The sequence below is a fragment of the Benincasa hispida genome, chromosome 5, assembly GCF_009727055.1.
Source record: "Benincasa hispida cultivar B227 chromosome 5, ASM972705v1, whole genome shotgun sequence".
In the NCBI taxonomy this organism is placed as follows: Eukaryota; Viridiplantae; Streptophyta; class Magnoliopsida; order Cucurbitales; family Cucurbitaceae; genus Benincasa; species Benincasa hispida.
The window spans coordinates 47,346,679-47,418,767 of record NC_052353.1 but is presented as its reverse complement, the minus strand read 5'-3'; the positions used below and the strand labels follow the sequence as shown (position 1 = coordinate 47,418,767).

Genomic DNA, 72,089 nt, shown 5'->3' with positions numbered 1-72,089 from the left:
AAAATTACTGATGCTCTATATTTCATGTCTCGAATATACTCCTGCAGCAGCAATATCGAGAGAAAAGTTTTAAACAATATTCTGAATTAATTTCGTATCTTCTTGAGGCCGAACAAAATAGCAAGTTATTGATGAAAAATCATGAATCTTGACCAACCGAAACGACACCATTTCCTGAAGTGAATGCTATGAATTTTAATAATAATCGTGATCGAGGTCATGGTCACGGTCGAGGTCGTGACCGTGGCAGAGGAAGAAATAATTATTATTTTTGTATTGGTCGTTCTAATCATTTAAATTTTAAAAGAACTATACAAAATGATGATCACAAAGGAAAAACTCCACAAGATAAAAGTTCAAAGAGTGTTGAAAATAAATACTTTCGATGCGGAATGACTGAACATTGGTCATGTACCTGTCGTACGTCAAAATACTTAGTTGACCTCTATCAAGCCTCTCTGAAGGAAAAAGAGAAAAAAACTTTGCATACCAAGATAATGACATATTTGACCTATCCTATATGACAGATTTAGATGTGATGGACTTCTTTGAATCTCCTGAAGAGAAGATTAGCATAGTTGGTGGCACATCAAGTGTTTCTTTTGACTTTGAGAATATCTATACTTAATGTTGTTGTTTTCTTTTATCCATCTTTATATATATATTTTTTTTAGTAACTTTTGTATATTTTAAGAGTTGTTTTTCTTATTGTAATTATTTTCTTTTAATGAAGAAACATAGATCATTTTCATATGTTGAATGTTTAAAAAATGAGCAAAGAAGATATATGTCTGGCAAACGGTGCAACTACACATACAATACTTACAAATAAAAAATACTTTTCCAAATTAACAATGCTGAAAGCAAAAGTAAATATAATATCAGGTTCTGCAAATTTGATTGAAGGTTTTGGAAAAAAAATATTATTTTGCCTCGAGGAACAAAATTTACAATTGACAATGCATTGTTCTCTAGTCAATCAAAGAGAAATATTCTAAGTTTTAAAGATATACGTTGCAATGGTTATCATATTGAGACTGATAGTAAGAATAATGTGGAATATCTATATATCATATCCACTATCTCAAATGAAAAACATATATTGGAAAAATTATCTGCTTTATCTTCTGGATTGTACCATATTGATATACGAGTAATTGAAACATATGCAATAATGAACCTGAAGGTCATGAATCCAGACATATTTATAATTTGACATGACCGATTGGGTCATCTAGGATCTATAATGATGAGAAAAATCATAGAGAGTTCAAATGAACACCCATTGAAGAACCAAAAGATTCTTCAATCTAAAAAAATATCATGTGATGTTTGCTTTCAAAACAAATTAATAATTAGACTATAACTAGCTAAAGTGAAGACTGAATCAGATTACTTACTCAAATAATTAAGTTAAGAATACAATTTCTTGATTATATAATTAAGACCATTCGTCTTGATAATGCGGGTGAATTTATATCCCAAGCTTTTGATAAATATTGTATGTCAATTGAGATAAGTGTTGAACATCTCGTAACTCATGTTCATACACAAAATGGTTTAGTAGAATCATTCATAAAACGTTTGCAATTAATTTCAAGACCATTACTTATGAGAGTTAAGCTTCATTCATCTGTATGGGGACATGTTATTTTGCATGAAGCGTCACTTGTATGCATTAGGCCAGTAGCTTATCATAAGTACTCACGATTACAATTAGTTTATGGTCATGAGCCAAATATTTCTCATCTGAAAATTTTTGGATGTGCAGTATATGTTCCAATTGCTCCACCACAACACACTAAGATGAGTATTTAAAAGAGGCTGGGAATATATATTGGATATGATTCCCCAACAATTATCAAATATCTTGAACTCTTGACAGATGTATTTACTGCATGATTTGCTGATTGTCATTTTAATGAGACAAATTTTCCAACATTAGGAGATTAAGAAGTTGGAAAAAGAAATTACATGAAATGTATCGTTATTGTCTCATTTAGATCCTTATACAGATCAATGTGAATTTAAGTTCAAAAAATAATTCATTTGCAAAATATAGCAAATCAACTATCAGATGCATTTATATATGCAAAAAAAAAAAAAAAAAAAAAAAAAACTAAATCACATATACTAGCTACAAATGTTCCATCGAAAATTGATATCCCAACACAATAAGTTGTCACTAATGAGTCTAGAACACGCCAGAAGCGTGGTAGACCAATGGGTTCTAAAGATAAAAATCCTCAAAAAAGAAAAATAATTAATAGTCAAGAAGACTTGACTGAGGATGTAAATACCCATAAAGAAATCCTTGACATGACTAGTGAGGAAGGTGAAATACCTAAACACAATAATGATATTTCAATAAACTATTTCATGACAGGAAAAAAATGGAATAGAACTAATGTAATTATTAACAACATATTTGCGTATAATATTGCTCTTGATATTATCTAAAATTGAGGATCATGAACCAAAATCAGAATGTCGACATAGAAATGATTGACTTTAGTGGAAAGCAACAATTGAGGCATAATTAAATTCACATTCAAAACGTTAGGTTTTTGGACCAGTCGTTCGAACACCAGAAGGTGTTGTGGAATACAGATGGATATTTGTGAGGAAAAGAAATGAAAATAATGAGGTCACAAGATACAAAACAAAACTAGTTGCACAAAGACCTGGTATTGATTTTAAGGAGACATATTCTCCGATAGTGGATGCAATTACATCAAGATATTTAATTGGCTTGACTGTATAAAAGTCTGGATATGCATCTTATGGCTGTAATCATAGCATATTTATATGGTGAAGGGAAAACCAACGAATGTTTTCGCAGCGGAATGCTGGGATCAATCCCAATTTCATTTTTTACAGAATTTGTGAAATTACATAATTAAAAGAAACCATATTATGCATTCTAATCTAAACTCTACAGCATGCTTATTTAGAGAAAAGGGAAAGGAAACAAATACCTTTGAAGAACAAATTCTTCAGGAACTCTCTCGAATAGATCACTACTCTTTTTCCAAAAAGGACACCACCAAAAGAGAAGCCTCATGTATTCTCTAGGGATGAGGATTGATGGGAGTTGTGGGCTCTACCTTAAATTTGGAAGAGAGAAGAAGAGGAAGAGGAGAACCTGTAATTTTGCAGAGAGTTTTCGGAGAACTAAAAAAGAACTAAGATCCACTCTCTGTGGAAGAAGATAATCCAACATCCACACACTTTGCCCATCTCGCGTAACTTGCGAGAAGTTAGGGGGAGAGAGTTACAACTCCCCCCTCTAATTAAAATAAAAAATATAAATTAATTTAATTTAGTTGAATAGTATATACATATATAATACCATTTTATTATATATATATATATATTACACACACTATATGTTATATCAAATTATAAAATAAAATAACCTATAGTTTTAGATTGTATCAAATATAATATAACGTATAGTTTTATTTTCTCTCAACAATGCATGGCATTTAATATAAATCATATTTATATTAAATTCAATTATATGAATCTCATCCATACAATTAATATTTGAATCATGTTCAAATATTTAATTCCCCTCAAAATACTTTATATTATAATTTATCAAATATATTATATTAATTATATCACATATATAATTAATTTAATTAATTATATCATATATAATTAATTCCCTCAAATAATTTGAACATTTCAAATTAATCCAAAATTAATTCTCAATTAAATTCTTGTTGAGCTACAGAGGGGATCTTATGGACGTGTAGATTGGAGCTCCAATGATACTTGGATAATTAATTAAACTCTTTAATTAAATTACTCATTTTCCATTAATTGTTGGTTATTCCACTAAAAACCGAGAGTTGCACTCTTCGAACTACATATATATTTCTGTATCCATTGGATATAACCAATCACAACTGAGCCAAAATTATCGTTTTGCCCCTATAGTTACATTTAACTCCTTAAGTACCACTGATTTCTCTAATGAACAACAAGTCATAGTCCAACTATGACCAAGTCCTTCTCGGCCAGAATAGGGTGTGGCCATATTGTTGAAGCCTCGAAATCAGTCTTTAAGGGACCAATTTATCTACTTATCCCGACATTAGGGAATAAGTGAATTTCGTCTTGTGTAGCTGTGTTCCCAATTTCCCAATCAGACGAATTCCCAAAATGGTAAGCTTATTGAGTTGGCAATTTGGCTACTCTCACCCATACAAATCAAAGGAGTGCATTCATGAGCAGGATTCACAACTCACTCAAGATTCAGGTTATGTCACCTATGGTCATCTTTGTGAAATGTAAGTCTCTATTATTAATAGCATTATATAATGAGAATAATCACTTCGTGGTTCGGTCTTATACAAACTCTTTGTATAGGATACCCCTGCTTCATTTGTAGCACTTTACAACACTTGTAAAACCTATAAAGCGGGTTGTATCCGTAGCGTCACAAGGATAAGGTATCCAACCTTATCCATCAACTATAGACCATTTAGATTATTATTTAAACAAGATCCATCTGTATGTTTCAACGTACTTGTTTAAATTACATAAAATAACTTAGGATCTTTAGTTTATTGGATTGAGTGTATGCTTATAAAATAACAATTATTTTATTAATAACAATTTGTTTATACAAAGTTTACAAACCATGAGAATACAAGAGATTTAGGATACCAATACTAACATATGGATCTCTTAATAAAAATATTTATATGAAGATCTCAAAAGGATTTAAGGTACCTGAATCATATATATCAAATTTTTGGGAATGATCACTACAAGAATTTTGACCTTTAATGTCGGTTGGAAAAAGTGAAATCGGATGCATAATGTCAGTTTTGTTTTTTAAAAAAAAAACGGATCTTTAATGTCGGTTTTAAACCGACATTGTAGGTAATCTTTAATGTCGGTTTAAAACCAATATTAAAGATCCGTTTTTAAAAAACATTAAACATTAAACATCCGACTTCCCCCCATTTTTTTCATTTCCCTCTCTTCTCCTGAAAAACCCTCCCTTTCGTCGACTTCCACTTCAATCTGTCATCACCGATCATCCATAGGAAATCTGGATCCACCATAGTAGATCTGGATCCACCATTTTTTTTCATTTTTTTCATTAATCAGATGCTACACAGGCGTTGACCGGATCTGGAATTTCGGAGCTGAAAGGCTTGACTGGACTGGCGGGTGATTCTGCGCAGGTGAAGGTCTGGACCGGATCTGGAACAAAGGAGCGTTAAGCTCACCAGAGGAACTCGGGTTGGGTATAGAGAACCCGATCTTAAAGCTCACCAGAGGAACTCACATGGAGAATAAAAGGTTGTGTCGAAGCTCACAGGATCTAGCGTAGCCATAGCAGATTTACAGATTTACAGATTTACTTCACGCATAGCCTAGCAGATTTACAAATTTACAGATTTACTTCACGCATAGCCATAGCAGATCTGGCGTTCTTCACGCGTAGGCATAGTAGATCTAGTCGTCTTCTTCTACGAGATCCACCATCCATTCTGTCGAAGCCCAACCGTTCGTTCCATTGTTGAAGGTACAAGCCCAGCCGTCCATTCATGGTTTTATTAAGAAATCTGTTTTTTTTGTAATTGAATATTGATTCAATTAGGAAGATTATAAATTTAAGCCCAGCCGTCAAACAGATAATAATAATGTACTATTTATGATAATAAATTTAAGCAATAAAAAAACAGATAATAAGCCTTTGGTTTGCTGATAACGGGAATAGATTCAACTAGGAAGATGGGACTTAAACCCAATGTGTTGATAAGGCAAGCATTACCATTTCAAAGGTGGATACTGTATGGTTCAATCCCACATCTGCAATGGGATTTAAGGAAGAATTGGATGAGTATTTTGATTTATAGGAATGTTTTACTTCACTGTCTGCTGAGTACTCTAATCCTTGCTTCAACACTAAATTGGCTTTGTCTGTTTTAAGTTAGTTAATACGAATCCTGTGGTCTGTAGCCAGTCTGAACTTTGAATCCTCATTGCAAGTTGGTCATTGGAGGTGTTTGCTGCTTCTGTGGCTGAATCTTCATGATGTTTTTAATCGTCTATTGTAGATGGCTTGGTATATTTCACTGTTATGTCTAAAGTATGCTAAAATTAGACTGTAAAGAACTTGTTGTTACGATTGATCTTCTAGTGTTCTTTCTATGGCTGAAAGAATTAGTACCTACTAAGCATCTGGACAACTACAGACATACAGAATGCTTTCCCTTTTTAGACGCAAATGTAAAGACTTAAAAGTATAGCAGATTCCAGGAAACGAGAAGCTAAACAAGGAACCTTCAAATTATGAATGCCAGTGAATAATATTTTAGTCATATTCATATCTTGGGTTGCGGTGTGTTATTGTAAATATTGGCTAAGGAGAGTGTGGAAAATTGTAGGTCGGAGGGAGATTATGGAGCAGCAAAAGTAATGCTAAGACCTGCTTCTCCTGGTACTGGTGTGATTGCTGGTGGAGCAGTTAGAATTGTCTTCGAAATGGCAGGTGTTGAGAATGCATTAGGGAAGCAACTTGGAAGTAACAATGCCCTCAACAATGCCAGGGGCAACGGTGGTCGCCGTGCAGGAGATGAAACAGTTTAGAGACGTCACGCAGGAGCGTGGCATCCCCATGGAAGAGTTGTGGAAATGAAGAGGGAAAGGGTGAGATTTTTCTTGTCTCATTTTTTGCTTTGACGTATATTAGTGCATCAATATTATTATCCGTTTTTTTTTTTTGCTTAAATTTATATGTTTAAAGTTTGAAGGGTACTGATTAATGGTTTTTATTTGTATGTTGTGCGGATGTTTAGGAGTGAAGCTTGAGGTTTTTTTTTTCTCCTTCTTTCTGTTGGGTTTCTACCATTGCGGAAACAAATATTTGACAGAGAAGTTGGGGAATTTTAATGGTGAACAATGTATTTTCACACAAATTATACGTGACACCATCTCATCGACTGCCGCCGCACGCTACACTCTCAAATCTTGCCGTGGAAGATTTGAGGTTACGTTAATGATTTGTCGTGGAAGATATATATGCCGTGGAAGATCATCTCATCAAGACGAAAATGATCTTAGGTTATGTTAAATAAATCCTTTTTGGAGACTTTTAGTAAGGGGGAATAGTTATAAATATCCCTCAAATGTTTTCATCTTTCACAATTAGCATTCTGTTAGTTGGTCTAGTTTTTCTCGGTCCTTTCCGACCGAGATCCATCCCTGAGGGTTATGTCTGATAATTTTCCCTTTAATAGTATCATCGAAATGTGATAAATAGATCTGTATTGTTACATGCCAAAATTTGTTTGTAGCATCTCTGATTTTGATGTTTTATAATTACTTATCTATCATTTCCTTGTTCTAGGTATTTGTTTTTAAATATTGCCGATACATTCTAATTTGTTTCCATATGGTTTCAGGTTAGAGATATGTGATCCTAAGCCATCAATTTTAAGTTATTATAAGAATGAACATATATGTAGCCGCCCTTTGGGTCTCCGGTTTGACAAGAAGACAGGCGATTTATATATTGCAGATGCATACTTCAGGCTGATAAAAGTCGAACCGGAAGGAGGTCTGGCAACATCTCTTTCAACTGAAGCAGCAGGAGTGTCATTCAAGTTCACCAATGATCTAGACCTTGATGAAGAAGGGTATGTGTACTTCACAGATAGCAGCACCAAATAACACCGAAGGTAAGCTATTGTGATTTTCTCTTGCTAATTATCAAAAGACCATAGATGCTTCCTAATAATATTATGGTGGTTTTCTTGTTGCTCACCACTTTATAGATGAGGGTTATGTGAAAATCAAAAGTAAAACTTGTTGATCAACAAGGAGTAGGGGAATGGAAGATCTCCTTTATGTTCTCTATAAAACTTGTGGTGTTGTTCTTATTCAAGAAAACATTGTATTCTATTCTTATAAACCAAAATATCAAGTTGTTATGACATTCAGTAATTTGGTTCAAAATCTAGATTAACTAGACTAATTCCAAGACCATTCAAAGGACTCTTTGGCCTTTGTGATTTTTTTTAGTTTTCTTTCTGCTTGTCTCTTAATTCTAATTTCTAAGGCCAAAGAGTAGAAATCTTCTAAGAGTTTTTATACCTATATTTCTTGTGCAGGAACTTCTTGCAGGTAGTTTTTTCTGCTGAGAACACTGGGAGAGTTTTGAAGTATAATGCTACTACAGGAAAAACCACTGTTCTTGTGAGAGATGTTCATTTAATTTCAGTCATATTGTAGGAGGCAGAGCTTGCTAAAGAGAAGACTGATGGGTACAAGCTGGATAGAGCTCATATTTTCACAGTTAACATGTTTGAGGACTTCGAAAGATTTATGAAAGTCCCAGATGAGTGGGTCCCTCTTGAAATTAGCCCACATACTCCTGAGGTAAACTATCTGCGACGTTACTTGATTTTGCTTCTCCACTGCTTCTTGTGATATGTTTTCTTGAGAAAATGTGGGGGTTTTATGTACATTACCAATAAACATGGTTAGTTGAATATGAATTCTGATAACATTTTCACTTTCAATCCTTTGTCTTAAACCTTTTTTGTTTGTGTGTTTTTTAGGTGTTTGGAATGGGTGGGGAGGAGATGGATTTCTTGCAACAGCAAGGGTTCAGGTGAAAATTGTTCCTGGTAAGTGCATTTTTGAATGCTTGCAGTTTTAAGCACAGGTGAAAAAGAAGCTTCTCTCGTTTATTCAACTATTGAGTTTTCTTGTTTTGCAGATGCAATAAAGGAGTAAATATTTGGTATCGCAACCTTTTTATACTTTTTCTTGGGGAACTTTAAATCCAACACATTCACTACAAGAATTTTGCCTTGAATATACCATTTATGCACATTCCCAATAAACACGGTTAGTTGAATATGAATTCTTATCACATTTTCACTTTCAATCCTTTATCTTAAACCTTTTTTGTTTGTGATCATTTGAACAACAGTGGTCAGACAAAGATGCCTATAACCAGATACTGTTGAAGCTAGGGGGTTGATTCAAGAAGAATTATGAAGGGATCCATACTTACCAAGTGGAGAGAGACAGTAATCTCATAATATTTGTATTATTTGTAATTTGTGTTTTCAAGGCCTGAATTATTGTACAGCCTTTTAAATTATAATTTTATAGTAGAATTTGTGGATTAAATGCAATAGATTTACAATCCATACATGAATAATATGTCATAGCCACAACGTTCAATGATGATGTGTCTGTCACGTTATACTTTTTGACCAAAAAAATGAAAAAAATGGATTCAACAACGGAATTTAAAAAAAACGGACAGATTCGGGCTTCAATATTGGTTAATAATTTAAAAAAAAAACAGAGACTTTAATATCGGTTGCAACCGACATTAAAGTGGAAATTTCATTGAAGGTCTTTAATGTCGGTTGGAAATTTCACTAAAGGTCTTTAATGTCGGTTTAAAACCAATATTAAAGTCCGACAGATGTGGTACAATCGCCTGAGTGAATATTTATTGAAAGAATGATATCAAAATAATCCAATATGTCTGTGTGTTTTTATAAAGAAATCAAAATCATGATTTTCTATTATAATTTTATATGTTGATGACTTGAATATAATTGGAACTCCGGAAGATTTTTCAAATGCAATAAAATATCTTAAGAAATAATTTGAGATGAAATATCTTGGAAAAACAAAATTTTGTCTTAGTTTGTAAATTAAGTATTTAGCAGATGAAATATTTATTCATCAGTTAACTTATACATGAAAATTTTTGAAAAGATTTTATGTGGACAAAGCATATCTATTAAATATTCCAATGGAAGTCCGTTCATTAGATATAAAAAAAGATATATTTCAACCTCGAGAAGATAATGAAGAATTTCTTTGTCTTGAAGTACCATATCTTAGTGCAATTGGTGCCCTTATGTAGCTTGCTAATAATACAAGACTAAATATTGCATTTTCAGTAAATTTATTAGCAAGATATAGTTATTTTCTAACAAGAAAACATTGGAACTAAATTAAGCATATACTTCGTTATTTCCAAGGAACACTCGATATGAGTTTGTTTTATTCAAATAAATCAAATTTTGATCTAGTTGGTTATGCAGATTCTGGATATTTATCTTATCCACACAAAACTAGATCTCAAACAGATTATATGTTCACATGTGGAAGAACTGCTATATCATGGCGATCGGTAAAACATACCATAACGGCCACTTCCTCAAATCATGCTAAAATTCTTGCAATTCGCGAGGCTAGTCGAGAATGTGTATGGCTAAGATCAATGACTCAGCACATTTGTGAAACATATGACTTGTCTTCAAATAAAAACTCTCCAACAATATTATACGAAGACAACACAGCTTGTATAGCCTAAATCAAAAGATGATATATTAAAGGAGATATAACAAAGTATATTTCACAGAAAATTTTCTACACTCACGTTCTTGAAGAAAATGATGACATCACTGAACAACAAATTTGTTCAAAGGGTAACCTGACAGACTTATATACAAAGGCATTACTAACCGCTACTTTTGAAAAATTAGTGCACAACATTGGAATACGGCAATTCAAAGATCTTAAGTGATGTTTTCATGAGGGGGAGTAAATATGATTGTATACTTTTAGGAGTATATATTATATGAAATATGTATTATTTTTCTTTCACTAGGGTTTTGTCCCATTGGATTTTTCCTAATAATAATTTTAACGAAGCATATTTTATATACATATGGGCATCTAAGGAAGAGTATTATGAATATTATATTAATAAATAGATGCCCATTGGTAAGAAATCCATTTCAAATTCCACTAGATTTTCTATTATCCAATTGTATAATTTTAGTCATTTCATGATTTTAGTTATTTTATTTTTTTATTATTATATTTTATTTTCTTCATATCCGTGTTCTCGTTGTGTTCCTCAATTTCACAACATGCGTGATATTTTACCTTCACATATTTTTATGGATAAAAATACTTTTGACTCTTAAACTATCATGAAAATTAAACAATAGTATGTCTCTAAATTTTAATTTGTTATAATTCATTCTATATACAGTTAACTTTATAGCAATTTAGTACTATATTTAGTATGTAACGTAAAGTTTAGTCAATGTACTTTAATATTTATAACAATTTAATCACTATCACGTGGAAAAAATGATTAAAAATTCTATCAATTTTTGTTATGTAACGCTTTTACCTTAACAATTTATAAACATATTTCGTTCCTAATCACTTGATTGAATTACATAGATGAGACATCCTAATAAATCTTAATAATATTTCACTATAGCGATTAAAATATTATAAATTTTGAATTACATAACTAAATAGTATAGCAAAGTTCAAGATTGAATTGTAACACAAGACTAAATTATTACCAATAAAACTTTATAGAATAAATTATATATTTTTTAATGAATACTCATGACAATGATGTTTCTCAATAATTTTTTATAATAAAGATCAAATTTTAACAAATTTTACCATATGTTTCAAAAGGCCGAATTGTGACCGATCAAAAGCAAAACATATAATAATTATTGTTGTTATTATTGTCATTATTGTTTGGATTAATCAATTTAAGGTCAACTAATAATGAAAGTTGCCTCTGTGAATTTAAAAATCTTTATTTAATGTGGTCCATCTTAAACCCCATAATTTGGATTCTACTTTTTGTCATGAAGCAATTAATGTTATCGCATATGACAGACAGATGCAATTCAAATGGTTTTTTTTTTTTTTTTTTTAAAAAAAAAAAAAAAAATTAATATTTTGGAATATTCATTGTATTTTAACCACAATGTTTGAATTTAAATTTTGCATGTTGGGTAGTTTTTCTTTTGGGTCTAAATTTAAATTTTAACATGAGCGTTCGTAAATTAAATTCAATATTTTTCAATAATTAAAGATATTTTTGTTAATTTTAAAATTTAGTTGTTTGAAGGAAAATTTGAATTTTATGTCAAATTAATTTTTATTTTTTTAATTATTTTATTATTATTATTATTATTATTTGTTAATAATATCGAAAATTGAATTTAAATTGGGTGATTGTTTTTATTTTAACTTGGGTTTGGAGGTGATTTAAGATTAAAGTGCTAGTTGGGTAAAAAATTTGTTGGCTTCTAAAATTGTTTTATGTATGAAATTGGGCTTGAAGACTAAAATGAATTTTCTTCATGCCCTAAGATTAGACTAAAGGCTGTGAAGTTGGATTTGAGAGTTTGCTCGACTACAGAATTATTATTTCAATTTCATATTGAAGTAAGTAATCTTACTACTGAAACTGCTTTTGTACCAGGTGATTAAAATAAGGATAATTTTGTTGGTTCTAAGATTGAACGAACTGTTTAGAAAGAATATATGAGCATGTAATAATATGTTCGAAACATGTTATATGTATGAACATGATTTAGAATTTTTACGAGGTATGTTAAGAGAACGATTGAGCTTGGGTCTAAACTATGAGATAAGTGACTACCACTGAAATTCCATAGCGCTAAACGAAAATTAGATATATGTTGATGTACATGTTTTCATGAGATTTAGTTTTGGATCTATGAATGTATGTCGTGTGATTTACCATAAAATTATGAATGATCCATTATGTGAATGTTTTAAGGAGTCTAAAGCATGAAAGAGATGTACTAGGATCGATTCATTTTTTTTTTTACAAGATTACGCATGCTTGTCTATATTGATCTGCGTGATATTATTTACAAGATTTTATGGAACTCATGAATAGGTAAATGTTACATGTATTATGATCTTGGATGCGATATCTTTTCCTTTTCAATATTTGATTTATTTGAGTGCATGAAAATGATGCATTTCTAGGGACACTAGTGCATGAAAGAGATGTACTAGAACTTGTATGTACGAAAATGATACATACCTAGAGGGGGCTGAGGTGTACGAAAGAGGTGCACGCTCAATGGGTTATATGTATATGAAAGAGGTGTATACATAACCATGTGTAAGAAAGAGGTGCACATCCCTGTATTTATAGAGAAGATCTGGGGATGCATTCCTAGAGGGTTTAATGTATATGAAAGAGATATACATCAGACCTGATGTGTGTGAAAGTGACGCACGTCTAAGGGAAAGGTAAAAGAGTGAGCCAGTTAATAGAGAAATCTTTAGGTCCCACTAGTATAGAGTTTCAATTCATGTAGCATTTATTGGACATAAATGCTTAGTCTGACCCTGTTAGTGAGGTTACTTATTGAGTATTTTATACTCATTCTTTCTCAGGTTTATTTTCAGGTAAGAGTAAGAGCATGTCGACGAATGACAAGCGGAATATGGGATCGAGCCACTAGAACCAATCATATACTTCCGCTCATGTTTTTAGAATTTTTATGTTTTTGATTTCTAGTTTTGGTATATGAACTCAAGGATTTGGAATTTGCGCTTTACTTTTAAGGAAGTTTTCTAGTTTTGTTTTTATGGCTTTTATGTGTATCCTGCTATTTAAATTTAAATTATTTAGTTTTTAATAAAATTAATTATTTTTCATCATTCATTAGGTTTTTACTAAGTTACGAAAAGATGTGGATTTGAATTCCATGCATGGAAGGTCTATAGTAACAACCTAGTTTAAGTCTTAAGGAGTCGAGTCGTTACATTTTGGCATGGTTCAATTTTATTTACTTTTTTTTGCCTAAGATTTTGTTTCTTAGAAAATTTGAAATTCTTACTTGAGTTGTTAAAAGTAAAAACAAAGAAAGTAAATCGGAATCAATCAAAATCAACCAATTCAAATTGGATACAACATTATTTTTCTTTAAATTTGTCCGTTAAGATTAAGTTAATTGGTACGATTTGAAATAGTTGATCTTTTCCATTTAGAATAAATTTACAATAAAAGTAAACTATTGTTAGCAAGTACAAAGTAATTTGAAATCGATGTAGGGAAAAACTCCATGCAAATTTATATTTTATCAATGTTTCTATCGAATTTTTCTTAAATTAAAATCTTAACATTTATCATTTTAATTAATCCTGTAGATTCAGAGTATGATTTAGACACATAACCAAACACCAGCATGAAGGGAAGCAACATATCCAAGATTGTTAAGTTTGAAAGATCTTTCGTTATCAATTTCATATTGGGATAGTCAATTCCAACCTAATCTAAAAGGCAAAATTTTACAAAAGTATTTTTTTTTTTTTTTGACAACTTACGTCTCTAAACTTTAGTGTATAACAATTTAAGCTTTGAACTTTCACTTTTTAATTTAATCGATGTATTTTAAATTTATAACGATTGTCTATATCATGAAACGATTTAATAAGATTTCTTATGTATGCAAATCGATAAAGTGAATTTATCTGTTTTATTTTTTTTTAAGAACCCTTGTTTTTATTTACTTGTCTTATTACAACAAAGTTGAGTATGGAAATTTAAATTTTCAATCTTAATAGTAGTGTACATATATAATAATTATTGATAAACTAGGCTCAATTTGATGTTTTGTTTATTTATTTATCAAATTAACTTATGCCCTTGCTAGTTATTATTATTAGGCAATCATTTGACCTACCAATGTTTTCTTTATTATTATAATGTTTAAGATACATTTGATTATACATAAGATAACATCTCACACCTTTTTAGAAAAGAGGTTAATATTAAATTCACCCTAATTTATCAAAAATAATAAAAAATAAAACATCAATATCTCAACACAAATAAGAAATCCCACCATTTTTTTAGATTGAAAAGCCTTCTTAAATATATATTATGTCAACGTACCTGAGATGATGCAGAACGATTGACGTCATAAAATGGAGTAATTTTAAAAGAAAATAAAAATGAGTCATCGTCAATCTTTTTTACGGTGTGATTGGACATCGAAGTAAAATAAATAGTTTTTAATTTTAAAAAATATTGTTTATAAAAAACTAGACTTGAGTTCACGAGTCATTTGTGTATAGGAAAGGTATTAACATCCACCACATCTATTTAGAAAACAACGGTCAAAATTCAAATATTGAGTTGTTAATATTCTTTAAAATTATTCATTTTAAAAAAAAATGTTTTAAAATAATTGTCTTATTTTGCCCCTCATTACCCCAATATTTGAAGTAATTATTCATAAAATAAGTGGAATAATTTCCATCAATTTGACTATATTAGAATTGAGAAAAATTCCTCAACTCATAATAAATTGAGAAATTATTACGAGTTCTCAAAATCTGTTATAGGAATAATGTTATCATAAAAATATTTTTTAAAAAACGTTAATTAAATTCATATTTTTTTTTATCAAATCTCGAACTTTGAAAGATGCTCACCTCAAGAATTCTAGGAAATTGAACTCCCAAATCTTTTAGATTCTGAGTGTTTTTAGGAAAAACGTGATCTTACAAAAATAAATTATTAGAATACATTTTGGATTTTTTTTAATAAATAATGACAAAAATAAGGTTGGGAGAAAATATTTTAAAAATAGGTGTTTTGAAAAAGTATTGACAGATTTAGGGTAGTGAAATCGTGTACCCCGGTACACGATTTCCATGTGGCAGACTCGTGTACCAGGTACATGAGTTCATTTAATCCATTCAGCTGACCACGTTAGCTAACTGATTGACCGGTCAAGCGAACTCGTGTACCCGGTACACGAGTTCACTTATGAGTTTTATAATTAATAGTTCTTTTGAGTTTTATAAGGTTTGCATAATGAGTTTATGTTTATATTTGTATTATTTTTTTGTTTGTTATAGTTCTTTTGAAAGTATAAAAATTAGGTTCAACATCAGAATTTTATCAGAACATGCATAATTGAGCTTAGAACATTATATGGTTCAAGGTTCAAAGATTGAGAGAGTGAGATGTTGAGAGAGAACGAGATTATGAGAGAGAGCGAGAATTGAGAGAGCGAGATTGAAGAGAAGCGAGATTGTAAGAGAGAGCGGGATTGAGAACAAGATTGCAAAAGAGAGTGAGATTGAGAGAGCAAGATTGTAAGAGAGAGTGAGATTGAAGAGAGCGAGTTGAAATTGTGAGAGAGAGCGAGATTGTAAGAGAGAGGAGATTGAGAGCGAGATTGTAAGAGAGAGATATTCAGAAAGAGTGAGATTGTGAACGAGAGCGAGATTGTAAGAGAGAGCGAGATTGAGTCTGTCACGGATTAAATGGTCAACCACGTCAGCTGACTAGATTAAATGGACTCGTGTACCCGGTACACGAGTCTACCACATGGAAATCGTATATCAGGTACACGATTTCACTACCCTAAATCTGTCAATACTTTTCCAAAACACCTATTTTTTAAAATATTTCTCCCCAACCCTATTTTTATCATTATTTATTAAAAAAACATTATTTAAAAAAAATTCTACGTTTTGAGATAATATATTAATTTTTAAATGTTCAACATACAAAAAGTATAATTTAAATAAATTTTTTATATGACTTAAAAAGAGTTTTACATAAAATTTAAGTCTTAGAAAAATATTAATTAGAGAACAAAATTAATTTAATATGAACATATATAAGCAAAAAACATAATTAAAGAAGCATCATAATTAATAAGTAATATAAAAGAGCATATTAAGATTTTAATAAAAAAAATATATTGAAGATCGATCTCGGACTCCCAAAAATTCATTTTCTCACCTCAAAATGTTTTTAAATAATCATATCATACTCTAAAATTTCCTAGATTTCATTGTAGGTAATTTTAAAACATCTTTGAAACAAATATTTAAGAAAAGAGATTAAAACTCATTTAATAAAACTCAAAAAAAATTAATTTCAAAGATTGGAAGATAAACATAAAAGTGATGAAAATGTTAGAGAAATTTTACTAAAAAAACAACATTAATTTAAATATATAAAGTTACGTTGGCAAAATATACAATTTAACAATGCATTTAAAGCAATAAAATGAATGAACAATTATATTTACAAAGATATTAAAATTTTAATAAAGCATATTGGAGATCGATCTCGGACTTCAAAGAATCTACTTCCTCACTTCGAGATTCTAGAAATATTTGGGAGTATTCTAAAAAATTGGACTCCCAAATATTTCTAGAATCCATCGTCAGATATTTAAAAAAAATTAATTAAAAATATTAACGACTATTAACAAAAATATATTAAATTGACCACAAAACTGGAAGAAAAATATAATATTCAAATATACAAATAAAAAATGGAAAAATACTGAAGAACCAATTATCAATACTATAATGAAAAAAATTAAATTAAAATGTTAATTATAAACGTAAAATAAAGATAAATATAGAAGGAATAAAGTTTTAAGAATAAATCAACAAAGGAAAGAAATAATAAAGAAAAAATGATAATACCAACCAAATTGAATATTTTGTAATATGTTCTTTTTTTCATTTATTTTGTTTTACTCCTTCTTCTTTCCCACTAAGCACACTAAACTAATTTATTTTTTTCTCTCTTATTTTGTTACTAAAAATAAACTCACAAGAAAAAGAAAAGAAAAGTAAAAGCAAACAATGAGCAAAAGAAAATAAAAAAAAACAATATGCAAAACAATATGTATAAATAAATAAAAGAAAAACTCACGAGACAATAAAAAATTAATTGTAATAGAAACGAAAATGAAGAATAAAGACAAGAATAATAAACAAATATTTAACTCTTTAGTTAGTTTTGTTGTAAGGGAGTTTAAAGAAAAAAGGAAAAAGTAAAAAAGTTGAAATTCAAAACACTAAACTTTCTTGTTGTTTGAAATATGGACCCTTGTGACCAAAGTCTTACCAATACATCTTCAACTAAGTTAGAGGCTTTCTTGTGTGTTGGATTCTAGATTTTTTTTTTTTTTTGAAGAGAATGAGGATTTTGGCGTTTAGGGTTTGTTAGGAGATAAAAGGGGATTATAAAATCCACAACCAATTTCACATTTGACTATTTTCTTTTAATGGATTTCATTTTCAATTTAAGATTTTACCAAACATAGTCTGAGTTCAAAATGGAAGGACAACTATTAGGTAACTAAAATCAAATTCAAAATTTTTCTACATTTTTTTTACCCTAACTAAATTGGTTTTTTTTTTATCCAAACTAAAATTAAAGTTAAAAAGATGTAAAAATTAGTATAAAAAAGGTGGGAAATAATTAAAATTAGATCAAAAAATAAAAATAAAAATAAATCTAAAAATAAATTGATATAAATAAAGACGGATAAAAATATGTAATATATATATTAAAAGTATTTATTTGTGTTCATATTTAATATACCATGGATATTTAAACAAGTGGGCACAAATTCATTTAGAAAGGGTTTCCCCTCTAAAAATATCAAGAACACTTCCAATTTCCATTATTGTGTTCACACAGTTTAATTTGTTGGTATTCGTAAAAGGCCAAAAAAAAAAAAAAAAAATCCAAAATATAAAATTTCACATGTACATAGAGATGTCTATTTACTCTCTAGGATGGAAGTTCTATCCGAATTCCTATGAAAAAAGACAATAAATCTCCTATTGGACAGAAAATGAACGAAGGAACGGGAAAAAATTTCTCCCATTGATTAAACGTTTTATGAATTTATAATAAGGTCAATGTAAACTTATTTTAATTAGTTTATTTTGTAATACTTCAACAATTATTTTCTAATTTTTGTCTCAATATTTTTATATTTCAATATATGCACATATTTTTTAATGGTTTATTACTCTTAAAAACATTGTAGTATTTCCTGTTCTCGTCCTGTAGACATCTCTATATATACATATTATGAATTTATACAAGAAATATTTTTATTTCTATAATCTAATGTTAAAATAAATATAACAAAATAATATTTTAATATTTTTCTAAAGATGTAACCATGGAAATTTCATATTGTGATAAAAATATATAAAATATAGGATAGTATTCAATTGAGTAAAATATAGCATGGGTATTCAATTGAGTGAATATCGTGGTAAAAACTAAAAGAGGGGAAAAAAAAAGCCATGTTTTAAACTTGATATTTGATTTTTTCACATGCACTTGTTGATAAAATTGGATAATAGAGATAATTTTTCATTGTAATTATGAATCAATCTTGAATTTGAAACCTAGCAATAATTATTGAACGAAGAAGAAAAAAATAAGTTGAAGATGATTTTCACGTGATACCAATAATGAATTTACTTGAAAGAAAAAAAGAGCGAAAATCTGAACACAGATGTGGTGTTTGTCATACACATTCTGATATTTAATCAGAGAGTGAAAAAATGTGGAAGCTTGTGAATTTGAGGATAAGATTCAAGTTAAGCATTATGATGATATATTTATTATTGGTGTTGATTTAGGTGTTCTCATGTCTCTTATAGGAATCTGGTTATCTCACAATCTAATAAGATAATCTTCAATTTTACTAGATTGAAGGCATGTTGAACATACCGATGATTTGACTCCTCGATCTTGAGGATGAGGATGAACCCAAGCATGGGTTGGCCCAAAAGCCCAATTCATGTCCCATAGGTTAATTAGGCTCTTCAACCTCGAAATGCGAGATTGAGGCTAGGGGCTGAGGAGGTGGTTGGCCTTCGAGCTGTGGTTGTGACCTTGGGAAAGGTTGGCCCAAAGACCCACTCCCTTCGCTTGGTTCAACATGTCTTGTCATGATCTCAATTCAATTTCTTTTTCCTTTTTTTTTTGTATATTTATTTTTGGTCCAAAATCATCCATAACAATCTCAATATTAGGTTATGTTTAGATCGATTAGAGAAAAAAATATTTTTTTTAAAAAAAATCATTTTTATTTAAATCTTTTTGATAAAAATCGTTTAAAATACATCTTGAAAGTGTTTCAAAAACTATTTTGTGTCAAACGCTTCAATTTTTTTTTTAAAAAAATGATCTATTTTCAAAATTAAATATTAGTTAAATCGAATATATCCTTAATCAATCTTGTACTTAAAAAAATAAACATAACTTAATTAGCTTATAAATATGTGTCAACGACTAAGAGGTTTGTGGTTCAATTTTATCGTGAACATTAAATTTAGGGATAGATAAACAGAGAGAAAGAATGTAAAACACGACTAGAGTTTCATTGAAAATAAAATGCATAATGATATACAAATCTAATGACCTATTTATACCATTTTAAATATAGGTTAATAACTTTCTCAAAGTATACTCCCGCTAACATACAGTCTTCTGACAAGATTTATAACTGCCTCTTAATCATTAGTACATACTGCAAATTGAGCTAGACTCGATTTGACAACAAGATTTTAATTCAAATTATAAATTTAGTTAGTTGATCATATTTATGAGGTTTTATGGTTGATCTTTTTTTTAAAAAAATATGGCCCATTTGGAAGAGAAATTTAAAACATAAATTTGAAAACAAATGATTCAATAAAAATAAAGTTTTATTTAATGTTTTCAATAATGTGTTTGGTAGCATATTAAAAAAATTGGATTATAATTTAAACAATTGTTTAAAACGTATTTGATACTACAAATTTATAAATCATGGAACTATTTATACTTACCCACTAATATTTAGTTGACAATAAACTATAGTTAATTTATCTATGAATATGATTTATGTTTAAAAAATTATATCATAATTATTTTATAATATCATAAAATTTATAATGCACTTAATAATCCATATTATATTTTTAGTTTAAATTTTATTTTGGTTCTTTAACTTTGAAACATGCTCTATTTTGATCCCAAAACTTTCAATAACATCTGTTTTAGTCCCTAAATTTTTAAAAAATGTTTATTTTGATCCTTGTTGTTAAGATTTTGTTGACTCTATAAGGATGAAATCTTTTCAAGATGAAATTGCATCTAACGTAGGTTGAACAAGATGAAGAAAAATAAAATGTCAATAACAAACAGACTAAAATAGTGAATGGCCAAAATCTTAAACGGATAATGACTTTTGAGATCTCTTATAGAAAACCTCTTTACCACCTAATTCAAAATTGAAACTCGATTTTTTTAGTGGGACTAATTTATTTGACAGCATAGTCATCCACAAATACAAGTCACCTCATCATTATATTTAAGAGTTAACAAAATTTTAAGAGAATGGACCAAAGTAGGCACTTTTTAGAAGTTGGGGGACTAGAATAAACTTTTTGAAAATTCAGTGACCAAGATAGAATAAGATTCAAAGTTCAAAAACCAAAATAGGATTTATATATATATATATATATAATAAACTGCGTGAAATATTGTACTTCCAAATGTTTTTATCTCTACTTAATATAATTATGTATTTTAAAATTTAAATTCAAAATCTAGATACAATGAAAACATAAAAGTATTGTTTTAAGAATTTGCACAATTTAGATCATAAAATCTGAAAATAGTTTACAGTTTTCAAAACATAATCTAAGTTATCCGCCTGAAGTATATTCAGCGAGTAAATCTAAAAATAAAGTTTGGATTTACCCATGCACGGCTGACGAGAACAACACATTTATTTTAATTAATAATAAGTTTGGATGGACAATTCGATCCGGTTCATTTTGAACTAACTTTTCATAAAATTCTTTGAACTTCAATTCATTTCATCTCATTCCTCAAAAAGAAAAGATCTTTATTTTATTTTGGAAAATTACATTGTATGACAAATATATTTTAAGAAACTAAAGTCATGACTTCAAATTTGTTGTAACTGCAGGTGTGACAATCACATATAACAGATAGCAATCACAATCACATAACAATTAAGTAACAATCAAATTTTTAGGTGGAAGTTTTTTTGCCATGTTTGCAAAAAAACAAAACCTAGGGACACGTGCCCAATTTGCAATTTATTTATTTATTAAAGTTGCAATTACCATTTTATTTTATAAGAAATAAACTATTCACATACAAAGAAGCTTATAAGTTATAGTTTTCTTGGTAGGAAAGATAATTCTTGGACTTCAAGATTTTGGCTTTAGTTTCTATTTTATATCTACATTTAAAATATTATATTTTTAGTCTATAATTTTGAATTTGAGTCCAATTTAGCTTTTAATGTTTCAAAATGTTACAATTCAACCTTTGAGATATTTGAGTTTTGTGTCAATTTGGTTATTAGGTTTCAATATTTTATATTTTTAATCTCATATTTTTTTACTGAATATTCACTTTAATATTTAGCATAGAGAATTTAAAATTGATTTTGATAGTGATAAAAAATAGTAAAAACTTAATTAACTATAATCATTGTAATTCTTTTAAATTAATTAATAGACATTAATACTAAAAGATTGAAAATGAGTATTTAATGAAAAAAAATGATGTTATATAATATAAATCATGAAATTTAGAAACTAAATTGAAACAAAACTCAAATCTCAAACATAAACTTGTACCATTTGAAATCTAGAGACTAAATTGAAATTAAATTCAAAAATAAAAAATGTGATATTTTAAAATTTATGGATCCAAATCCTGGTTTTTTCTTTTTCTTTTTCTTTTTTGCCATATTTTTCTCTCTTTTTAAAAAACAATTTTAAGTTTGTTTGGTTGAAAAGTATATTTATCCACAATTTTGTAATCATTAATGTTAAGCAAATGAGCAACAGCCACGTCACTCTCCCTCTGTAATCACACCACTTGACAAATCTCGTCTAATAAATGTTCCCTTCTTCATTCTACCGGAAAGGTTCAAGCAACCTCACTCACCTATAAAATCCACCGTTCAAGCTCCGACAAATCTGAAATAGATGCACGTCACCATGACCTCCGGCGGAATGCCTTCCCTGCCTTCATCGATTTCGCCGCCTCCGGTGACTTTACCGCTCAGAAATATCCCCGGCAACTACGGTTTGCCGCTGTTAGGATCCATCGGTGACCGGCTTGATTACTACTGGTTTCAAGGACCGGATAAGTTCTTCAGGTCTCGGATGGAGAAGAATCGAAGCACAGTTTTCAGAACGAATGTTCCTCCGTCTTTCCCTTTCTTCTTCACCGATCCGAGAGTAATTGCGGTTCTGGATTGCAAGTTGTTTGCGCATCTATTCGACATGGAAATCGTGGAGAAGAAGAATGTTCTGGTCGGCGATTTCATGCCGAGCACCAGTTTCACCGGAAATATGAGAGTCTGTGCATATTTGGATACGTCGGAATCTCAACACTCGAAGGTACGATCTGGAAAATTTCTTCGATTCTTAGGTCAATGATGATTCGCATTTTCTATTCTTGAAAAGTTAATTAGGGTTCCGATTGGCATCTTCGGTTTGGGGATTTCCCCCCATTTTTCACTCTGATCCGCGCTAAGAAGAAGTCACGTGTAAGCCAGCTTTTTTAATTTTATTTTTTTTTTCCAGACAAAAAGAAGTTAATTAATTTATAAAAAGCATCACTAACTCGCCATCTGTTCTTAAAGTATTTTTATTTATTAATATTATCTTCAATATTCATAAATATTTATGCTATATTTGAAATAAAAATATTTTAAAATTTTTTAGGAGAGCTGAAATTTGAAAGTGGAGAGACTAGAATACAAATTTAGTCATTTTTTTTTTTAAAAAAAAACAAACCAAAAAAACCAAACCAAAAAAACAAATTTAGTGAGTCACACATTTTATTAGTCACACCTTTTAGATATGTGCCACGATGTTTTCGGTCTCAATTTTTATTTGAAATATTAAAAACAATATATTTCTAACGATAGTTTGGAAAACATTTTCAAAATATCAAGAGAAATATTGCAACTTAAAAAAACTAAAGTTCCTTTTTGTTGGTAACCATTTTATTTTTTGTGTTTGATTTTTTAAAAATTACGCATATTTCTTTTTCATTTCATCTTTCTTAAGTACGATAATTGAATTATTAGTCAAATTCAAAAAAAAAATAAAAATTAAAAGCTATTTTGTTTATTTTTCAAATTTTGGTTTGGTTTTTTAAACCATTGATTAAAAGTAAATAACAAAGAAAGAATTTGAGGGTGGAAGTAATATCTAGGCAAAAAAAAAAAAAAAAAAAAACCAAATGATTACCGAATAGAACATTGATTTTTTTATTTTTTGTTTTTGAAAATTAAGTCACATTATTTTTATATCTAAATTCCTTCATTTGTTATTACTTTTTACTAATTGTTTAAAAAACTAAGCCAAATTTAGAAATCTAAAAGAGTAGCTTCTAAAAACTTGTTTTTATTTTTAGAATTTGGTTTAGAACTCAACCATTGTATTTAGATAGATGCAAATCATGATAAAAAAATGATAGAAAATAAACTTAATTTTTAAAAATAAAAAACAAAAAAAACGAAAGGTGACCTAAATGAGCCTAAATTATTCTAGTTTCCATTTTTGTTGATTGTTTATTGACAAGGTGCTATCATTTTTTTTTTTTTCGTTAAAATATCATTTTGATTCCATGTTTTTTCAATTCATCAAATTTTAGTCATATACTTTGAATAAATATTAGATTTACTGTATAATACTAGTTTATCATTATTTTTTTTAAAAGAAACTTTTTGTTATCAATTAATATTTTCACAAAAAAAAATCGAAAACATATTTATATTTTATTCTATATATCCTTGCATGATAATTTTTAGATTAAAATATTATTTTGGTTCATATATTTTGAAGTTTATTCAATATTTGTCCATATAATTTCAAATATCCAATTTAGTCTTACTTAAAAAAAAAACCTTAAATTTAATTAATACTACTTGTTTATTGTTTTTTTTCCTAAAAAACTTATTGTTATTTATTAACATTTTTACTATTAATTTTAAAAACATAACTCTTTGATGTAATTAATTTTAATAGACTAAATTTAAGATTTATAAAAATAGAAGACTGAAATTATACATTTAAAATTATAGACATCAAAATGATATTTTAACTTAATTTTTATTATTATTTAGCGCATTTTAATAAAATCAAATCTCAAAAAGTATTGGACCTATTTCAACTTTTATTATTACAATTAGTATTTTGTTTTTCTCATTCAATGCTTTGGAATTGGAGTGGTCGGCCCCTTCTTCATCTTCTCATTCAAGGTTTAAAATTCAGTTTTTCTTTTTCTTTTTGAAGCAATTGATTTCAACTTTTTACCTTTATAGAAAGATGTTCAGAAACTATTGGCAATTGAACCTTTTCTGTACGTTTACTTACAAATGTCATTTTCTTGTCCCATACGATAGGACCTCATTATTGATCTGGGTTTTGATTCTTTTCATTTTTATTTAATCTTCTTTAATCAATAATCAAGATTCCCTAAAATAAGGCACTCTTTCATATAGCAATAAGTAATTCGGATTTCCTTTTATATATATAACAAAAGAGATAAAATAACATGAACAAATTATTAGAGGCTAGTAATTATTAATCAGGACTGTGCCACATATATCCATAGATTTAATATAGGTTTAGGATTCAAACTCTCTTCAACTTTATTCTCTTTATCATAGTATTAATATTAGTAGCTAGTCCAATGGTAAATACGACTTTCAACTTCCTTTAATTCCAAATTCTAGTCCGCTTTACTTTTAATTTTTCAGATTTTTAGTCCACATTGCTTCTTTATGGTTGATTTTTTTTTCTATAAAATCTATATTCTTTTTAGAAGATAAATGGTTGATACAATATATTTGTGGTTTTGGAGTTTTGGATGTAAATATCTATTGATCGCATCTCAAGGAAAAATAATAAATAAACAAATAAAAATCTATTTGGTGAGATCTGTTTTATATTCATTTTAAACATTTAGAAGTGGTTGGGAATGCAAGAACTGCAGTTCTTTGTCTGTTCTTGAAATAATTGATTGGAAATATATTTTTCATGCTTTTGTTTGTTTTTGAGAATGAAACGAGTAATTTCAAATCCTTCATCTGAGTTCCCACTTAATAAATGCTACTGCCTCTCATTCATATCATTTAACTTTTCAATTATATCCATATATTAATTGGTTAGATTCTATTCTTCTAGAATAAAGTTTAAATAATTTTTCATTGAAAAAAAAATACAATTTTGATTCTATTATTTTAGTTTTTAAGTTTTCAAACTTGAATTTAAAATGGATGATTTGATACATGCTTTAGTTTTCGTCCTATCTTGGGATAGACAATGATAGTTGATAGATTTCTATCATTATTGCGGTCTATCATTGATAGACAAAATACATTTTATTATTTTTGTAAATAAGTTGGTTTATTTATTTTTTATTTGAAAATAATTCTCAATTTTATGTTAATCAGTTAATGAAAAGTTGATGTGACATTTTCTTTATTAAAAAATAATATTTAATATTTGATTATATTTTTCTTCTCTCTTACTCTACCGTCATATGTTGCCGTTACTCGCCCATACTTCTTGATTTGAACCAAGGGAGGCGCAAGTGACAATGAAATTTTGGGTTTTAAAATTTTTTTCCCTAAAAAATAAATGTGGGGAAGATTGGAGAAGGAATGAGGAAGAGGTAACGGAATAAGAAAAAAGGAAGGAGAAAAGAGAAGAAAAGGAAAGACGAGGAGGTGATGGTGGCAGCCATGGATGGGACGAGAGAAAATAAGAGGATGTTAGGAATGTGATCAAAGTTTCATATTCTTAGGATAAGGAGAAGATCAATAGTATATACTATGATAACTATTTTCAATGGTACAAACATTTTGGTGGTTTCAAAATAAAGAGTAAAAAATTTGGGTGCAATGGGACTACACCCATCTTTTGTGCATCCAGTAGGAATATGACACATGACACTTTAATTTTTAAGAAATATTGTTTTTCTTTGTGTGTATAAGAGTGAAGGAGCAACAGATTAGCTACACTTAGTCATGGCTCAAATAAAGACATAAAGTTTATATCATTTTGATGATATTTCATAAAGAAGAGAGAAAAAAAATGTTCTATTTTGAAAAAATTAACAAAAGTATACTTTTCTTAATATGAAATGTCACATGCACGGACCAAATAAAAGCATTTTTTTTTCACAGTTTTAAAACGAAAACTAGTGTACCAAAATGCTACCACACCCTCCTTAAAATAACGTGCTATCAAATTCAAAGTTATGGAATGTATTTTTTTTTTCTTTATTGCCCATTTGAAAATAACTCAATTAAAAAGATATATTTTCTCCATATTAGAATTTTGGTTTTTATTTTCTAATAGTTTCCTAAGGTTTAGTGATTAACCAGTCCTTTTTTTTTTCCTTCTTTGTCAATGAAAACATAGAGTTATACAGTAACTTTTCAAATCTATCATTTTTTATTGAACAAAACTTTGCTTCAAGAGGGTCTGCGCCTATATCTGCACACCCTCCATTATGGCACAATAAGAGCTTTACTTTTTTTTTCCTCAAAGAAAAAAACAGAATTCAATGTGAAATTAGCTTTTCAATCCGCTGTCATTTCGCCGGCGAACCCCCTGCAAAAAAAATGTTTTGGGGGTCCTTTAAACATGAAATCTATCTCCACCTCTTGCCCCAGTTGGTCCAGTTATGAAGAACTCCGGCGAGGGCAGATTGGGATCATGGAAGCCGTGATGACATTCCCATCAAGTCCATCGAAAACCGCTGCGAAACTCGCCGGAATGCTCTTCGTTCCAATAAGAGCCAATGCCACAACAAACTCCTCACAGGGGCTTTCCCTCAACTTCATTTGCTCCTTTCTTTCTTTTCAAATCCCCAATTCGCAACATGAAAAATGAAGAACATAATGGAGAGTTGGACTAAACCCATGATAGAAAATTTTGGGAAAGATTAGCATCGAAAACAGAGTGGGAAACGAAGAAAGTGGGACGTGGAGGGCAGTGACGACCAATTCTGATTTTTTTTTTTAGAAAATAAATCTCAAAAGGTGGCATAAAGCTTGTGCTACGTTGAGGGTCTGCAGCCTCCTGCAAGGAACTGCTCTTTGATATAAACTACAAAAGACGTTGTGATCCTTAATGCAATATTCTACTAGTAGTAGAAAAACTCTATTATAAAACATATGGAACAACTTGTAATTAAAATTCAATCATGATTTTTGACAAAGTGGGAAGTTTAAAAATTTCTCATCGGAATTGAATTCAAATGCAGATAAAGAACTTCATTACGGATATTCTGCGGCGGAGCTCGAGGATTTGGATACCGGCGTTGGAATCGAACCTGTCGACGATGTGGGACGGCATTGAATCAGAAATGGCAAAGAACAAAAAATCCAGCTTTCGAAACTTTCTCCAACCAGCACTTTTCAATTTCTTCTCCAAAACCCTCGCCGGAGCCGACACTGCAAAATCACCGGAAGTGGCGAAATCAGGCTACATGGACGTCATAATCTGGCTGGGCCTCCAGCTTGGCCCCACCATCCACATCGGCGTTCTACAGCCCCTCGAAGAAATATTCCTCCACTCGTTCCGATTACCCTTCTTCCCCATTGCCTCCCGCTACCAAAGACTCTATGATTTCGTCCAAAAAGAAGGTACTCTCCCTCTCCCTCTCAATCACTCCTAATTAATTAACCCTTTCATTTCAACGAACCCGTCTTTCTAATCCTACTTTTTAAAATCAAATCTTATTTTCATCTATTTACGTCCATACTTATTATTAAAGTTTAAAAAAATTTAAGATTTCAATTTTGAATTAAGTGGTAAAACAATTTTTTACTGAATATTTTAGTTCACTTTCATCTTACTCAACTTATGATATATGCAATTTCATTTATTATCTAAAAAGATATAATTTTAACAATAAGGACCAAAATAAATTTTTTTAAAAATTTAGAGACTAAAACATATGTTTTTAAAAGTCTAGAGAATAAAATAGAATAAGACTCAGGTTCAGGAACCAAAATAGAATTTAAATTAAAAGTTAATTATAAGTTTAATTGAATTTCGATTGGTTAATGAATTTTATATATATATATAAAAGCTAAAATATATAAAGAAAATAATCTCGCTGGTGAACCAAATTTTTGTTCTTAAGGTTGTTGCTCCACCAATCCAAATCCGTATTTTTTGTTCAAAATTCTAATTCACACTAAGGATTGTTTTGAAATGTTGATTAAAGATCAACAAAAACATTACAATATTTTAAAATATAGGGATATTTTTTTTTAATAAATGGCCAAGTAAATTTAATCTTTATAATTTTGTTAAATCTTATAAATAGTTTCTATGGTTTGATAAAGATCGCATAAATTGTCACTACCATAAAAAACAATTTAGTGATAGTTTAGGAGGACTTTATCATACCATAGGGACTAGATTCTAATTATAAATTATAAAAAATTAATTCTAACATTCTTCAAACTTTAGGGTTAAATTTATAATTTAACATTAATTTTAAGGACATTATATATTCTTTGAAGTTTTAAGGATCTATTAAGGAGAAGATTGAAAGTTCAAAAGCTTATTAGACATTTCTAAAATTGAGAGGTCTAACAAATATAAATTTAGAAGTGGAAGGATTAAACCTAGAATTGGAGATAATTGTACCACTGCTCCAAAATTTGGGCCCAAAATGAAATTTACCTCACTTCATAAAATGTAAGGGGGCATTTGGGTTAAGGGTTATCATAAAAAAAATAATGAACTCTGGTAAAACTATTTTAAAACTTCCAATTAGCTACAGTAACACTATTTCAAAACCCCATTTATTATAGTATTTACTATTTACTATTTATTATAGTTTTTACTATTTTACATTCATCATTTTTTTTATTATTTGCTACCGTGCTTACTATTTATTTCTCAAACTAAAATAGTTTACATCTCAAACACATACTATTATAAACCAAACTAAAATAATTTACACCCAAACAAAAACTATCATAATCCAACTATAATAATTAACTCATTGCCCCAAATGTCTCCTAAGGTTTTTATTTTTATTTTTTTTTATTTACCTTTTACTGGTATCACCAATATAAATTACCGAAATAATCTTATTGTACGTGCATACTAGGCTTTCAAATCTTGCTCCTCTCTCCCTCATTTTCAGTCTCTTGACTTTTGTTTACTCTCTTTTAATACAAAAAGTGAAAATAAAGAGGTAAGAGTGAGAGTAGAGAGTCTAAAAGGAGAGGGAGAACAAGTTGTAGGAGGAAATAGAGAGATAAGAGTGAGAAAATCTACACCCTAAGGAACGAGAGTACCTAGAGCGAGATCACAACCCGCGTACATAATAATCCATTTTGGTAAGTCAAACTACCTGAGTTTTAGAGTGTGGGTTATCCATGTCCAAGCCCTAGAATAGGGTTGGCAATGGGGTCGGGGCGGGCCGGGGTGAGGGAGCGTCCCCCGACCCCAGTCCTGTGGGGGAAATTCTCTCCCATCCCCGCCCCTGTCAGGGAAATGGGTCCCGCGGGGCCCCATTCTCCATTTACCGCGAGAAATCCCCTACTAATTCCGGGGATTCCCATTTTTTTAATAAAAATTTTATTTAAAATTTGATTAAAATTTGGGTTTGACTTTTGGGTTTAGATTTAGAATTTAGATATTTAATATTGGCATCCACAACACTATAAGTCTATACAATATAAATATACGGATAAATAAGTTATTTTATATATTATAAATATATACTTATAAAATATTAAAAATATAGATATATCAAATTGGGGTCGAGGTTGGGGCTGTCTCTTATACACATCTAGATGTGTATAAGAGACAGGAGTAAAGAGATGGACCTCATCTACTCCGTCGTCTACGAGACACTCCGGCTCGACCCGCCGGTTCCGACCCAATATGCGAGAGCCAGAAAGGATTTCAAACTAAGTTCCTACAATTCAGCATATAACATCAAGAAAGGGGAGCTGCTTTGTGGGTATCAGCCGCTGGTGATGAGAGACCCGAAGGTGTTCGAAGAACCGGAGGCGTTTAAGCCGGACCGGTTCCGGGGGGAGAAAGGGGCGGCGCTGCTAGATTATTTGTTTTGGTCGAACGGGCCGCAGACGGGGATGCCGAGCGAGCATAACAAGCAGTGCGCCGGGAAGGATTTGGTGGTGCTGACGGCGGTGGTGTTTGTGGCATACATATTTCGACGGTATGATTCGATTGCAGGGGAGGGCGGTTCGATTACAGCTTTCCAAAGGGCTAATTGAAAATGAAAAAAAATATATGTAAATTGAGAGTGGTGCACTTTTCTTGTTCTTGGCTTCTTTCGTATGTATGACTGTGAGGAGCCAAAATGGGAAGATTTGGTAAAATAAATCAATAAAATCAATGATTAACTAAATTTTATGTTTTTGTGTGCATATGGTCTAACTTTTTAACTCTCAATTTTGTCTGATATATTTTATTTTTTTAAAAAAATGAATTATATCTTTAATATATAAATTTCAATTTTATATTAACGAGAATCTGAACTTTTAATTTTGGATAATTTCTTTTTTCTGTTTTCAAATATAAAAAAATGAACCAAAATATTTAAAATTAGTATCTATCTGCAATAGATTATGATATTTTGTTATTAATGATAAATATTTTTAACATTTATCATTTAAAATATTTTTTTTTTTTTTTTTTCTCGCAAGTAATACTCTCTTTGGTCAAATATATTCATGAGGCCAATACAAAACTTTACAAAACTTTTCATTTTAAGTGTTATTGTTTTGCTTCTTTTTCCCAACTTTGAGAATTGAATATTTATCTAGCTCTTTCTATTTTGATTTATGAGAAAGCGAAAGAAAATGGTTTATTTGTGAAAAGTGAAAAAATTTATACTATTTCTTGGCAATTACCCTTCAATTTTGTATCTATTAATTTTGTGAATTTGAAAAGATATTGGATAGGTCAAATACTTAATAGATAAAATTACAAATTTAAGGATCTATTAAGCACAAGATCATATGTTTAAGGGCCTATTAACACTTCTTAAATTTTATCAACGTATTAGACACAAGATTAAAAGTTCAAAGATCTATAGTATTGAGGCCAAATAGACACAAATATTAAAAGTTTAAAAACTAAGGTTTTATTTGATAATCATTTGGTTTTTTACTTTTTCTTTTTGAAAATTAAGTCTATAAACATCACTTTCATCCATGGTTTTCTATCTTTAGTTGTTTACATTTTAGAAGTATTTTCAAATTTAAAGCCAAAACTAAAAAAAGGGAATTTCAAAAAATTTGTTTTTATTTTTGATAATTAGGTAAGAATTTAATTGTTTACTAAGAAATATGAAAACCATGAATAAAAAATTGGAAGAAAACAAGCATAAATTTCAAAAACAAAAAATCAAATGATTACTAAACGAGACATGAACTCGTAGTTTTCAAATTAGTACCGATCTCAGTAGCAGAATGTATACTAATGATCTTGGCATGGCATGGTTTTACACCATTGCAGCCAAGACATTATTTTCAACAATGAATCCCCCAACCAGGGTAGTTCAATGGCAAAGCAAAATAATATTTGTATAAATCCAACTTGTGCAAATCCAGAAGAATTTTCTGTCGTCAGAGAGAGGACCTTAAAAATTGACAGTGAAGATGACAAATAAGTAAACACAATTTCTTCAAGAATACATTAGTTGCTTTCAACTAATGAACGTTTTCTTATGATTAACTAACAATAATAATCATCATTTCAATTTGCTAAACATACCTGTAATAATCCTTTCGATCTATTTGACGCGACGTCGAGTAAAATTTAAGTTACTACCCGAAAAAATATATATTTATATGAAAACAAAAAGGCAGAATAGGGGGAAGTGTTACTGTTTTGGATGCTCTCTTTATGCAGTTTGAATATTTCCTTGTTTTTGAGTACGAGATTTGGCAGTGCCTTCCTTCCATCCCCTTTGGCGAGCCCTTTGCTCCCACATAGCTGTTAGTCTCTTTTGTGCAGTTAATACTGCTTCAGCTTTCTCTCTTGCTTCTTCACATGTTTCCATCCCAGAATTGCATTTGTCTGCTTCTTTTTGATACTGAGATGTCATCTTTTTCGCCTCGAGTAGAGCTACATCAGCACGCCGCTGATTTTCCAAAGCTTCAGCTTCCTTTAACTTCAGCTCCTCTAACAATAGGTCTGCAAAGTTCTTCTCTGTGTCTTGACTCAATTCTGGGTCATGCTTAACACAATCTGCAAAATGCATGAGTAATTACAATTTAAGAAGCAAGCCTGTCCGTGTCTGGCACATATCGGATACTTGGTAGAGCAATAGATATGTTAGACACCAGTAGTACAAAGTCAAAATGGCACAAACATATTTGGTAAACATGCATCAAATACTGTTACATAACTAAGTCGACACAAATATGACAAAAATAATAAAATTTGAGGGCAAAATACATTAAACTAATTTTATATGTTCTTTAAGTATATAAATGAATAAACTCGTTCACTTTGAATTTCCTTCTTGTTTAAAAATGATATATATTTTCAAAATGTATGTTTTAATAAAAGTGTCCTAAATTTTAAAAAAATGGTGTGTCGTAGTGTTCATGTCGTGTCATATCAATATTCGTGTTTATTAGAATATGGTTCAGTAGTCGAAGTTTATCAGTCAATCGAAGGAAAAATATCTAATCCATCTTTTTTCCATGTCATATTTTTATCTACGACTATGTTAACAGTTAACTATACTGAACGGAAGGTGACATCAATGTCATTTGGAGTAAGATTGAAATGTGCGGAAAGAAATCCAAAAAGCTATGATGTCTACAAGAGCTGAGCCTGAAACCTCATATAAATGGTAAACAATGAGCTATCCAAATCCACCATGATTCTGGCCTCACACTTATCATCAGTTCATCACATACTAGTTTCAGAGACACTTATGAATCTTGAGATTTAAACATATTAAAAAAGTAATTTACAGATCATTCATGCTCCTCAATCCATTTATGTTGCTGTTTTATCTCAAACAAAGATCTTTCCACTTCAACTCCACAACCATCATTTACGGCCTACGAAAACCTAAGAGGCAAGAGCCTACCCCGACAAGTATATTTTCCTGAAATTTTTGAAGAACCTTTAAATGAAGGAAAAATCATCAAATGGTTTTCTTAGAATAATGCAAACTAATTCATGATCATGAAAGGGTTAAGATACTAAGATCTTTGATATCCATATGGCAAAGTTTAGGAAAATTGTTGTTTTTCAATTGTAATGATGAAGCAAAAACATTATAACCATTTAAGAAAGAAAGTGAAACTAACCTGCAAAGGTAGAGTTCCTCAATTCTGCACAACAGACAGTAACCAAAGTAAGTATACAAATTACCCAAAAAAGGAAAATTAAAAAGCATACTTGACTTCAATTCAGAAATAAGCTCACACTTATGATCAGATAAACAATTAGCCCATTACCCATACACAGAAGCTATTTCAAAATGCTCAAAACCACACAAAACCCACATTATAACGAGAATCAAGGAGCAGAATCATCAAAACAGAAGAAACTCAACAAAAACGCAAAACCCAGAACGAGATCTAAGCAAGCGAACGGGAAAATTAACAAACCTCGGGCAAAATTAGAGGAAACCCAGAAGAGATCTAATCGGATCTGAGCATAAGAAAGAAGAAATAAAGAGATACCTTCGGGAATTGAGATGACAGGCTGAGAAGGGCAGTCGCAGAAACAAGGAGGGCATGAGGAAGAAGAAGAGTGGCTAACGACGGCTAAACCTTCCTTGAAGTGCCAATAGAGAGGAGGGCCGAGAATGTAACCGGTAATGGAGATGGCAATCAAAGCCAGTCCGAACTTGATGAGTGAGGGATTGCAAGAACTGTGTTGAATTGCCATCGGAGGAAGGAGAGATTTTCAGAGAGTGAATTGAATTAGTTGAAATAAAAAAGTGGGGATTGGAGAGATTTACGAACAGAGTGAAGAATCAGAGTTTGATTGGATATCGCAATCTAATCTAAACTCCCTCTTCTACAAATTTATGAAAACAATGCCTCTTTATCTTTATCTCAATCTTTTTTATCATATGACATTTTAAAATTTTTTAGATTTGCTGGAATTCCGCGTAACATTACTCTTTTTTATCATATAATTTAAATTTAATCTATTCATAATAGTTTCAATTTTTTTTTTTTTAAATAATTCGAACCTGATATTTTTTTAACACCTTACATGTCAATTCAACTGTGTTGATTATATTACATCACAAATGTCTGTATTGTTACCGTTTTTTTTCCACCAAGAATTTTTCTATATTGAGTAATATGTTAACCGACATAATCTCAAAATTATTTAATGAGGTCGTGATGTCATAATATGGTTGCCATATTAGATTATTATATTAGAGTAAACATATGTCCTTAGGTATACAATGATAAAAAAATTCGAAGCATTTTTTTTTTGGTGGATAATATATTAAAATTTAAATTTCGAACGAATAAAAAATAAATTGGTAATCACATCCAATGATTTAAATCTTGAATTTATTCCAAATGAATTTTGAAGAATTTGTAACCTATATTTGAATTTCTATTATCATTTTTTTTATCAGTTTTAAAATCACTTTTAAATATATATTTTTATCATTCATTATCAATTTATATTTGTTTATATACTTTTAAATGCAATTTTCATACCACTAAAATTAATTTTAAATTATATATATAAAAAAAACTTGTTTGATAGGAATTTTAAACTTAACAAAATAATTTTAATTGTTTTAAAATCAATCTCATTCCAAATATGTCCAAATAAATTGCCTATTTACAAATGTATTATAATTTGAAAAAGTGGCTGCATGTGCTAAGAATATTTTCATTCCATTTAGCCATTTTCTTTTTTCTTTTTTTTTTTTTTTTAAAATCCAAATTAAACACAAAGTTCCATTAGACAATAAGATAGATTGTGAAAGTGAAGGTGAGATTCCCCTTCATTTTGTAATTAACAGAGAGAATTCAAAATAAATAGCAAAAGCCTGTGGAAGGAAAAAAAAAAGCCTAAAACTATGATTTAAGTGGTTCAAATTACAACATGTACTCACCATTTGGCCCCTTATATTAACTCATGTGATCTACAAACATAGTAAAGATATGTGTGAAAGATGGAAGAACTGACTCATTGTTAAAGCCATCAGCTATGTATATATAATGTAATCCTGTGCAGTAGAATTGGCAAAGTTTTCACATAACTTCAGCCTGTTTTCGGATTGCCTTGTTTGCTTTCATTGTCTCGTAACCTATTCTCATGTACATTGCGAAGCAACTGCTTGAACGAGCTCATGACAGTCGGATCATCCTGCAAAGTAATAATTGCATAAGCTCCAGAACTGGATGTAAAGAATGTGATAAACTAAGGATCAGATTTAAGGAATTGATATCTATAATTGCAACAACTTGAAGAACCTTAAATGATAGGAATGAATACAGAATTATACCACCAGTGATATATAAGAGGCACTCAGATTGATATTTAACAATACACGTTCTGTTTTCTGAGAAATTATCAAGGGAACAAATGGTGACAAATAGCAGTAGTTTCTATTTTAGTAGTGAAGGACTTTTGTTATTGTTGCAAAACATACACGGAGGAGGTCGGTAAAGGCACTGTCATTTAGCATCCGAGGAAGGAGTCTCCCAAGTCCCAGGCAAGCCCTTTATTGATAATTCAAGCAAAAAATCAATGGTGTGGTACAAAGGGTAATGGTAAAAAACTAATCAAATTATGAAGTTTTTAAAGCCTTCAGAGGATCTTTTAGCTAACCTTGGACTTTCAGATAGCTTAAGATAGCAGCGAACAATATGTTTTAGCAGCCGTTGCGAGGGTTCTTCGGAAAGTCTTTCCATCATTGTTTCCAAGGCACGAGTTATTGCGAAAAATCGATCAGCTATGATACAGCAGTACCTCAATCCCTCTTCATTCATTAGAATTTTCTGAACAATAAACGTGGCAACCTGGAGGATCCTAGGATTATGAGTGACAACCTTGTAATAAAATGAATAAAAGGTGCTTGACATCATTGAGAAAGCAATATAGGAAACTCGGTTAACGATCATGTCTTGCGGTACTCACAGTTTTTGACAAGCCTTTTCCCACATCCATGCATCGCAGACAGTATGGAACTATTTCAGTTTTGAGTAGGAAGTAAATAACTTCCTTGTCATCAACCTGCAAGAAGAGTAGGCCAAACGATTGCATATCTTCAGTTTGACCTTTTCACGAAATTCATAGGTACAAAGAAAAGCATACCATGTAATATTACATAAAGAATTTGATTTTGATATGTGAACTGAATGATAATTTTTTTCTTCGGAATGGAACTTTGCGAGTGTGCGTGCACGTCATTTTTGTCTTTGAACTCATTAGTTTGTTTCAAAGTAATCATTCCATCGTGGTACTTGTTAGCAAGTGTTGATGTTCATCCCAGAACAGAAAACAAAATGTAAGGGAAAGAAACCAGTGACTACCTTCACTAGTGCACCAATTACTCCTAAGCTTGTGAGCCTGAGATATTCATGAGGTTTTTCCTTGATGGTGGTATTAAGAAAAGGGTACAAATAGAGTGGAATCTTAGCTGCAAAATAAATATACATTCAATCAGAAGCCCTGGAAGATCAGCAAAACTCAAGGCCATCAATGCTACCTAATTCAAAAAGCCACTGATTACTGCCTAAACTCCAATATAAAACGCCTCGTACATGAGGGAAGAAGAACTACAGATAAAGTCAGAGATGTAAAACATTTTGCTGAGATTTTACCTTTCATAAATGGCATCCTTGTTTCTGGGTGAGAAGCCACACACTGCAGAACATAAGTACACAGTTTCACAAGAGGAAGGTAAAATTGGAAACAATTGATTTTTGAGTTCAACCATGGAGAAAAGGTGCATTTTCTAAATGACATGTATCAGAAGAGGAATTGAGAAACACAATTTTATACTAGTCAAAATGACTAACAAACAAAACAATCTTTGTTCATTCAACTTCATATCTAACACCAAAGGTGAGATCATAACCTGAAGAAGAGCAAGAGCATGACAGACCCTAGTTGAAGCTTTTTCTGTAAGGTCAGGCTTGGACAGCAAATGGTAAACTTCCATTATTTCCTACAATTACAACGCACAACCAAAAAGAATCAGTCTGAAGATAGGGATTGTTCTATAAAGGCATTGCCACAATTGAGAGTTACCTTCAGAAGGGTAAACATAGTACCAAAGGAATGCCATATCAGAACAGCCAAATTGTCACACATGCTCCTATTCTGAAGAGAAAAAACGAAAAATCTGCACTGAAGAGTTTGAATCATTGGGGAAAGAATAGAATACAACATTTGCATTTTAATGTTTAATAAATTCTTTCCCAACATTTTTGCAACAACCAATGCAGTGACAGAAATTTAGGCCCTTTTTATAACCATTTGGTTTTTTAAAATCAAGTATATAAACACCACTTACGTTTACAAGCTTTTTTGTTTTGTTATACACTTTCTACCAATATTTAAAAAAAACCAAATCAAGTTCTGGAAACACAAAAACTAGCTTTCAAAAAGTTATTTTTTGTGTTTATGCTTTTCGTATGTATGATCCATTTTAGAAGGTTGGAATATTATTTGACCCATTTTTTCAAAAGTATATTTCTTTTTACCTTCTACTTACATTATAGCAGCATGCAATTACCGAAATGAAACCTTATGCATGCAGGTTGAGATATTGCTCTCGGTACTCTCACTCCTCTCGCTCCTTCAAGTTTAGGTTTCTCCGCTCCTTACTCTTGATTTTCTCTTGCTCTTTGCTCTCGCTTTTTCCATTAAAAGGGAGCAAATAGAAAGAGTAGTGAGAATCAAAACAAGGATTGACTGTGAAGATGTACAGTAACGAGAACAAGAGTCGAGAGCCCAACATATGTCACAATCATGTCATTTCGGCCATTTCCGCTAATGATGACACAAGCAAAAAGTTAAAAGAAAACATATGTTTTAAAAAGTGGGGCAAATTTCATTTTGAACCTAAATTTTGGGTCAACTGTAAAATGATCTCTTTGCTTTTAGGAATGGACTAAGAATTCATGAGTTTTCTTTCTTCTTTGCTCTGATCCCAAAGCGAGAAAAAGTCTAGAATATGATATCCTGATCTAAACCCATGTTAAATCACCCTTAAACCTAAAAAGTTAAACGGATAGATAACAGTGTGTTCAATCATTTATCGGCATTTGCAAAGGGTACCTGAGAAAGAAGCTGCAAAGCACGTTCACGAGTATGGGCGTGATTGAGAGCGAGAATGAGTTCATGGACAGAGACGTTGGATAGGTCTGTATGAGGAGGATGAGAAATGACGGGTTCCGGCGCGGTGGTTGGTTCTGCAGACGACGATTCTCCGAACAGAGAGTCAGGAAGATTGGCCATGATTGGGGGAATGGAATGGGTATAGATTTTGAATTTGGGCAATTCAGTGTGAGAATGGGGAATTGAAAACTGAGAAAACAGAGAAGAAAGTGAGGAAGTGAAATTGAAATGTGGAGATTGGTTTTGAAGAAGCTTAATTCTCTCGTTGTCTGCATATTCTTTGCCTTTATACTGTCACCTCACACCCAGTGTTTTCTCCGGCTATTCAACCTCAAATATTTATTGCTCCACTATTTTTTAATATGTGAAATAATTATTTTAAATAATAAAAATTTCTTTACCCATAGTTAACATTTTAAAAACTCATGCACATATTCTATAAATTTAAACTTAAACTAACTATATAGAACAGGAGAGAGTATATTCTTAACAATAATTGAGATATACTCATATTCATACTTTCGATTTTTTAAATTCTACTAATATCTATCTATAGTTATCTTTTATTTTATTTTTTTATTATTAAATGACAATTTTAATTTTTTGAGTCAAAATAAATATAACTCAATTAATATAAGTTTATATTATCCATCTAATATAAGTTTATATTATCCATCTTGAGATTATAGATTTAATTCTCTCTCACTTCACATATTGTAAATAATAATAATAATAAAAATAAATATTTTAGGTTTTTCGACTTTCATAAATTTTCTTTTGTAAATAATTCTTAAATGTAGTTGGACAAAGTGATCATTTATTTTTTTCTTGTCCTCGACATGGGATGAGAGATTCAAAATTTGATCATTTAGTTCGAGAGACAATGAAAAATGAACACTCTTTATCTACACTATAATTTTGTCTTTATAAATAATTTTTTTTTGATCTCTTATAAATAATCTTTTTTAATGTTGGTGGACCCCACAACAATAAATAAATAGAATATCTATACTTCAGTAATACTTAAAATTTTCCAGTATGGTTAATACTTGCGTAATACTAACATTTTTTCCAAAAAAATATTGGCTAATTTTTTTTTATTTTTTTATTTTTAGTTTTTAAAAATAAGGCTACACACATCACTTTTATCTCTAAATTTCTTGTTTTCTTATCTACTTTTTATCCATATCTTCAAAAATCAAACCAAATTTTGAAAACTAAAAAAATAGTACTTTTCAAAAAATTTGTTATTCTTTTTTGAAAGTGGTTAAGAATTCAACTCGTGTACTTATAAAAATGCAAACCATTGTAAGAAAACGTAAGAAAATAGACTTCATTTTAAAAAAAATGAAATAGTTATCGAATAGAGCTTTAATGATATGTTTTTATAATTTAAAGCTTATATATATTTGGCAGATATATACTTGACAAGATTTTAATTGGTTACTAACATTTAATATTTTGTTTCTAATTTGTATTTATTGTTGATACTATTGATTTAATATTGAAGCCATGACCATTTGCTCTGGACTTGAAAGTATTTCATGTCTTTTCTTCTTGAATATTTTTGTTGGATCCGATTGTCTAGAGGTTGCAAGTAATTGAACGAGGAAACTGACGATATTTTTTAAGTCTCTTTCTTTATTGCTGAGACAAAAGAAAAAGGTGGTAAACTTGGTGTTGTTCCTTTCTCTCACGTTTTTTTTAGTCAAAATGAGTTGGCTCATTATGTTGTTCACAAAACAGACTCCTTACTCTAAGTGATTTTCGTTGTGTGTGGTTCGTGATGTAACCTTGTACTTTTTTATTCAGTTCTTTGTTACTCCTTAAAAAACAAAAAATTATGAATTATATGTAAATTATATATTCCCCTTGTAATACCATAACCCAAACAAGGAGTAGAGACTGAATTTGAGGGAAATTGTATTTAAGGGAAAAAAAAACTTGATCAGCAACATTTTATTGGGATAAGATCCTAATATATATATATATATATATTGCAAAGGAAAAATCAAATAAAATTTTAAGGATATAAATTATACTATTTACACTTGGCCTCTTAATAAGAATAATGATGTGAGCTTTATTTCCTATTAATTATTATGCATATTCAAGTTTTAAAAAGTTCAATTTTTCAAGAGATGCAACATTCCAATTAAGATTTCTACAACAAAGTATAATAAATAAAGCTTACTTTTGATGTTTGACTTTAATTAAACTTAACATGTAAAGATTTTAATTAAATTCAGCATTTAAACCTACATCATTGTACTAAAAAAAACTCTATTATAAGTGTTGTCTATAAATTCACATAGGTAAGAAAATGGTACTTGAAGACTTTAATTTATTTACTTTTAAAATAAAGTTATAGAACTATATTTAGAAACCGACCGTTTTTAAATATAGAAAAATGAACCAAATATTTATAAAATATAACAAAATTTTAGAACTATTAATGATTGATTGATGCTAACTATCAATGACATTGATAGACACTGATGTCTATCAACATCTATCATTGATAGTTCTAAAATTTTGCTATATTTTGTAAATATTTTCAACAGTTTTATCATTTGAAATAATTTCTCTTTGAAAATTTACTAGCTTTGGAGAACAAAATAAAAATAAAATAAAAGTTAAAAGATGTCAAAATGACATTTGAGTCTCTTGTTTAAGTATATCTCATTCGATTAAGTAAAAAATATGTTCTATTTGTATTTGTAGATTTAATTCAAATAGTAAAATAGAAAATCCAAGAAATTTATTTGGATCATGAATGCATTTACATTTTTTCTTCAAATTCAACGAAATGATGAGTTTTTTCTATAAAATATATGTACATGGATTGGAGAATCAAACTTCTGACTACAACATTGATAAAATAAGTTTTATGTCAATTTAGCTATGTTCGTTTTAGTTAATAAATTTATTCTTGAAGTATAAAAATATGTATACATGGGTGGTCGTTGTTGGAGTTGGTGGTGGCAACAGTCGAAGGTGGTAGACGACCGCTAGAGTTGGCCAGAGGTGGCCACCGGAGACAATGTTTTGAGATGGTCACTGGCCCCCTCCTTCCAATCCTCGCCAACCACCTCCACCACCTACATTAGGTATTGGTAGTGGTGGTCGGAGTTGGTTGATGACAATGGAAGTAGCTAGAGTTGGCTGACGAAAGGTGATAGTAGCCACAACAACATAGTGCGCGTGAGGTAGATGACTTTTAAACGCATTTTGGTAACCTTAAGAATTATACAAATTAGAGAGAGATTAACCATTAAACACTAAGAAATTATTTTTCTAAAAGTTGATTTTAAGTGTTTATCCCAAACCAATTTATTCCGTAAACTCATTTTTTCAGTGACTGTTACACTTTAAGTTTTCTTTTTTTCAAAATTAATACTTGAAAAGTTAAACCAAAAGCATTTAAAATATATTTATTATTTAATCTCCAAATAAGAAACTCCACATCATATCTTTTCTATATTTATTTCTATTAAATTAAGATCTATAATTAGACTTCTTCATTTCTCCTATTTAATTACCAACCTTATTTAGACAATATGTTTTTCAAACAACAATATAAATACGATGAATAGTACTAAATATGATAATTAATTAATATCATCTCTCAAAACAATTTAATTAATATCACCTCTATTTTGGGGGCATTATAGAAAATGTAGAAATAGTATCACATTTTCAATTTGTTATATTTATTTAAAGTTCAAGAGAAAGGAAGATGAAAATGTTTTTTTTAAAGTGTTTTCAAATATAAGAAAATAAGCTAATTTATTTATAAATATAGTAAAATATCATCGTCTATCAATGATAGACAATAATAGATATATATAGATAGTAATATTTTTGTTATATTTAAAAATACTTTCAATAATTTCACCATTTAAAATAAGTACTCTTTATTTTTTAAATCTTTTTTTCCAAAAACGGACGAAAAGGTAGATTAAAAAATTATTTGAATTGAGGATCCTTTTCTTTTCTTTTCCTTCTCTTTTTACAATGGACCCACTTTTTCTTATTCCGAAGTTTCAAGAATGGTGTCCATGTATGGAAAAATTAATTATTGGATGACAACACTATGATTATGTATAAGGAGTTGTTTGTCTCTTCCGAATTTTAGATTTCCATAAAGTAGATATTTGACATGTTTGTCTTTACGGTAATATAAGATACTTTCACATCTAAATATTTTGGAACACTCTAAAATGTTCTTACCACAACATAATACTCTTTTTTTAATTTGATTTTATAACTAAAATAAATACTGTCAATCATATATTTTATCATTAATTTTTTTTTATTTTTTTAGAAAGATACTCAAATTCGAATTCAAATTTAAATTAATATTTGTTCAATAAAAACATTTTAAATTAATATATATTATTTTGGTGGAAAAATGACATATATAAATAATAAAAACTATATTAATTAAGAAAGAAATCCAAATTAATAAAAATAAATATGTTATATAATTCAAATTATATTAAATTAATTATAAATCAATGAATTCATAAGGGATATTCTTGGAACATTATATAAATTTGGAAAAAATTGCACAAATCGCTTCTAAACTATGATGTTGGTTATAATAACATCCTTGAACTTTCAATTTGATCAGGTTCCCTCTAATTTTTTATTGGTTGAAATCAGTCCCTTTTGTTAAATCAATTTTTATTTATATATAACTCACATGGATAAAAACGGACAAACTTGTCATATATGGATAAAAACGGACAAACTTGTCATATTAAAAAAAAGAAGCTTGTAGAGGAAGATTTACCTCGGAGATTGGGATTTTATATCAAGAAAATTATGGTGAATCTCATGTTCATGGGCATACGAAGTGTCATGATCATGCTAGTTCAGGGCCTGTTGCCCATGGCCGCATGTCCAATCCAGCCCCCTTTTATAATGTTTTCATGTCATGTATTGTATTAGTTAAGTTAGTTTGCTTTCCTTGTATTTTTGTTGTAAGTGACCGCTCACCCTTTTGCATATGCAAAGGTGTCAGTTGGCTTTTTGTTCAGAATGTACTATATGGGGATAAGACTAATCATCACTTTCCCATTCTAGGAGTAGTATGCTATAAAGCCATTGTTGTTGCTCATTGCTTTCTAGTCTACTATAATATTTCTCTCTTTACTCGTATACTAAAAAATGCTTACGTAAACCTTTTTCTCCAAACCCGTTTTCTAAAACCGTTTTCCCTAAAACAGGGGTGGAGGTTGCGAGAGGCACTTGGTGTGCCATCGACATTCTGTATTCGGATTGGCTGACTTGTTCGTGAGCAGAAACAAGTACCGCACAATCGCTAAGAGAAGCCTCTGAAAGTGCGATTGTGACAGTTGGTATTAGAGCCAAGTTGGCTCAGAGGGAAAAATCAGTAAACATGTCAGTGACAAAGAACTTGAATAAGTCCCATGTGGGTAGACTAGTAGAGATGGAAGAGCAAATGCTCTACTTGAGAGAAGTCCTTGATAGTATTCGTTTCTTGGAGACTCGGTTGCAAGAAGTTTTCGAGAAAGACGACAGAATTGATGCGATAGTTGGCCGCCTAGACGGGTTACCCATCAAAGAACTGATGATGAGGGTGGAGACCCTAGAGACAAAGGCTGCACGATCCGACAATTTTAAACATGGGGATAGCTCATCGAGCTCTGTTACCCACATAGAGGAGCGCGTCGAAGAGTTGGACGACTCCCAGAAAGCAATAATTCAGATGTAATGGATCTGTCTGAAGATTTTCGATCGGCCCTTGATGTCATCAGAGCCAAGAATGCGGATGTGAATGCGATGGTAATCTCACCATCCGAGCTGTAGGAAACTAGGCCCCACCTGAGGAAGCAATGCAAATGAGTAGGATAAAAATCCCAGAACCAAAACCCTTCTGTGGGGTGCGGGAAACAAAGGCTTTAGAGAACTTTATATTCGACCTTGAGCAATACTTCAAGGCGACGAACACCGTGACAGAGGAGTCGAAAGTCACACTAGCGACTATGCATCTACCTGAAGATGCAAAGCTGTGGTAGAGATCACAATTTTCGGACATACAAGAAGGGTGATGTATGATAGATACCTGGGATAAGTTGAAACAAGAACTTCGTTCACAGTTCTTTCCTGAGAATGTCGAGATCTTGGCTCGACGAAAACTTCGAGAGTTGAAACAAACGGACAACATCAGAGATTATGTGAAGCAATTTACGAGACTCATGTTGGACATACGTGACATGTCTGAGAAAGACAAAGTCTTCTATTTTGTCGAAGGGCTGAAACCGTAGGCAAAGTCGAAGCTGTATGAACAAAGAGTACAAGATCTCCCCTCTGCCTATGCGGCAGCGGAATGATTATATGACCTTAGCCAGACTCTCAAGACGTGAGGAAACAACCAACTTCCTCAAATGGTGGGAACAGAAACAGTCGTTCAAGCCCTCTTAGATCTGGGGGAGGAGACAAGACACTGGGGGGGGGGGGGGGACGTAAGTCCTCCCAACCGAGATCAGGGAACAATTGGCGAGGGCCGCCATCATAGTATAACAACTACAATCGTCCACTGTCTTGTTTCATATGTGGAGGACCACACAGAGTGGGTGAGTGTCCGAATCGAACTGCTTTTAATGCCTTTCAAGCCACGTTGGCCTCAAGCTCAGAAGACAAAGCTGAAAAAGGCGAACCAGAAATTGAGCCGGCCGCAGAGAATGAAAACCCCAAGATGGGGGCATTGAAATTCTTATCTGCGCTCCAAAAGAAGATGGGAAAGACGAAGGAGCCATTGGAAAGAGGACTCATGTATATGGACGCTTGGGTCAACCAGATTGGCCAAGAGCACCATGGTTGACTCTGGGCAACCCATAACTTCATGACTGAAACAGAAGTCCGCCGCCTAAACTTAACCTGGGAAAGAGATGCAGAGAGGATGAAAATCGTGAACTCTGTGGCCTTGCCTATTATGGGGATAGCAAGGATAACGCCAGTGAAGTTAAGGGACTGGAAAGGTCTTGTTGATTTCGTAATTGTCAAGATGGACGACTTTGACGTAGGTTAGGGATGGAATTCCTACTCGAACACAAAGTTATACCGATGCCTCTTGCCAAATTCTTAGTGATTGCGAGATTTACACCCACCGTGGTTCAAGTCAGTATCAAACAGCCAAATGGGGTAAGAATGATCTCAGCCCTCCAACTGAAAAGAGACCTTGCCCACGATGAACCCACGTTCATGGCCATTCCGATTGAATCAGTCGAGATCACAAAAGAGAAAGTCCCCCGAAACATTCTATATGTCTTGGAAGAGTATTGTGATGTCATGCCCGATAGTTTGCCCAAGTCCTTGCCTCCACAGAGGGGGATCGATCATAAAATCGAGTTGTTACCAGAGGCCAAGCCGCCCGCCAAGAATGCATATCGTATGGCCCCGCCAGAGTTGGTCGAACTCCGAAAGCAGTTAGACGAGCTGTTAGATGCAGGGTTTATTAGACCAGCAAAGGCCCCCTATAGAGCCCCAATGTTGTTTCAAAAGAAGAAGGACGGAAGCCTTCGACTATGCATCGACTATCGGGCTTTGAACAAGCTCACAGTTTGTAATAAATACCTCATTCCTATCATCACGGACTTATTTGATCGGCTCCACGGTGCTAGATACTTCTCGAAACTGGACCTATGGTCAGGGTACTATCAGGTTCGAATTGCTGAAGGAGACGAACCCAAGACGACCTGCTTTATGAGTTACGGAGCCTTCGAATTTTTTGTGATGCCTTTTGGCCTTACCAATGCTCCGACAACCTTCTGTATTTTGATGAATCTAGTGTACACCAAGGGCAATCACCTCTACATTCCCCAATCTGGGGAGCTACGAAGATCGCTGATGAAAGAATGTCAAGACACACCATGGGCAGAACTTAACGGTTGGCAGAGAACTTATGCCCTCCAAAAACAAGGTTACTATTGGCCGAGCCTTCGAGACGACGTCATGCAATTTACTAAGACTTTTCTTCTCTGCCAACAAGATAAAGTCGAAAGAGCAAAATTAGCGGGTCTGTTGGAGCCCCTACCTGTGCCCTCTAGACCATTGAAGAGTGTGTCCCTCGACTTCATCACCCATTTGCCCAAGGTTGGAGAGTTTGAATTGATCCTTGTTATCATCGACCGGTTCTCAAAATACGCCACCTTTATTCCAATGTCGAAGAGTGTATAGCTGTGATGACTGCCCAACTGTTCTTTAAACACATCGTGAAATTATTGGGTGTCCCCACGAGCATCGTTAGTGATCGGGACAGAAGATTCACTGGGGCTTTTGGACAGAATTGTTCAAGATATTGGGATCTACGCTGAACATTTCCTCTAGCTACCATCCCCAAACAGACGGCCAAACGGAACGTTTTAATAGCATGCTCGAGGAATATCTACGTCACTTTATCGACGCTAGACAGAAGAACTGGGTCCAGTTTTTAAATGTTGCTCAGTTCAGCTTTAACTGTCAGCAAAACTCTGCAATTGGAAAGACGCCCTTCGAGATAGTATGCGGCTGACAACCACTCATGCCATATCTAGTGGACCATCCCTATGCGGGCAAAAGCCCTCAGACACATAACTTCACGAAGGAGTAGAGTCAAACCTCTGAGATAGCTCGTGCCTGTCTAGAAAAAGCGTCAAGGAAGATGAAGAAGTGGGCTGATAAGAAGCGTAGGCCCCTTGAGTTCCAAGCTGGGGACAAAGTGTTGATCAAGCTGTGACCAGAACAATTCCGTTTATGAAGCCAAAAAGACCAATGTCTAGTACGAAAATACGAAGGGCCAGTGGAAGTGATTGAGAAGGTCGGAAAAACCTCGTATAAGGTTCAGCTACCCTCATGATGAAGATCCATCTTGTCATCCATGTGAGTATTCTGAAGCCCTATCACCCCGATTCTGATGGCGAGCAATGGAATATGCTGATGCGCCCACCTACCACAATGAAGAATTTAGCTGAAAAGGAAGTCGTAAAAATTCGGGATAGACATACTCGCCGTATCGAAAGACCAAGACGAGAATTGACAGAGTTCTTGGTAAAGTAGAAGGACCTCCCCGATGAAGAAATCAGTTGGGAGTGCGTGGAAGACTTGAAGAATGCAACTCCAGCGATCGCCGAGTTCGAGCAAGGTTGGTTGACATGGATGTCAACCAATTAAGTGGGGGAAAATGTCACGATCATGCTTGTCCAGGACCTGTTGCCATGGCCGCATGCCCAATCCAACCCCCTTTTATCATGTTTTCATGCCATGTATTATATTAGTTAAGTTAGTTTGTTTTCCTTGTATTTTTGTTATAAGTGACCGCTCGCCCTTTTACATATGCAAGAGTGTCAGTTGGCTTTTTGTTCAGAATGCACTATATGGGGATAAGACTAATCATCATCACTTCCCCATATCAGGAGTAGTACGCTATAAAGCCGTTGTTGTTGCTCGTTGCTTTCTAGTCTACTACAATTTTTCTCTCTTTACTCATATACTCAAAAATGCTTACAAAAACCTTTTTCTCCAAACTCGTTTTCTAAAACCGTTTTCCCTACAACGGAGGTGGAGGTTGCGAGAGGCACTCGGTGTGCCATCGGCATTCCGTATTCGGATTGGTTGACTTGTTCGTGAGTGGAAACAAGTACTGCACAATCACTAAGAGAAGCCTCTAAAAGTGTGATTGTGACATGAAGCGACTAATTCTGGAAAAAAAAAACCTATTACCTTCAACTGTAAGCGACATCTGCAGCTTGAGATGAAGGGATTTACGTGCTTGAAGCAATCAATTTTTAGGTTGGATATTTGTAATACATAGTAGAATAAGAGAAAAAATAAAAAATATATTACATCTTTAAAATATTTACAAATATGGATGAGTTGACTAGTCAATCTTTGATTTTTTTTTTTTTAATTTTCAATTTCGCTCTCCTTTGTCTTATCTTGTGGTACACATTTTTTTTAGTCTTTTTATTTTATTTTTCTTTGATTTTTGTTTATTTCCTCTCTATTTTTATTTTTTCATTTTATTTTATTTTTCAGTTTTTGCTTTTTCTCTTTTTTTTTTTTTTTTTTTTATTAATTTTAATCTTTTATTTATCTGATTTTTGCTTCTTTTCTTTATTTTTTTTTTCCTTCATTTCCTTCTTTTTTTTTTTTTTTTCTTTCCTTTCTTTTTTATTTTCTTTCATTTTTTTTTTAATTTTCTTTTCTTTCTTCAGTTTTGCTTATTCATTTTTAAAAAATTTTGTTTTCTTTCTTTAGCTCTTGCTTATTCTTTTTATTTTTATTTTCTTCCCTTTTATTTTTGCTTCTTCTCTTTCTTTCTTTTTTTTTTTTTTTTTTTAGTTTTTCTTTCATTTGTCCAGTTTTTGCTTCTTTTTTCTATTTAATTTTCTTCTTTCTTTCTTTTCTTTCTTCTTTTCAGTTTTTCTTTTTCTCTTTCTCTTATTTTTAAAATTTTTCTTTCTTTTATTTGAATTTTTTCTTCCTTTTAGAATTATGAGGCTGAGTTCCATACGCAGGATTTGAAAGTACTCAATTCATAAGTGACTTAACACCAACAAGCTAATCATCAAGTTTGATTATTATAACAAATAATAAATATAAATAGCAAATGAAAGTCTATCCATGATAGCCACTAATATTTTCTATCATTGATAGCTTAATCTTTGATTATATTTTCGTAGTTAATAGCAACTTATAGAAATCTATTATTGATAGCCAACTTAGTGAATTTAATTAATAGAGTTGAATCTCAAACTAAAATGTAAGTGGAATGCTTAGAAGTTATCACTAATAGCATGTTTATCAGTGATATAAGCTATCATCGAAAAGAAAAGAGACTTATAAATGTTTGGGAAGGACAAGAAAGGGACAAAAAGATGTTCAATGGCTATGATTGATAGAAGCTACTACTGATAGCATGTTATCAATGATAGAAGCTAATACATATAGCATGTTATCGATGATAGAAGTTATTTGATAGCACGTTATCGGTGATAGAAGCTACCACTGATAGAACGTTATCGGTGATAGAGAACTATCATTGATAGCATGATATCAGTGAGATCATTGATAGCATCTTCTTAGTGATAGTATCAGTGAAAGAAGTTATCACTGATAACCACAATATGAGTGATATTAGTGATATCGGTGATAAAACTTAGGTGATATCTATATATCGAGTTTTTTTCAAAGGTGATAACCAGTTATGGAAGTCTATCATTGATAGCTTTAAGTGTTAATATTTCAAGGTTGATTCTAATTGATGAAAGTTTATTAATGATAACGACTGATAGCTGCTATCAGTGATAGTCATGATAAAAAATTATCAGTGATAACTACTATGATAATCAAAGTTGTTGGTCTTCTTTCAAAGTTGATCACTATTTATAAATCTATCATTGATAGCCACTGATAGCCTTAAGTAGTAATATTTCAACGTTGATTCCAATTGATGAAAGTGAATCAATGATAACTACTAATAATAGATAACAAATTAAAAGCTAATATTTCAAGATTGTATTAATTTTTCTCAAATTGAAAGCTATCGTTGATAGGAACTATCATTGATAGCAATTGATAGAAGCTATCAACGATGGCAGTTGATGGCAGCTATCAGCGATAGCTTTTAATTTGAGAAAACCGGGAAGAAGCAAACAAAATGGTGGCTAGACATGGGTTTTTTAGTCTTTTACCATTTTTTTAATCTATATATGCAATTATTTTATCCTTGTACTACATATTCTATTATTTTGTGCTTGAATTCTATTTATGCAACTGTAAAGAACCCTATTACCTTCAACTGTGATTTTAAAATTTTAGGTTTGTGATTTTAAAATTCTAAATCAGCGATCAATTTTTAGGTTTGTGATTTTAAAATTCTAAATCAGCTACAATAAATCATTTGAATCGTATGTTTGGCTTCAACAAGTGTTATGTGATATTTGTACCTTGGGTCGAGTTTTCTTTTTTCTAAACCATAAATGAAAATCCCAACGAGAATCTGTTTTTGTGAGGTGCTTTCAAGTTTGTATTTTTCTACAAACTCCAAAAATCCGTTTCTATACATTTTTCTTCTTTTTGTAATGGTGAAATCTATTTTTCTTCACCACTATATGTAGTTGTTTGGTTATAGTTGGAATGAAATTTGATAAATATTGAGTTTAACATGATTCTTGATATTTTTACTTTTATCAATGAATATAATTTCTTATACTTATGGGAAATTGTCAGAAATAGCACGTTTAGATTTTCATCTTACAAAACTAACACGGTTTTTAAAAACTAATTTTTCTCCGTCTATCTTGGGCGAGATCGGCCACCGATATTAGTTAAAAAATCAACTTTTTCTAACTTATCGATTGTTTTGGATCTTCTCGGTATATCTCGCCTAATTATACATCGAGATTTGCTAATTTTTTGTATGTAATTTTCCCAAATCTTATACCAAATCTTATATCTTTTCTAATTTTCTCAAAATTCGGTGATGTTTACTAATATTACGTAATTGTTCAAATCTTTAGTTGTTATCACAATTATATGAATTTCCAAAATTTCAAATGGATTGTCCATTTATCAAAATAGATTTTCCAATTATCAAAATATATTTTCCAATGATCAAAATAGATTTTCCAATTATCAAAATATATTTTCCAATGATCAAAATAGATTTTCCAATGATCAAAATAGATTTTCCAAATTTTACGAAAATTGGATAAGATTTGGGATATATATATAGAATCTCGGTGTTAATCGTGTCCGAGATTCCACTGAGAAAGCTCAAATATATAAATTTTGGTGTTAATTATGCTCGAGATTTCATTGAGAAAGCCCAAATATACTGAATCTCGATGTTATTTTGTCTGAGATTAATACCATCTTATACCAACTCTTACATCTTCTCGAATTTTCACTAGTAATATTTCCCAAATCTTATATAAAATCTTGGAAATCTTGGAAATCTTGCCTCAAATTTATATTTACATAAATTTCTATATTGATTTACTGATTATCTAGATAATTTACGAATTATCTTTTAAAATCTTTTCAAATTGTATAATATTTGGTAGTGTGATTTTTTAATTTTAGAAAGATTTGGGAAGATTATGTAGCATTTGGATTTTTTTTACCCAAATCTCGATGCATAATTTGATTAGATTTATCGAGAAGGCTCAAAACAATCGATAAGTTAAAAATTTTGATTTTTTTTTTACTAAATCTCAGTTACCGATCTTTTCCGAGATGGATCGAAAAAAACTATTGTTACGAGTTTTCAAAAAGCATGCTAGTTTTGTAAAGTGAAAATTTAAACGTGATATTTCTGACAATTTTCCTATATTTTTACTCTTTATTCTTTTTAAAAATAAATTTATGTTTTATGCATTTCACATATATGGACTACCTCTTCACAATGTGTATACATTATGAGGGTCGATTTGTCTTACATGATAAGGAAAAAAATCATTGATTCAATGCAGTTTTGATATGGTGTCCGTATCTAAAATTACAGGATATACTGATGGAGATAGGTGTATTAGAATGGACAAAAAGTTCATTATAGTTCAAGGGATGGATTTTGAAGGAGAGTTAAGACTTTTGTGGAATGATAAAGATATCTAAGAGACATTAAAGGCTTTTAAACATGTGAATTTGATTCATATCTATGTAGAACACTTGGAAGCGAATTAAATGAGGTAAGAACCACTTTAAAGGTTCCAATGCAAGATAATACACATGGTAAAGAGGTTGAGGAGAGTGATACTAGTGATAAAAGTGCAGCCTTAATGAATTTTGTGGATAGTGACTATGGAGGTATAGAGGATGATACTTTGTTTAAAGCAAGAATAATTTACGTTGAAAGTGAGGAAGATTGTTATAACAATAGTAAGGATACTGACATTGATAAGGAAGATTGTGAGTCTCAAAATGTGGAGAAATTTATTAATGAGTTAAACCTTGTCAATGGAGTCTTGGGAGAGTCTAATTGTGGTCTTTTAGTTACTTGAGCTCACTAGTTCAAGCTGATGAAGATGGTGTACTATAAAAAAAAAATCATGAATTTAATTCTTAGATGTTAAAGGAAGAGATAATTTATCTTTAGGGATGACGTTTGGTACATTGGGTGAGATAAGAGTTTCTTTAAAAGAATACTCGATAAGGAATGGTTGATATATGTTAAAAATGAGCCAGCACGAGTGACGATAAGATGTGAAGAGGTTTGTGTTTGACGATTACATGCCTCTAAAAGGCAAGATGGGAGTACTTACCAAATAAAGTCACTACAAAATACTCACTCATGTTTTAGAAAAACTAGCAACAAGTATATAACTGCCAAATGGATTGCTTATTATATCGATATGTTTAAGTTACATCCGGAGTGGGACTTGAAATCTGTCGTTGACATTGTGATGAAAAACATCAATATTAATATTTCAAGGCATTTGGTTCATGAGGAAAAATCTTGAAGATTATGTGCATATATTTTACCACATTCCTACATTTGAGACCGCTTATTCACATTACCTCCAGCTAATCAATGGAGTAAATTTATGGCCTAGAGTTGGTATAGAACTGATACTTCCCCCTTTTATCAAGAGACCACCTGGGAGGCCAAAAAGATTATGAAAAAGAGATGTCATGAGCTGTCAACTTCTAAAATCAGTAGAAGATCGAGTCTAATTCAATATAGTAAGTGTGGTACAGACAGCCACAATATACGCTTTTGTCACTACAAGAAAGATGCCTTTTATAACTTTGAAATATAGCCTTTTTCAAAATAGCTATGAAATACATGAAAGAAAATGGAGGGAAATGAAAATTTCTTTAAAGAACATGGGGCTGATTTGGGAAGGGGGAAAAATCGAAAGGGTCATCCCCCCTCCCCCTTCTATCTTTTACTTTCCGTCTCTCTCCCAAGCGAAAGTGTTTCACTTTCTTCCACCATCCATACCAACAATTCCCATTTTCACTTCTTTAACACCAAAAGTTAGAGCTTCTCAAATTTCAACCCAGTTTTCTGTAGCAGATTCATTTTTGAGTAAAAACGAACATGTTCTTTGTTAAGGAAGCCAACATGGACAACCAAGTCACTAAAGAGAAACCACTCAGTAACACAATCAGCAAGGCAAGCTCTCATAATTACAAATTTACCAGGTAACAGAAAGAATATAATATGTTATAGATGAACCAATCAAAGGATAACACCTGTATTATAATTAAACCATTTACTCATATTCATGTATCCTTAAAATCCCGAAATTATGGATTCTTGTTGTATAAAGGGTGGATCCTCTATATAGAAAAATACAAGAGAAAAATATAGAAAATTATTCTACAGTGAGTTTTTCATCTTCCTCTCCAAATGGCTGCAACCTCCTCAGCATTAAAATGACCAATGTCAATCAAGGCAACCTGGGACCAAACTTTGGCACAGCCAACTTTAGCAGCCCACCCCTGAATCAACTCCCCAATCAAATAACCTCCATCAAACTGGAATGCAACAACTTCCTCCTCTAGAAGAACCTAGCGCTTTCAATCCTTCGGAGCTACAGACTCGAAGGACACTTAACTGGACAAAAGGTATGTCCCCCGACGTTTTTGCAATCTGCAGTTGTTGAAAGTGTACCGAGTGGAACGACTGGAGCAGAAGTTAGACCGTTTAGCTCAGAAGGGAGTCCCGGCAGTGGAGCTTCCAGCTAGTCGATTACACCTGAGGTAAATCCTCAATATGAAGCGTGGATGGCTATAGATCAACTCCTTCTTGGCTGGCTATACAACTCCATGACACCTGAGGTAGCCATTCAAGTAATGAGATGCGAATGTGCAAGGGACCTATGGACCAGCATCCAACAATTGTTTGGAGTTCAGTCTAGGGCTAAAAAAGATTATCTGAGACATGTGTTTCAAACAACCAGAAAAGGTAACTTGAAAATGGAAGATTACCTAAGAACTATGAAAATGAATGCTGATAATCTCGAGCAGGCTGGTAGTCCAGTGCCACTGAGAGCTCTTATTTCGCAGGTACTGTTGGGACTTGATGAAGAGTATAATGCCACAGTGGCCACAATCCAAGGACAAGTAGAAATATCGTGGTTGGATATGCAATCAGAGTTTCTCCTGTATGAAAAAGGGCTGAAACATAAAACAAATCAGAAGACTACGATAGACTTCAACTAAGTTGGCAATGCGTCAATGAACATGATGAATACAATGCATGTCAACCAAAACAGCAAACCCCCAACAACAACAAAATTCAGTCAACCAGTGGAGGAACAACGAGGAGGAGGAGGCCATGGTAGGGGCCGAGGTTGGGGAAGAAACAATAACAAACCAGTCTGCCATGTTTGTGAAAAGATTGGACACATAGCCTTCTTCTACTTCAACAGATATAATCGAGAATTTGTCCCAAACCCTCCCCAAAACAAGGGACCACCCTTCACCAACAATCAGACCAAGGGCATACAACCACATCCGACTACTCTAGCCACTACCCATGGAAGCAATCCCTTTTTGACAAATCATGAAAACATGACTGATGCAAATTGGTATGCTGACAGTGGTGCCTCCAATCATGTCACCTCAAACTTCAACAACCTTGGCAACCCGACTGAATATTCAGGTATTGAAGCAGTCATTGTAGCTAATGGTAATACTCTAAAGATATCTCATGTTGGGAATGCTTATCTAACTAGTGATGCCTGCAATCTGAAATTGAATGACATGTTGTGTATGCCTGCTATAGCTAAAAATCTAGTAAGCATATCTAAGTTAACAAAAGAAAATAATGTGTTTATTGAATTTCATACAAACTATTGTCTTGTTAAGGACAAGGGTATGGGACAAACCATACTGAAGGGAATGCTTAAAGATGGACTATACTAGTTAGAAGATGCAGAGGTTAGCTCAAAGACTGTAGAGAACAGAGCCTCATTCCCGCTAGTGCACAAAAATAAAAATCTATCTGCTCTTACCTTATCTTTTAACCATAGGGTGTCTAAGAATACATGGCATAGACATCAAGGTCACCCATCATAAAAAACACTAGAGTTTATCATCAAGAACTGTAATCTTCCTATATCATCTAATGAAGATCTCAAATTTTGTGAATCTTGTAGCTATTGCAAATCGCATTTTTTAGCATTCCCTAACTCTAACTCAAGAGCATCTGCAATCTTTGAACTCATACGTACTGATCTTTGGGGTCTAGCCCCTCTCTTGTCGACAGATGGTTACAAATACTATGCTATATTTATTGATGATCACAGTAGGTATACATGGATCTACTCTCTAAGACTAAAAAGTGACACACTTGTAGCTTTTCAGCACTTCCTCACCATGATCCAAACTCAATTCAACACCATAATCAAGTCTCTACAGTTGGATAATGGCGGAGAATTTGTTAAAATACATAGGGTCTGCCATCAACTTGGCATCTCCTCTAGATACACTTGCTCATACACTTCAGCACAAAATGGAAGAGCTGAGCAAAATCATAGACATATAGTGGACATTAGACTAACCCTACTTGCCCAAGCACATCTTCTCTTACATCATTGGTGGGATGTGTTTGTATACTCAACACTGCTAATCAATGGCCTTCCTACCTCTGTCCTAAAAGGGAAGTCACCAATGGAGGTAATGTTTAACAACAGACTCAATTTTGAGAACCTTGGAATCTTTGGGTGTGTCTGCTTCCCATGCTCAAGACCATACAACTCACACAAGCTGAACTATCGCACAGAAAAGTGCACCTACCTAGGATCTGGTGTGAATCACAAAGGATATACATGCCTCAGCTCCAATGGTAGGATCTTTATATCTCAACATGTAATTTTTTATGAAACTGACTTTCCTTTTCAAGTGTCTCTTTCAGTTTACAGGACAAACAAGCATGAGGCAGCAGTCTACCCTATTCACTGGCTACCTATCAGTTCAAATGCACTGTGCAGTGACTCTATTCCCCCTACATCCACTCTCCCACTCTCATTGATAATCAGCCCACCCCATACCCAACCATCAACAAGTGACATTACAGACAGCCCGCCCATACCAGCCTTACCATTGCAAGCAGGCCATTCTACTGATCCGTCACCCATTCAGCACATGATACCACCCACACTGCCCAACATCATATCCAAAATCCTCAATCCATATCCACTGTCCCATCACAAACAACCCCATCTCAATTTGACCAACAACCGAATATACCTCCCACCACAGATACATTCAACCCAATTCCAAGACCTCTACCACTACCAACTCATCCAATGGTTACTCGTGCAAAGGCAGGGATATTTAAGCCCAAAATCTTGGCATCTCACACCAAAAAAGACTGGTCCCTGACCAAACCTACAAGAGTCACTGATGCGTTAAAGACCACTCGATGGAACAACACTATGGGTGAAGAATTCACAACACTAGTTCCTCCGTCATCATCGATGAATATTGTGGGAAACAAGTGGATATTCATAATCAAAACATGTCCAAATGGCTTCATTCTACGCTACAAAGCACGACTTATAGCTAAAGAATTTCATCAAAATTCGGGCATTGATTTCTTCGAGACATTCAGTCCTGTAGTGAAGGCATCAACCATCCGGATCATCATCAGCCTTGCAGTATCAAGAGGGTGGCAGCTAAGACAACTAGACTTCAACAACGCTTTCCTCAATGGGGTCATAGATGAAGAAGTATACATGTGCCAACCACAAGGTTTTATCAATCCCCAACTACCAAATCATGTATGCCGCTTACACAAGTCCATATATGGTCTAAAATAAGCACCTAGGGCCTGGAACAACACACTAAAAACAACACTATGCAATGGGGATTTCAGAATGCCAAATTAGATACATCCTTATTCATATATCGAAGTACTTCTACATTGGTACGATTACTAGTTTTGTTGACCATGTTATTATTACAGGCACTAATCAGCAGGTAATCAACAAAATTATCACTGCCTTGGACTCCAAATTTGCCTTGAAAGATCTCGGCAACCTTAGCTACTTCCTCAGAGCACAACTTTACAACGTTGTCAATGGAGTCATACCTAGTCAGGAAAAATATGTTGAGGACCTACTCAATAGACTTGATCTTGGGGACTTGAAACCAACACCCTCTCCAAGTGTACTGAACAAACAACTGTCCATCATAGACGACATGCCCTTTGAAGATCCTTATATCTATCGGAGCACAATTGATGCCCTACAATACCTAACCACAACGAGACCAGACATTACGTACGTAGTTAATCATCTCAGTCAGTACTTAAAGTAACCAACAGACATCCACTGGCAGACGGTAAAGAGAATACTCAGATATGTAAGTGGCACTAGACACTTTGACATCTATCTTCAACAGGGAACAGATTTGTCCATTTCTGCTTTCTCCGATGCAGATTGGGTAGCCAATATAGACGACCAAAAATCCATTGCCGCATACTGTATCTTCCTTGGTGGAAATCTCATCTCATGGTCTTCAAAGAAGCAGTCCATTGTAGCTGGGTCAAGCACGAAGTCTGAATACCGAGCACTAGCTCATGCCTCCGCAGAAATCATTTGGATACAACAACTATTGTGTGAAATTGGTGTAAAACAGCAGTCGGTTCCAATCCTATGGTGTGACAACCTCAGTGCGGGTGCTCTAGCCATAAGTCCGATTTTTCATGCAAGAACCAAGCACAATGAAATAGACATTCACTTTGTTCGTGATCAAGTTCTCCGTGGCCAACTTGATGTTCGATATGTACCGTCTTCCGACCAAATAGCTGACTGCCTAACCAAGACACTAACACACTCTCAATTCTTCACCCTTCGATCTAAACTCGGAGTAGTTGCACTACCCCTCTTGTTTGAGGGGGATGTTAAAGAAGTCAACATGGGCAACCAAGTCACCAAAGAGAAAACCACTCAGCAAGGCAAGCTCTCATAATTACAAATTTACCGATTAACCGAAAAAATGTAATTGGTTATAGATGAACTAATCAAAGGACAACACCTGTATTATAATTAAACCATTTACTCATATTCATGTATCCTTAAAATCCCGAAATTAGGGATTCTTGTTGTATAAAGGGTGGATCTCCTGAATAGAAAAATACAAGAGAAAAATATAGAAAATTATTCTATCTTTTCGTCTTCCTTTCCAAATGGCTGCAACCTCCTTGTCTTCCATTCCTTTCTTTCTTCTCCTCTCTTTATGTCATTCTCAATGCCAAATTCCAAGGATTTCGCTCAACTTTCTTCATATACAAGGTGTCATTCTCTCTCTTTCTCAAAACTACTGGACATTCAAACTTAACTGTTTGAAATTAGTCGCTAAATTATCCCATCCGTTTAGACCTCTTTTATTTTTTAATTTCAAAATCAACTTCGAAATTTCTTGCATTTGAATTTGATATTTCTGAGTATTTCAAATCAACTCAACTCCCTTTTGTTTTCAAAATTAGCTTCATGATCTTCTCGAACACAGATGGGCGAGCAAATTTCAAAACAGATTTGTTTGTTAGGCGATTTGATAGACGAGATGGATCTAGACGGGCGAGATGGACTTGTTCTGACAAACGAACAGATCTGATCTATTCACGATGGGATCCAGAAACTAATGGGCTAGGCAAGATGCGGGGTGTTGAGCTTCAAATTCGAGATCTCCTAATATGGAAGACAGGGATGCTCTTGTGGTAGGTAACAACAATGTAAGGTAAAAAAAATTATATTAGAAAGTACAAAATTTTTTACTTAGTCTATTATATAGCTTCCTTTTCTTAATAGTGCATGATTAATGTATATATATTTTCAAATATTTTATAATAGTTACTAAAATTCTTGAAAAGTAACATAAATGAATAGTATATAATTAAATCTAATAGCTTGATCATCTTGCTTAATACAAGAATGAATATCATTTACACTCATGCCTTCTGAGTTGATAAGTGTTATTAAACTTACGTGCAACTGAAGAAGCTTAAGATTAATGAGTATCAAGGAATTAAGATGTATAACTAAAGTAATTAGGGATGGTATTATTTTTGATTGAAACCAAAAAGCTTGGTCGACTTCAAACAATTCAACCTTCAAAAAAAAAAAAATTACACAGTAAAACTATAACTGTTTTATTAGCTACTTTTATTTACTTACTACACAAATCCATTTATACTCTAAGTTGAAATTACACATCAGGCTACTCCTTAGCATGCTTTTAAGAAATTATAGTTGTGTCTATTCATTGGACTACAAGGGTAGAGATTTTTGTATCGAATTTCTTCATGATTCTATTCTGGAAGCATGTATTGATTTTCGTTTCAAAGTTTTGGGGATTTTTTTGTTGCCTCGATTCAATGTGCCCTAAAATTCTAGGAGGATAGTGTATCTAGATGCTTTAACTTGTTGTTTTATTTCTTTGTTCTCTTGTTGATGTTATACATATATAAACTTCACTCAGTTATTGATAAATAAGAGGAAGTATCTATTTATTGAGAAATAGTTTTTGAATTCCTGTTTTGATTTTTCATTTAACAGTAGTTGTTATTGATGTTGTTAAAGAGAACAATTGATCACAATTGAGGAAAATATTAGATGTAATTGTATGCTGCAATAACAGGAAAACATTGACAAAATTAACTTCATGGAAATCGTAGATTATTGACTGTTAAGATGCTGGATTGTCTATAGGTCTTGGCAAAAGTAGTTTGTCCTAACGTCTTCTACATTATAAATATGCTAAAGTGTTAGGTATTATAGTTCTCAAAATAGTTTAAGACTTGTACTGACATATGCTCAAAATACGACAATTCTTTTTCTTTCTCTCTTTTTGATAAAAGTTTAGAATTATATGGTTTTTTTTTATTGCAGCACTTATTCTTCAAGAAGTAATTCAAACTTCATTTCTTTGATTTCTTCATTATTGGTCTATTTTTTCCTCTTGAGTTCCTTCTAAGTCTAAATCTTACAACGTGTAAGATAATATTGTTGTTAAGAATCACCCTCATTACTTGGGAAATATATATTTGCTTTATTATTGAATATGGATCTCAACCGAGGCAAAGCTCAGTGGCCTTCTTCTCCTACAAGATCAATTAACGAATCTAGGTTATATTTTGCAATCATAGTTCTTTCTATCTAATGTTCAGGACTTATTCTTAGCTTGGATAGCTCTTTACTTTGATTTATTTTCTTCCTCTTAAATTAGCTAAATTCGCCTTCTCTTCTTCTATCAATGGTTTTACTCATAATAATACTCTTATGCCTATGTCCAATTCTGAACTAATTGCGTTTGTTTAGTGAAAATAGCAGAAATCTCAAGTGCGACATAGAGATCCATTATTGTACATTTTCACATAATTTGTAAGTCTAGTGCTCATTATCCATTTGGTTTGTTTTGGTTCGTGGAGCTCAATTTCCTCTTAGTCTCTATATTTTCATTTATGTATTGTAAAGTTTGAAGGAGACCATCATTGTGGTTCTTTCGATATTATTTATTACACTTTAGATGGGAAGTTCTATTGGTATGGTTAGCTCTAGAACCTCTCGAAGATTTAACTTTTTTGTTTTTCTTTTTTTGTCAACCATATACTACAATAGAAGTGAGAAAAGTTCTATTGTTTGGTTGAGGTTCTTGGATTGGAAAAATCTAAATTAGAGACTTCAAATTAAAGAAGTTTTGGAGGTGTAGGGGTAATTATCACTTAGAGGTTATTCAAATTAGTGTATGAGTGGCGGGGAGGTAGTTTTCAATTTGTTTTGCCAAAAACTATTATATAAAAGGATTAGTATATGGAATACTCAGTAAGTAACCCCACTACTGAGGTCAGGTTATGTAAACACATGCAACATGAACTGAATATCATAAACTGGTGGGAGCTAAAACTTTGCTTCTCTAATATTAACTCTATATCCTTTCCCTTAGATGTGTATCAATTTCATAGACATGAGTTCAATGTACATCAATTTCATATACATTGAACCCTGTATCAATTTCATAAACTGGTTGCATGCATCAATTTTATGCATGGGTGTGCATCAATTTTATACACACTAAAGCCTGTCTAAGAATATTGAGATGTGTACCACTTTCGTACACATGGTTATGTATACACCACTTTCATATACGCATAATTCACTAGGCGTGCACCACTTTTGTACACCCTAAGGCTCTCTAGATATGTCGAGATGTGCACCACTTTCGTATACATAACTTTGTATACACCAATATCGTATACACAAAACTTACTGAGCATGCACCACTTTTATACACCTCATTCCCTCTAGGTATATGTCACTTTTATACATATCGATCCTAGCACACCACTTTCATGCACTAAAGCCCTTGGATATGTATCACTTTCATGTAGTCAAAACACTGTGGAAAGGAAAAGTGATTGCATACCAATTTCATAATGTCATGTAACATTCACATATGCATGAGTCCTAAATAAAATCTTGTAAATATTGTCATTTTCATGAATCGATCCTCATGCATCACTTTCATGCACTAGATCCCTTGAACACGTGTATATAGTAAATCATTCATAATTTCATAGTAAATCGCATGGCATGCATTCATAGTTTCATAATTCACATGAAAACATGTACATCCATATATATCTAATTTTTACCTGGCACCAAGACATTCCAATAATAAAACTACTTACCTTGAAATTAAATCTAAATATTTTATTCAGCAACTAAACTCCCTTTTAAGTTCTTAGAAACCTTGAAACAAATCATAAATCATGAGCCAAAATTAAATTAAATCCTTAGGTTCGGATTCTAATGGACGAAATTTATTTCAAATGTCTCCAATTAAACTTATCCAAACTGTGGCTTGATCCAAAATCGCCCCAAAACCATCTCAACCGTCAATCCAATAACACAACCTACGGAGAAACCACTAACAAGCATTAATAACTTAATTTACATCAATTATCTTTAATCCACAAAGTCTCAAAATTACCAAAAACCACCCAAAATTGATCTATGATACTGCTGAATAGCGGTGCAAAACTCTTCAAGTCCTCAATTTTACATCCAAAAGATTATGGATAACATTGATTTCATGCCAAAACCAAATGGGTATTAAAGAACTTCAAGAAAACTCAAAAACTCTCGTCCAAAGGCAACTTTCCTACCAAACCCAACGTATCCGACAACAGCGGCAGCGACTGGTGGGAGATAGCCAAACGGATGCGAGCTCCGGTGAACCTGTTGGCAGCGGTCGGCTGTTATGGAGCGGGCCTTAGAGAGAGAAACTAACGGAGGGAGATGAGAGGGCCGACCGGCGGCGCTGGTGGTCGGAACGATGCGGTTGACGACGATCGGCGACGGTAGGCGGCAGATATATAAAAATAACTTTTTGTTTTTTTTTGGTTTTTTAAGAAAAACATGACCTAGTCCCATATATATTTCATTTTCCCAATATTAATTCCTTTCATACCGCACATCGTCATTGAATCTTTTAGGACAGAATTTGTTGGGATCAAGCGTCACGCATTCGTTGAGACTTTGCTAGATTGACTGCAACCATTGTGTTCTTGAAGGCATCGAAGTCGTCAATTGTGCAATTGGTTCGCATGGCAGTCGGGACAACAGTTAGAGCAGGAGAATTTTTTACGTAAGGGAGATGGCCTAGTGGTTTAAAATATGGAGTTTATTTCATTTATGGGTTACAACAAAAATATATACATATATATCTATATTTCAAATTGATTGAAAAATAGAATCTATTTTTAAATTAACGCAAAATAGCAAATCTATTTGCAAATCAAGCAAAAGAATAGGAGGTGATCTACGTAGAGTAGTTGGAAGGTAAAGTAGGAAGAATACAACAAACGAATAAATCCACTGTAGCCACCTATTTTTATCCAACTTTATTTAAAATAAATTTAATCATTAGATTAATTTGATCTTAATTTTACTAATTTTAAATTTTATGATTATCCACCTATTTAAGCTTATTTTTACTACTTTTTAACTTTTGTGTGTAGTTTGATTAGAATAACTAAATTGGTTAGTTAAGTAACTAGTTTGGTTACAAAAATGTAAAAAAAAAAAAAACACACACACACACACAACACATACAACGAATGGCTTCTTGTTTTGGTGTCCAATCTTGTTCTTCTCTCTTAGATGTAAAAAGATAGAGAGGATAGAGAGAAAGAAAAGGGACAAGGAAAATTATTCCTAACTTCTTTTTTCTCATTTATCTTTTTATTCTTTAATATTAATCTATCTTCATACATAGTTAGTGTAGATCTATTACTGCTGTTCACTTTATATTTAGCATATTTTATTTTACTAACACTATTATTTTTATTTTTATTTTTGTGTTCATCTCCTTCATCTATTCATAGTTTTTCTTTTATTTTGTTGTTTTATTAAAAAAAAAAATTGAAGAAACTAAGTGTGTAAAAAAAAAAAAGGAAATGAAAGTAAAATAGAGATTAACATACCTTGAGAGGAGAAGGAGAATCTTTTTGTGCTCCTAAAAAACCTGTTTTGAGGAGTAAGAAAAATCTTGAAAGAAGAATTGAAGAAGATGGAAGTTTAGAGAGAAAAACTGAAAAGAGATGAAAAGAATGGAGAGATTTTTTTACTTTTTTACTTTTTGTTTTTTATCTTGGAAGTTTTACAAGCGGATTTTAAAATATATGCATTTCATGTTGCTTTGTTATTAGAGGTTGCTCTGCCATCACATCTAAGCTTTAATAATAATAATAATAATCATTATTATTATTATTATTATTATTATTATTATTATTTAGTTTTGTTTTTTTTTAAGAGTATGTATGGGTGTGTGACGGACGACTGCCCCATCAATTTGAATTTTATTTATTTATTTTTTATATTTACAGTGATGGTGCATCAGTGACAGTCTACCCACCGACGCTTCAACTCCCATTTTTTTTTTTAAAAAAAAAAAAAAAAATTAATTTTAGTTATATTTTAATAGTTTTACGGGTTTTTTAAAATGTTTCTTAAATAAAATGTTATTTTAAATTTTAATTGTTTTACTTATTTTATAGGATCATTGCTTCAAATATTGGAGCGATGAGGTGTAAAATAATACATTATTTAAAAAATATCTTATTTTCTCAAATAAATTTGATTTAAGTAATGATTTCAATTCACGATATTGGATTTTGGCCACCATTTTCTAAATTGGTGTTGTAGGGTGCTAACACATTCCCTATATACAAATGACTTCCGAATTCAACTCTAGTTTTTGCATACCAGTTTTTAATTAAGAATTGATTATTTTACTTTGATGTCCAATCACACCGTAAAAAGGATTGGTGCGACTCCTTTTTATTTTCCAATTTTTTTTTAGGACTCGATCGTTTCGCGTCATCTCGGACACGTGATGACAGCTTGGTGATTCCATTGGGGACATGAGGTTCCATCTTGAGAGTTTGGTCATTTTCCTCTTTAATTTTTTTATTCTTTAATAATTATTTTAAATTTATTGTTTAAATTTTTAATACGCTCGATTATATTTATTTAACTCATTATTATGTTTCTTTAATTACACTTTAATTTTGCTTATATAATGTTCATATTGAAATCAATTTCAATTTCTAATTAATATTTCTTTAAGTTTTTATTTTTTTTAACTTTTTCAAAGTAATTTAGATTACAACTTTTTTGGAACATTTAAAAATTAAGGTAATTGTAATGGTTAGCATTTTTAGGAATAATAGCCAAGTGTATAATATTATTTTTTAAAAAATTGTAAATATAGACCAATCAATCAACGATAGACTTTTATCTTTGATAGACCCCAAGTCTATCAGCAACCGCGATAGACTTCTATGGTTGCTGATAGACTTCTATGGTTGATAGATTCTTCCTAATGATATGGTTATATAGACTCCTACCAATAATATACTATTTAAATTTGGCCATATTTGTAATACTTTGGGTTTATTGTTTTATTTACAACTGTCCCAAGTTAATATTTTATTTCAAATTTTTTTCCAATATTTGTTTTCTTTAAGACACGTTTTTTCCTAAAAAGTTCTTATGATGGAATCTAGGAAATTTGGGAGTCTGATTTCTTAGAATGCTTGAGGTGACGGATTATATCTTTGAGAGTCTGAGATTTGATGACAAGAAAAAATGATTTTAACTAATGTTTTTTAAAAAATCTTTATTTAAAGACTATCCTATGATGGATATTGAGAAAATGTAATAGTTTCTCACTTTCTTGAGATGAGAAATTTTCCTCAATTATAATATACTAAATGGAAATTGTTCACTTTTTTTATGGGATCATTGTTTCAAATATTGGAGCAATGAAATGTGAAATAAGAAATTATTTAAAAAATCTTAAATTTCTCAAATGAAATTTATTTGAATAATGATTTCAATTCAAGATATAGGACTTTGGCCATCGTTTTCTAAACTGGTGTTGTGGGGTACCTTCTTCATACACAGATGACTCCCGAACTTAACTTTAGTTTTCGTAGACCATTTTTATTTTTTAATTAAAAATAGTTTATTTTAATTTGGTGTCCAATCACACCGTATAAATGATTGGTGGCGAGTCCTTTTCATTTTCTTTAAGATTAACTCTTTTTTAGGATGTTGGCCGCTTCGCGTTGTCTCGAGCACGTGGCGACACACACAATTAAATATTTAGTGTCACATCCCCTACCAGACTAACTTTTTAACTTAAGAGAAGGTGTGAAGACAGCAAATTTCAACCCTCTTATGACATCTACCGCCAATTAAACCTGTTAACCTCATATCTTATGAGCCTGTATTACTATGGCCTTAACTCTGTGAACCTGCTCACCAGTAATTCAGTCACATAACACAACTAAACTCATCATCACAATACTCTAATTACAACATCACCATTTAGAAGATATCTTATTACAGATCAAACCTTAACTCTAACTCTATAGGGACTATTCAGTTGTCAACCACGTCTATGCTAGCACCTAATTAACAAACACTTTATGATGGTGGCAGACTAGACCTTCCTTGTCAAGCAACCTACAATCCCTGGTGAGTGGCATAAATAAAAACATAAGCTTTTATTATGGGAGCCCAGTGAGTGCTAAGTATCTTTATGTGCATCCACCTCCTAGAGTATGTCTATCCTTGACTTGGCCAACTCAAGCCGCAAACCTTGCTTCCAAGCACCTCGGACAACCTTCACAAGTCACTTTACCTCGAAGAATCTCTAGGGAAAAGTTTCAGAGGTTACATTTAGACATTGTTCATAAAATCTTAAAGATAGACATTTTTCAAAATCACCTCCCCATTTTAGACATATTGTACAATTTCTCTCACACTAGGTGGAACTGCTACAACATAAGGGAAAAAAACGACGGTGTGTGAGTGACGGCAATGTGTGAGTGATGGAAACTAGGGATGTTCGTGGGTTGGGTTAGACCCAATCCAATTGTTCAGGTTATAAATTTCTTCAACCCAAATAACCCTCATTAAAAAAATGAGTCAAACCAAATCCAACCATGAAGCATGTGTGTTGAGTTGATTAGGATTACTTGGGTCATGTATTTAGATTTTTATTCTAAAAGGAAGTAAAAGGTTAATACGTAAAACTTTGACTTGATTGTTTTCATATATTGAATTAAAATTAATATCTCTATTTCAATTTATACAATGTAAAATCTATTTCCAAAGTGCTAAAAAAATTATTTTTAGAAGTTGTTGGATAATAAATTGTCAAAAAACTAAAAAAATATATGTATATCTATCATAAGTATAAAATTTTCATTTATTGGAACTCACCCACTCAAAATTACACAGGTTGGGTTGGGTTGATTGATTTTTTTGGGTCATCGGGTTTTTTGAACATCCCTAACAACAACCTTGCCGCAACTTTTGACTCTAAATTATGGAAGTAGAAATTTTAGATATAATTTTTATTATCTCACATTTAATTTGTATCTTAGTATAAATTTCCAACAGCACAAAAAGCAAACAAAGCAGCTGATTTACATATGGTGGGGAAAGGGATCCCATATTTCCCTTTACCAAACAAGCCTCTCAAGAAGGGTAAAAGAGTCAACAACACCCACATACGACCCAAAATCTCCCCTATCCCCGACCCTCGTTTAGGACACCACACCACACTATTTCAAGTCTTGGCTTTTATTTGAAATCTTAAAGATTTTATTTTGAAATGCTATTACAATTTTTAAAGAGATTTGTGTACGTATGACTCATTCTCAGTCCCTAAATGATTAATGATCTATCCCATAAACATAAATGAAAACTTATAACCTTTTACTTACATCAAAAGCCTACTTATCTCACTTTATATAGTATCACATTAAGAATGCTTTTTCTATCGTAACTATAATCTAATGGTTATGTCTATTGCGATTTTCATTTTTCTTTACTCAATTGCAACATTCCATGGCAAAAACATACAAAGTGTGAGAAAATAAAGATTGTGATAGACATAACCATCAGGTTAAGGGCTACGATAGAACATATATTCCTAATATGATATACTATATAAAATGCAATAGTGTGCTCTGTTGTAAGCAGAATGTTAGTTTTCATTTATTTTTGGGGGACAGGTCATTAATTGTTTAGGAAGTTAGAAATGGGTCATCCAACTTTGGAAAGTATAGAGGAAATTTATTCGTACTTTTTAAACCCTAGGCAGTATTGTTAAATTTAATTAGTTTATTGAGTCTCTAATTATCGTTTAGGATAAAATATTTTATCCTAGGCAATAATTTCTTGTTTAGGATAAAATATTGAGTCTCTAATTAGTTTATTAATTTATTCATGTAAGAAATTTCACTAAATTTTAACACTAATTTTTACTATAGGGATTAAATCACTACAAATTTTTAAGTACAAGAACTAGATTGTTACATAGTAAAAGATGACTTAAATTGTTACAAAATTGAAAATATATGGACTAAATTGATGAAATTTTATATCAGCGTGTTCATGAGTTTAGTTGTATTGGGTTGAAGCAGTTCTAGACTCGACAAAATTGGATTTTATCTTTTTGTTTATTATTATTATTTTTTTTTCCAAAACTGACCTTTAAAGGGTAGGCAGTATTGTTTTCGTAGACGGCGCTTTGCTAATTGATATGCGGATTGAATGGAACTAGAAAGATTTATTGTTTGACTGCGTCCTCAGATTTTCCTAAAACATAAAATACTCAAATTTTGATAGGTGAATAAATATATATGTATAACTTTCAAATATATATATACATTTCAATATGCAGTGAATATGTGAATGTTTTAGATGTCTAATAAATTTTGTAATGTTCGAGTTCAACGGAGAAAGACTATGTCAATTATAATTGAGTTAAACTCGCTTAATTTTAGAAGATGTCTAATAAGTTTTTATGTATTTTTTTAAAAAAATTATGTCTAATAATTTCTTGGAATTAAATTTTTTATCTTGACCTATCCATAAAGAACTTAAGCTCAAATGGCATCAAAATGTATTAAGGATCAAAGGTCTGTAGTTCAATTTATTCATCTCTAGTTGTACTAAAAGAACTCTTTATTAGAAGACTAATGAACCAATTAAACGCAAAATTTGAAAGTTTAATTTTATAAAATAACCAAAATTCAAATTGATGTTATAAATAATTCTGTTCGATTTTAAGATATATAATTTTTTAAGCATTTCAGTCTAGTAGTCAACCATAAACACCCTAATATACCCTAATATATAAGAGAAAGATGTGATTATAGCTAATAATCTACCTTCTTTATTTTGGGAACTATTCAAGGTATAGATGGTTTTACGTCTATGAAAGCAATTACATCCACCATAGAGAGGCCCTTGGATTTTTGCCATCCCATGTAATAATGTCTACCAAAATACCATAAAATAATAACAATAAGAATAAGGACGAATAATGTGAATGTTTAGACCTAAAATTAAGGCAAAGAGAAGAGAGATTGTATTCCTTGAAAGAGAGTAATGAGTTGACACCCAAATGGATCATCTTTTGATTGGTCGTAAAATATCTTAGAGAATTGTACGAAGAAGCTTTTTTGTTTTTCTGTTTCGAGTAAAATTCACATAATCTCTACCATGACATTTGGATTGTTGACATACATGTCACAATCTATATTCACTATAAATGACATGTTTGTCATCATTCCTAATATCCTTATCTTTTATTTTTAATAATAATTCAAATCTCTTAGCATCTAATCAATATATATATGAAATAATTAAGTCAATTCAATATATATATAGAAATGATGAAGTCAATAACTATATAGATTCAATTTTCGAGCTTGAGAAAAAGAAAAGTATTTTGTCTTAAAATGCTTTATTATTCATCTAATTGAAGTACCATATCACCCCACTTTATTCACATTCAAAAAATGAAGTGTCACATTACATTCTATTAATCAATTAAGTATTGTCAATAATAAAAATTACAAATAGATATAATTCAAAGTATACACATGTCTGTTTGTTAAAAAAAAAAAAAAAAAAAAAAAAATCCCTGTATAGTGGAAAATCCTCTAATACAAAAGAATTTGGTATTGTCATTTTCCATATGTGGGTTGATTCAAGGATGTATTTTACCTTTTAGTGGAACATGCTCTCACAAGAAAAGGTCCTACCATTTAATTTTATGAAAAATGTATAGGTGCATTTCAAGTTATATTTATCTTTATGTATTTTATTAAAGTCTTATTTGATAATTACTTTATTTTTTATTTTTTAAAATTAAATCTATTTCATCATCATTTCTTAAAAAGATTTACATCTTTTTTATATATAATAGTTGAATTTTTAGTCAAATTTCAATAACAAAAACATGTTAAATTATTTTTGTTTTAGTTTTCAAAACTTAGCTTGGTTTTTTAAACTATTGGTAAAAAGTAGATAACAAAGAAAAAATTTTGGAGTGGAAGTAATATCTATAAGCTTAATTTTTAAAAAACAAAGACAAAAAAATCAAATGGTTACCAAACATCCAAATCATCAAATTATAAGAAAAATTGGGAAAAAGGGCCTATTGGAAGTTTGATTTTGTATTTTTGACCGATTTTTTAAAAACAAGTTTTTTTTTACCCCTTGATGATGAAAATGAATGATAAATATTGGTTGTATAATTACTCTTGTGCCTTTATTAAATTTCCACTTTCAATTTCAACCACTAACCTACCAAATTAATTCACATTCTCCACCTAAATTTATTCACACAAAATTAATTTATCCAAAAATCATTAATAAAAAATTATTCACACAAAAAAATCCAATTACTCGTGCACCCCTTATTAAACTTTCACTTCCAATTTCAATAACCAACCTACCAAATTAATTCACCAAAAATTCTCCACCTAAATTTATTCACAAAAAATTAATTTATCCAAAAACCATTAACAAAAAAATATTCATACAAAAATTTTTCCACCACCAAATTTGATTTATTTACAAACCCACAAAAAGTTCTCTTCACCAAATTATTTCCAGAACGAAATTCGTCAAGTCCAAAACTTGTATTCCACGAAGTTGTAATTTTGTACATTCCGTAACAAGGTATATATTTCATTTTTATGTATTCAATAGTTCAATAATTTCTGAAAAAATTGTCAAAAATAAATTACCTTTTTGGAGTTTGATTTATGCTTGCTTTGTTGATCGTTTCTTTTCTTTTTATAATACTCACATTTGATATTTATAAATTAAAAAAATATATCAAAAAAAAGATTGCAAATTTTTTTTGTAAGATACCCGGTCGGGCTTCACTAAGTATTCACTGGGTAGAAAGCATATGAGTTGAAATTACCCAGTCGAGATTCATCGAATACAAAATAATTGTTGGAATAAGTTTGATTCCCGGCCCGGCTTCACCGAGTCTTCATTGGGTAGAAAGCAAATGAGTTGAAATTACCCAGTCGGGCTTCACCTGGAATAAGTTTGATTCCTGGCCGGGCTTCACCAGGTCTTTATCGGGTATGAAATAAATTGATTGACCCGACCTTCCCGGGTACGGGATAGGAACTGGGTTGGGATTGGTCTGGGGTCCGGTAG

The 72,089-nt window shown here is 31.7% G+C and overlaps 3 protein-coding genes and 2 long non-coding RNA genes across 13 annotated transcripts; 3 read left to right on the top strand and 2 right to left on the bottom strand.

The window, feature by feature from the left end:
- Window positions 1–4,965: 4,965 nt before the first annotated feature.
- Window positions 4,966–8,990, top strand: LOC120078149. 5 transcript variants are annotated; one of them, XR_005481931.1, is made up of 7 exons: window positions 4,966–5,551; window positions 6,417–6,678; window positions 7,434–7,709; window positions 8,142–8,409; window positions 8,592–8,660; window positions 8,753–8,883; window positions 8,969–8,990. It is a non-coding gene; the product is annotated as an uncharacterized LOC120078149 (long non-coding RNA). The 5 variants fall into 5 exon arrangements; XR_005481929.1 differs by having other exon boundaries at window positions 6,828–7,709; XR_005481930.1 differs by having other exon boundaries at window positions 6,417–7,092.
- A 13,603-nt stretch (window positions 8,991–22,593) lies between these two features.
- On the top strand, window positions 22,594–31,128 carry LOC120077364 (fatty acid hydroperoxide lyase, chloroplastic). The gene is made up of 3 exons (XM_039031248.1): window positions 22,594–23,097; window positions 27,986–28,393; window positions 30,543–31,128. The coding sequence occupies exons 1-3, from the start codon at window positions 22,681–22,683 to the stop codon at window positions 30,987–30,989; spliced, it is 1,272 nt and encodes a 423-aa protein (XP_038887176.1). The 5' UTR covers window positions 22,594–22,680; the 3' UTR covers window positions 30,990–31,128.
- Window positions 31,129–32,286: 1,158 nt separating this feature from the next.
- LOC120078397 lies at window positions 32,287–34,852 on the bottom strand. Its single transcript, XM_039032670.1, has 3 exons — window positions 34,428–34,852; window positions 34,050–34,073; window positions 32,287–32,970 (listed from the first exon to the last, which is right to left on the bottom strand). Exons 1-3 carry the CDS (start codon window positions 34,633–34,635, stop codon window positions 32,624–32,626), a joined length of 579 nt encoding a protein of 192 aa, XP_038888598.1. The 5' UTR covers window positions 34,636–34,852; the 3' UTR covers window positions 32,287–32,623.
- Window positions 34,853–35,718: 866 nt separating this feature from the next.
- LOC120078396 (CCR4-NOT transcription complex subunit 9) lies at window positions 35,719–39,364 on the bottom strand. Of its 4 annotated transcripts, XM_039032669.1 has the most exons (10): window positions 39,013–39,150; window positions 38,447–38,588; window positions 37,981–38,052; window positions 37,808–37,897; window positions 37,551–37,593; window positions 37,260–37,366; window positions 36,865–36,960; window positions 36,556–36,746; window positions 36,377–36,446; window positions 35,719–36,090 (listed from the first exon to the last, which is right to left on the bottom strand). In XM_039032669.1, the coding sequence occupies exons 3-10, from the start codon at window positions 38,041–38,043 to the stop codon at window positions 35,986–35,988; spliced, it is 765 nt and encodes a 254-aa protein (XP_038888597.1). In that variant the 5' UTR covers window positions 38,044–38,052; window positions 38,447–38,588; window positions 39,013–39,150; the 3' UTR covers window positions 35,719–35,985. The 4 variants fall into 4 exon arrangements, with proteins under 4 accessions (XP_038888597.1, XP_038888594.1, XP_038888595.1 ...); XM_039032666.1 differs by lacking the exon at window positions 38,447–38,588 and having other exon boundaries at window positions 37,981–38,079; window positions 39,013–39,364; XM_039032667.1 differs by lacking the exon at window positions 38,447–38,588 and having other exon boundaries at window positions 39,013–39,364.
- A 19,804-nt stretch (window positions 39,365–59,168) lies between these two features.
- LOC120077713 lies at window positions 59,169–63,717 on the top strand. Of its 2 annotated transcripts, none has more exons than XR_005481826.1 (3): window positions 59,169–59,333; window positions 59,551–63,400; window positions 63,536–63,717. It is a non-coding gene; the product is annotated as an uncharacterized LOC120077713 (long non-coding RNA). The 2 variants fall into 2 exon arrangements; XR_005481827.1 differs by having other exon boundaries at window positions 59,528–63,400.
- The last annotated feature ends 8,372 nt before the right edge of the window (window positions 63,718–72,089 follow it).

Coding starts and splice junctions, on each gene's coding strand:
- LOC120078397 (XM_039032670.1), bottom strand. CDS start 34,635: ATGGCAATTCAACACAGTTCTTGCAATCCCTCACTCATCAAGTTCGGA. Junction 34,074..34,427: donor TGTCATCTCAATTCCCGAAG/GTATCTCTTTAT, acceptor TCTGTTGTGCAG/AATTGAGGAACTCTACCTTT. Junction 32,971..34,049: donor GAGGAACTCTACCTTTGCAG/GTTAGTTTCACT, acceptor TGCATTTTGCAG/ATTGTGTTAAGCATGACCCA.
- LOC120078396 (XM_039032666.1), bottom strand. CDS start 39,192: ATGGCCAATCTTCCTGACTCTCTGTTCGGAGAATCGTCGTCTGCAGAA. Junction 37,594..37,807: donor ATGCTCTTGCTCTTCTTCAG/GTTATGATCTCA, acceptor TATGTTCTGCAG/TGTGTGGCTTCTCACCCAGA. Junction 36,747..36,864: donor GAAAAGGCTTGTCAAAAACT/GTGAGTACCGCA, acceptor AGGATCCTCCAG/GTTGCCACGTTTATTGTTCA.
- LOC120077364 (XM_039031248.1), top strand. CDS start 22,681: ATGCACGTCACCATGACCTCCGGCGGAATGCCTTCCCTGCCTTCATCG. Junction 23,098..27,985: donor CGGAATCTCAACACTCGAAG/GTACGATCTGGA, acceptor ATTCAAATGCAG/ATAAAGAACTTCATTACGGA. Junction 28,394..30,542: donor TCCCTCTCCCTCTCAATCAC/TCCTAATTAATT, acceptor ATACACATCTAG/ATGTGTATAAGAGACAGGAG.